Raw genomic sequence first — 71,821 nt, forward strand, 5'->3', positions numbered from 1 at the left:
GCTTGCATTCTTCCTTTATAGGGAGTCGATGTACCACGATATCGGTATTCAATCCGGGCATGTCTTTATATGACCAGGCGAAGACATCCTTAAATTCCCGGAGTAACTCGATGAGGTCTCGCTTTGTTTCTGGAGCGATACTAGCTCCAATTTTCACCTCTTTTTCTTCTCCTAAGCTCACAATTTCCACCGACTCTTTGTGAGGTAAGATTTGTTTCTCCTCTTGTTCTACCATTCGTAACAAATCAGGAGATAGGCCACAATTTTGGTCATCTTCAAAATCCTCCGTGTCCTCCATACACAAGTATTGTTCGAAAGGAATCTCTGAGTCATTGGCAATATCGCTCATATCATTGATATCTGGGGACCTGTTATGGATGAAGAAAGAAATCCAAAGAACAAATGAATCTAAGAATATTTTATTTGTATGGTATGATTATGAACGAATTGGAAAGAATAAAAGAATATTCACTCAAGATGATACGCAAAAATGCATTTTTCATTGAAATAACGATATTTGGACATATGCCTATTTCATAAAAGGATTCTTACTGCCCCTAGGCTTAGAGCAATAAGCTTGTTTTGAACATTACTCGAGTTAACCCTAAAAGTTACAGGATCTCCTCCACGGTCCAATTGTTCAAAACGCCTGTGGATGTAAGGCTAATTCCACTAAATTTTCTTCAGCTTTCCCTTCAGATATGGCGTTAATGCTCAAACTTTCCAATACTTCTTCGGCGGGCTCTTTCCTTGTCGATCTTCCTTTAGGGTGAATAGTCCCACCTGAGACGAATGTTTTGGATAAATGAGGGAAGGTCATCGGCTCCCACTTGACCTCTTCACAGCACAAACGCGCTCTCCTCATCTCTTGCCTTTTCTCCAGCTCTTTCTTTTTTTGCTTCGCATCTGGCTTGAATCCTAAGCCAAAGCGGTCTCGTTTTTCCTTCAACACTGGTACATCGATCCTTCCTTGGAGGTATCTTCCAAGTCCTTTCCCTGGCAAAGCTCCTTTGCCAACAGTTAATCGTAGGCCCATCCTTGTGGTCTTGGATATTCTAGGTGCTGGGATCCTGTTTCCTTCAACGATGAATGTAGCATTAACAAATTCTAGTGATCGAAAAGAACACTCTATCGCCTCATCGTCTGTACTTACGTACGGTGCATCACTGGTGAGAGATGCAATGATATCTTCCTCCGCGTTTATCGTTACCAACCTACCTTCAGTTACCAACTTTAACTTTTGGTGTAGGGACGACGGCACTGCCCCTGCCGAGTGAATCTATGGTCTCCCCAACAGACAATTTTATGATGGCTTGATGTCCATTACCAAGAAGTCTACCTCGTATGTATTTGGGCCAATCAAGAGAGGTATCTCGATCCTTCCCATCACTTTTCTTTCCGTACCGTCGAATGCCCTCACAACGTTTTGACATGTCTTCATGTGAGAGTTATCCACTGGCAACTTATTTAACGTGGACAAGGGCATGACATTCAATGCCGATCCATTATCAATCAATACCCCCGGCAATGTGTATCCTTTGCAGCGAGTGGTAATGTGTAGGGCCTTTGTAGATCCCATGCCTCCCGATGGTATTTCATCATCATTAAAGAAAATAAAATTATCCGCGCTGATGTTATTGACTAGGCGATCGAGTTTGTTGACAGAGATGTCATCCGCAACATATGTTTCATTTAAAACCTTCATCAATGCATTTGGTGAGTATCTCGAACTCAAGAGCAAGGCTAGTACGGATATCTGAAAGTGGTTGTTTGTGCAATTGCTCCACAACGTCAGACTCATTGTGTTTTAAGAATTTTAAGAATTCCTTAGCCTCTTTTTCGATTCTGAGCTCATTGACAGTGATTCAGTCTGGTCGTCTTTTCCTTTTCTTGTTCAATGACCACGGATTTTCCTTTAGCTGATTCTGCCTTTGTGTTCGGAGTATAACGCCTTCCACTGCGTGTATAAAAACCCTCGTCTTGACCTTTCTCAAAAGCGACAACTGGATTCTCCCCTCCCGGGATCGTTACATTGCAGTCGTAATTCCAAGGAACCCTTTTGCTATCCTTATAAGGGAAAGCAATGGGCTTTTGAATTATGACCTTTGGCGCAATTGGTACTCCGACTTCACTGACTCTTGGTCGGGATATAATTACGACCGGGTGATTGACCCCTCGGACATTGTTGGTTGGCCCTTGCTCTGACGTGCACACATCTTCTCCCTCGAGGCCCTCAGTATACTCAAAGAATTCAATCTCTTTATTTTCCATTAATATCTGTACCATTTCCCTGAATTCATTGCACTCCTGGATCTCATGACCCTCTTCGTTGTGATATTCGCAGTAGTATCTTACTCCTTCGGGCTTCTCCCCTAAACCTTGTGTAAGTAAACCTTCTTCTACCATTTTCTTCCAAACCCACTTCAATGGAGTCTTTACCTCTGATATATCTATCTTGGTTCTCCTCCCTTCATTTTCGACTATCGCGTTTACCCCTTCATCTGAATGACTGGGTAACGGATTTCCCGCCACATTAGGTCCTGTGGGATCATCGAACTTCACAATGCCCATCTTTATGAACCTTTCGATCAATTTCTTGAAGGCCGTGCGTTTTCAATTGTGTGTCCCGAGATTCTCGCATGGTATTCGCATTGAGCGCTTCGCCATACCACCGAGGGAATTGAGGTTGCATGGGTTTTAGGTAAAATGGGGACACTACATGTACGTCGAATGTGTTCTTGTAAAGCTCCCTATCGTCATTGGAATTGGCGTGAATTGAACTCTTTCGTGTTAGGCCTTGGGTTGGAATCTCGCCTTGTAGGGCCACGATGGCTAGTAGTCACCTTGCCTTAGTTGGCTCACTGTGGATGGCTTGGAATAACTTTTATTGTATATGCTTGCATTGTTTACTTCACTTTCTTTCCTTCTAGGAGCCGATCTTTTGGCACTTTCTCCGCTTCAATTTTCCCACATCTCACTGCGCTTTCTATCATCTCCCAGACATTACTATGTCAGAAGCTTTAGTAGCACTTCCTAACATGTGGTTAATGAATGGGGCCTTTAGAGTGTTGATAAATAGCATGGTCGTTTCCTTCTCCAAGAGGGGTGGTTGAACTTGCATCGCTATTTCCCTCCACCGTTGTGCATACTGTTGAAGGTTTCACTCGGCTTCTTTTCCATGTTTTGTAGGGTAATTCTGTTAGGTGCTATGTCCGTCACGTGACCGTATTGTTTTATGAAAGTTTGAGCCAAGTCCTTCCATGAACCAATTTGGGCACGGCTGAGCTGGTTATACCACTTGGCCGCAGATCCGATCAAACTGTCCTAGAAACAGTGGATCAACAGCTGATCATTGTTAACATACCCTGTCATCCTTCGACAGAACATCGTAATATGAGCTTCAGGGCAGCTCGTCCCGTTATATTTTTCGAATTCCGGGGTTTTAAATTTTGGTGGGAGTACCAGATCTGGGACCAAGCTTAAGTCCTTGGCGTCGATCCCGCCACAGTAATCAGTAGCTTCCATTGCTTTGAATTTCTCCTCAAGCCATTTGCACCGATTATCGAGTTGTTTTGCCATATCTATTTTTCCTTTCTCCATTTCTGCCATGTCATCAAGGTCCGGGACAAATGGTTTAGCTGGATTATCCCCGGGATTAGAGTCTGATCCTATAGGAATGTTTATTGGTGTCGAGGTATTGGCCTGGTATTGCTGGGGCATGATCGTGACAGATGGTTTCAGTAAATTAATCTCGGGCTTTATCGGTACATGCGTCGGAGTGAAGCCAGGGGGGTATTTAGGATCCTCGTTAGTTTCTTCAACTTTATCCATAGGGCCCTTTCCCTTATCCGCTCCTTTCAACAACAATTTGGGATAGTGACTCATCATTTCCTCTCAGGATTCCATCATTTGCTCTTTCATTTCTCATGAATCTTGGCTAGTTGCTCTTGCATCCGAGGCGCATTTGTTCTTGTATTTCTTTTGCATCTGCTCCAATTTCTCAAGTCTCTTATCCATTGATTTTTTTCTTGTGCCGTAGGGGTGTGTGGTTGGTTGGTTTTCGTTGGTTTCCAGGTTACTGAAATAATTTTTAATTAATTAGTTAAAAACTCTTATGGCCTTTAATGCATAATGATATGATGCAAATGCAAATGCATGAATGCAAAGGAGGCATCAATTTTTGATTCAATTGCCCTTAGAAAATTTTACTTGAAAATAAAATCTTTTACATAAAGTCGAGTTACAAATAAAATCTCGCTCTAGCGCTCAAAGTCCTAATTTTTACGAGCAATGAGGCCACTCTTGTCCGCGCTCCGATACTAACTCATATTTCACGCCGGTGTGTCCGCTCGACAGCTAAAGTTTGCAAGTATTCCGCTACTTCCGAATCGAGTTATGGCCTCTCCCATAAGGTAATCTCTGTTTCTAACTTGGTCTTATGCATGGTGAAGTGCTCCTTCCAACGATCCTCGTTTGCCTCGAAAAATTGGATCCTCATCTCATAGTTTTGCAATGACGCCTCTAACTCTTCAATTTTTCCTTTCATTTCTTCTATCTTGCTCAAGCTTGCCTTTAATTCCATCGCGGTGTTGCGGTTTGGTATTGACGCAGAGACTTCTCGACTTCGACACTCTAGCCCTTAGTTCCCTCGCTCATTTTCGCTTTCCAAGCGGACTTTTCTCCAAATCTTCGTTTAGTGCTCGAGCTTCTCGAATTTCCTTTCCCACCGGTCGGTATTAGCCTTTTCTTCTCGAATTTCATGGCGCCATTGTTGGAAGTCTTACCTAAGCCCGATCCTCATAGATAGGCGTAACTTCTTGTAATCCGTTTTCAAACTGTCTAGATCTTCTTCAGCCTTAGTTTTTCCTTTTTTCCACTTCTCAGCCTCTGACTTCTGGACATCAGCCTCAAACCTTAGGTGCATCTTCTCTTCCTCCAATTGTTCGATCTTCTTCCCAAGCTCCAAACTTTTCTTCTCAAATCTTGTCTTATAATCTCTAATTACGATGGGGCGATTTGTAATTGTTCTCCAACTGTGTCGAGCACTCTCCAAGCTTGGCCTAGGAATATTATCATTAATCCTCTTCTTAAACCACTCGCTGTACTCGGATGTTACCATAGAACCAACGGCTAACCTCTTCATCCAACAAGTTTGTTTCCAAGCATCTGATAATTCCCGAACTCTCTTCTTATAGTGAGCACCTTTAAATGAGAATTCATTCTGAGCAAGTCCGTAGGTCGTGGGTACAAACTGCCTCGACTTGTATTGCCTTAAAGCTATCAACGGAGTATACCAAGTAGCTCCCCAGATTCCTAACAATGGCACCCAATCGAAGTTACCACATCGGTACATGATCTCGTCGGGGACCATCCAATAAGCTCTCCATTCAATATCCCCCTCCTTGAGGTTTTGAAGAATATCCATCCATTTCTCCTCCGAGATATCCTCTCCTCTCAGTATGGTCGCTTCTTCCTTCAAAGGGAATAACCTTCGGAAAAGACTCGGTAAGAAACCTTGTCTACCTTCCAAAAGTGCCCATGAAACCATACCATCAATAGTTGAGCACATCCAATGAATCGCCCCTCACCCGTCTTCCGACATGAGCTCAAGGATCTGAAAGTTTCTGCCAATATCGCTGATCGAGTGATTCCTCTCGAGGCGATCGAACAAGTCGATGACCGCCTCGCCCACGTGCCTCAAAGCCTTAGGAAAGATCACTAATCCGTAGATGCTTAAGGCAAATATATCGACCCTCTTTTTTTTAAATGCGGATGAGTCAAGATCAAATCTCGCAAATTCTCCCAAGGGACACATTTGCTATCTCCTTTTTGCTGAATCCGAGCGGTGACCCAAGGCTCGCTCATCCTAGAAATGCTCATCAGTTTCTTCACGAAAGCCTGACTACTAAAAACCCGGGCATAAGCCTTCCGGACTTGAATATTTGGACACCTAAGCAGCGTAGTGTATTCTTCTATAGTAGGTACTAAATCCACTTCTCCAAAGGTGAAACACTTGTATGCAGAATTCCAAAATTGCACCAAGGCTCGGAACAAATGCTTATCCACTCTAATGTCTAGCAGATAGGATATATCACCATAACTTTGGTAGAACAACTGCTTGACCCTTTCATCCCAACTAGCCCAAATGTCTCTCAATTCTTGCAACTCATTCTGTACTTCATTGACGCGAGTGAAGTCCCGTAGCTCCGATACATGCCCTTCTGCTAAACTATCCCCTTTATCAGATTGTAGCTTTTCTAACCAAGCACGAACGGCCGCATTATCCTCGACTTTACTAAGAAATTCATTCTCCATGTCAAATTTTCTAACTTAGTAATTGAATGTAGATTAACGCCTCCTTTAGTATGTAATGTCATGCAAAAAAGACAATCAGAACAAAACATTGGTTAGCATCAGATAATAGCGATAGCATGCAAGTACACAAACGGTGATTATAACGCATATATAGGTAAGTACTAAGGCTCGACGCGGCTCCACCCAAGAATAGCTCCTAAGGTTCACTATGTGTGGTTTAGATCTAGGAAAAGAGGTACCCGAACCAGCAGATTCCTCAATCCTCACCCATTATAGGCTCATATAGATCGAGTTCAGTTCGAGGGGATACATTTCCCTATGACCATGCGGAGATGAAAATCTCACGAAATCATAGGTACGGATGTACTCCGGAAGCAATCCACTAGCCCATGCGGAGGTGAAAACCTCACGAAAGCGTAGTTTCTTACTCCCACTTAGAAGGTGTGACCATAGTGGTCATGCAATAAAATGCAGTCCTATTATACAAGACTCGCACCAAAGCAATCATAAAATGCAATCGAAAGATGCATGATTCTTAAAATATATTTTCGGTTTTTGACAAAAGGATAATAAATAATCGATTTTCATGGCTCGACTCTCAATTCCCCAGTGGAGTCGCCAAGCTGTCGAAACCATCCCTCTTTCAAAACATTTTAAATATTTAAATTTAATGAAAATCCTGGGGAATCGATTTTTTTAAAAAAACAAGTAGAGTCACCACCGATCTTTTGTTTTGATGTGATCGGACCATCTAAGAATTTGGTTATTTTAACAAAACATTTTCGGTTTATTAAAACAACGACTCTGGTCTACAAAAATTTCAGAAGACGGGCTCGGGAGTCGGTTACGTATGAGGAAGGATTAGCACCCTCACTACGCCCAAAATTGGTACCAAATCGATTAAATACTGTCCTTATGTCTAAAATTAAAATGTTTTCGAAATGTGACTCTTTTTAATAAAAGTCAAATAATCCAAGTTGATTGTCAAAAATCTTTTTGTTTCGACGTCCGAAAATTTATAATTTGAAATTAACAAGAGGATGCTCAACTATTTGGTCCAACGAAGAAGTGAAACCCAGCATAGTAGGGCACGATCCCTCGAATTTCCAAACATCGAATATTGTCTCCCTTTTAGAAAATACGAGTGAAATTCCGAAAGAGATATTCGATTATTTTGAACGAACGGGAGATTGCAACCCAGTACGATAGGGTACTATTCCCCGAATTGCCAAACATCGAACATTTTTTGTTTTAAAGAGTTTTTTTTTAAAAAAACGTGAGTGAAATTCCGAAGGGATCTTCAATCGTTTTGAATAAATGAAAAAGCGCAACCCAGCACAATAGGACTCGATTTTCAAATTGCCAAACATCGAACGTCGCCTTCGTTTTGAAAAATTTTAATAAACATGAGTGAAAACCTAAAGGAATATTCGATTGTTTTGAACCAGCGAGAAATCACAACCCAGCACGATAGGGCATGATTCCCGAGTTATCAAACACCGATTATCTCCTTTGTTTTAAAAGATTTTTTTTTAGACGATATGAATGGAATTTTGAAGGGATGCTCGATTATTTTGAGCAAACGCGAAATTGCAACCCAACACGTTAGAGCACGATTCCGCAAATTGCTAAATATCGAACTTCGTCTTCGTCTTAAAATTTTTTGAATGATTAATTATAAAGCTAGTTGAAGACATGTTAATTCGATTTGAAATAAAATGAAATTAACCATAAAATTTGGGTTTTTAGAGAACTACCTTTCAAAAATCAAATGAAACGATGATATGGGGGTGAAGGCATATATGGTGATACGACGCTCATTGAATAAGAGTATCGATTAAATAGCAGAATAAGCAATTAATCTAAAAATTGTGACCTAATTTCGATCATGTATGAATAATAACTAACAAGATAGGTACCATGCAAGGAATGTATATGTATATGTATATAAAACAACCAATATAGTATATGCAAAACAAAATGGAATTTAGAAGTCGAAGTGGTGTGAGATTAACAAACTCATGCTATATAAGTTGACAAGCTTGTATAAAAAACTTGGAACACACATAACTATTGAAATAGATACTAGAAGATGAAAGTTTGAATTAAATCGTATGTAAAATGATTAGAACGCAAATTCATTTAAAAGTCGGCAAAGTATGATAATTTAGATAAAATGATGCAAAATAATGCTAAAGAATGCACAAAATAAATTTATGAAACATATGTACATGGAAGTTTATAAAAAGTGGCATGAGATTAATAATAAGACATATATATAATCTCAAAATAGTCTAAGAGTTATACGATACCCTTATATCATAATATTTAGATAATAAGCTATATGTAAAACACAAAAACAATATGATATATGAATACACTCAAAAAAATAATAATTTTATAAGTATTCAAAAGGAAGTTTCAAGAATTATTTTGTGTATATAGAGAATATTTAATAAATCATAAAACGAAAAGTGTTTTAAAATAAGAAGTCTATTAGGGTAATAAACATATTAATATACAAATATACGTGCCTAAAAGTAAGTACATGCAAAAATAGATATAGAGTCAAAAGCCATTATGTATAAAAATAGTTAATCATTATTATAATATATACATGCGTATAATAATATAAATGAAACAAATATTTAAAATGTATAAAACATGACGTTAACATGATAAAAATCTTGAAATAAGCGTACAAATAAACAAATAAGAATAAAAGGGTTATAAGCTAAAAGGATTTAATTAGAATCGATCCAAAACCAAAGAGATAATCTGAAAATAAAGTAATAAAAGAAAGGACCACTGCGCGATGCGCGCAAATGTATAGGGGCTCAATCTGGAAATATTCCAGGCTCTCAAAACGCCACGTTGGAGCACAGGCCAAATTGTAAACGCACACGAATTGCAGGGGCAATTTTTTAAAAAATGAAACGCAAATATGAGTTGATTGAACTGAGGCGCGAAAGGAGAGGGACCGATGTTGAAAATATCCCCTCACCGCGAAAACGCGCGGATCCCAAGGGCTAAGAATCGGGTCGGATCGGGCATAAAGGGGGTGGCCTAGACGGTGTCGTTTTTACTCCTTTAAAAGGACTAAAATCAGTCAAATGCGGCCGATCCTGCTTACCCCCCTTTTCTTCTCATTCGACGAACCCTAGATCCCCTCTCATCAAATGCCAAGCCGCCATCGAGATGACCGGCACCTTAGGCTATCTTGCGACAGCTTTATGGCCTTGGAGTTCTCCTTAAATCTCGATTTCGTGAGCGAAGGAGAACCGATGGCCTATTTTCAAGGTAAGGTTTCATTTTCATTTTCTTTTTATTTAGACACTAAAAAGAAAGAAAATCAACGGGAATGGGCGAGAATAAAGCGTAATAAACCCAGAAACTTAGGAACAGAAATCACCTTTTCTTTTTTTGGTTTTCTATTGCTTCTGTATACGTGGGTTCGTAACCCTTACATTTACTGAGAACTATGGCTTTATAGCCGAAGGAAAAAAAGAAAAGGAAACTAAATTAAAATGCCATTTTCATTTGCTATTCTGCTATTTTGTTCGTGTTTGCTGCCGTTTTGTTTGTCTTTTTTGCAGGTAGAGCACGGGGCTGTGAGTTGGCGCTCGGGTATGGGTTCAGAGACTGGGGCGACGTGTGGCCGTGCGTTGGCCCTTGGCACGAGGGTATGGGGCGATGGCAGACAGTATGGGCGATTGAACTTTGGGCTAGGGTTTGTCGGCTGAGGAGTTTTAGGACTAGTTGGGCTAGGGTTAGTTTTGGGCTTGGGTATATCGGGCTGTTATATTTGTTTATGGGCCCGGGCAATATTGGGTCTGTACATGGTCTTTGGACTTTTTTTTATCACATTTGTCTCAAAATTTGATAATTTTTTTTTAATTTGACATTTGAACTTGAATTCTATTAAGGTTTGACGACATGACACTATAAGATTGTATATCACTTGAATAAAAAAAATTTATATAAAATAAGAAAAACAACAAGAATATAAAAAAATATATAATCTCTTTATAAATTTTTAAGTGACGGCATGGTAAAATATTATAATACTATATTATTGTAGAAGCCCAAATTGCCCGGGCCCGATTATATCAAAACCCAACCAAACCTCTAAACCCACTAAAACCCTTAACCCATGACCCATTTACATCTACCCAAACTCATTACAAAACCCAAATATTAAACCCAATTCAAAAGCCCATTAAGCCCCCCCAAAAAAAACCTAACCCAAAAAAAAAAGAAGAAAAAAGAAAAACCTAACCCAAAAAAAAAAAGAAGAAAAAAGAAAAACCTAACAAAAAAAAAAAACTAAAAAAACCTAACCACCTAACCACTTTCCCACTTGCCCCATTTTTCCTCCCATTTTTCCTCCCATCTACCACCACCACCTACAAAATAGAAAAAAAAAATAGAAAATCATGTAAAAGATGGCTATAAAAAGCCATTCAAAAATCATGTAAAAGAGGGAGGGGGGATTTTTAGAAAGATTGAAAAAGGAAAAAACACAAAAATCCCTTCAAATTTTGAACACAAAAAAACATCAATAAAAAGGTTGCATTTTTTCTTTTTTCCTCTTCTTTCGAATCTTTTTTCTTTCTTTTTTTGTGTTGTTTTTTTTCTTTCTTTATATATACATATATTGTTAAGAATTTTTTCCCGCCACGTGGTGGTGGCAGCTTGGCATGACAATGACGACCGAGCGATCGACGGTGATCATTGATGGCCCCCTTTCCGGATCCCCCTCTCTCTCTCTTCTTTCCCTTCTTTTTTTAGGTATTTTATATATATTATGTATATATTTTTAATGCCATTAGTTATATATTTCTTATGTATATATTCTTAAATACTATTATATATACATATATATATATTTTAAATACCATATTGTGTATATATTATTATTACAAATTATTACTATTGCTAGTATTATTATAACTATTATTATATTAGTGTATATTTTATGTACATATGTATATATATATATTTGTACATATCATTATTTTATATTATTGTTGTAGATTTTTATGTATATATTTTTTATGTACGTTTCCTAATATTTTCTTTTATTGTAGATATTATTATTATTATTATTACATACTTTTATTATATGCATATATATATATATGTATTTTATGTACATATTATTATTTTATATTATTATTACCAAATATATCATTTTTCCTATTTTATTATTAGTACATGATTTGTTTTTATTTTGTAAATATCATTATTATTGTTATTCTAATATTCTAGTATTCCATGTTAATATTTTTCATTAATGATATCATTTTTTTATGTCCTTTATCTATTTTAATTTCTCACTTTAGGAATATTTTTCTCATGTTTTAATTAATTTCAAAAATAAGGCAATGTACCGATTTAATATTAAGCCATCGATTTCATCGCTATGTTGGGTGAAATTAAGTGGCTTGTGTTAAAAAGCAGGACACCCTTTCTAAAAAATCGAAAACTAAAATTCTCATTTTTCAATCGGATCACGATTAAATATCATATTGAACTCGTATTTTTGAAAATCAAGTCAACACATGTTTATGAGATACCAATTTTGGGCGTCGCGAGGGTGCTAATACCTTCCTCACAGAATCGACTCGAACCCCAATTTTTCTCCGGACTTTCACGTAGACCTAAATTTGGCCTTCTTTTTGTTTTAAAATAATTTTATTAGGTGTCCGATCACACCTATAAAAAGGATCGGTGGCGACTCCTTTGTTAATAAAATCGAAAGTTGGTTTTCAAATGTTTAATAAATCGCCACAATTAGCGACCAAGCGAAACTAAAATTTTTTTTACGTCGCTACAATTTGGCGACTCCTTTGGGGACCCTTTTGAGAGTCGAGTCGAATTAAACTCGCGTTGTCAAAATTTTCAAAGTTCCTTGTTCAAATTAACATTTAGTCGTGATCTTCAAATTTTTGTTTTCAAAAAAATCATGGATTTTCATCGTGTTGTATATATTCTAACTTGTTTTATCCGGTTGTTTTTCACTTTAAATTTTTGTGATTTTAGTTTTGGTTTAGTTTTTAAATAAAAGCGTAAAGGTTTGCAAGTTTCTCCCCACACACCGTGCACATGCATTTTGTTGCATAACATGAGCTCTCTACCCGGCTCCGTCCGTTTAAGTGAAAGTAAACGCTACGCTTCGTGAGTTAACTCGTCCCTCGCACAAAGCTAGTGAATACTTTCGGGTTACATATGACTTATGCTTTCGTGAGTTAACTTGTCCTCCGCATAGGCATAAGTAAATGTAATCCTCGAATTGAACTCGTGAGCTGTGATAGGCTATGACCGAGGGCTCGTGCTAATCTTAGCAGATGATAGTACGGGCAACTCGAGTACCTATCTAGAACCAAAACCGCATATAATGAACCATACGAGCCACCTAACTAGAGCCATGCCGAACCTTTGTCCGTTTAGTAGTCCCCAAAATAAGTGTACGGGAGGAATGCCTCTTGCCTTTTGCATTTTCACTTTCTATATAAGAGGATTGGGTCTGTTTAATAAACTAGGTAGGATAGTTCGATTTGTTGAAGTTCTCTATGTTTTTCTGCCTGTATTAAATTACTAATCAAGTTTGTTTGTCTTTGTTTTATTATTTTTCATCATGCATTATAGGTATCATATTAGGAAGGTGTTGATTAAAAATTGGTTGCCAAAAACGGGTTTCTAATGGAGGAGTCAATTATACGAGTGACCGAAACTTGTGTAATACTCCTTTGATTAAAGAAATGCCTAAACAGGGGCTATCTTGAAATTAACACCAAATTTTTGCATATTCATTCATGACTGACATGCATTCATTCATGCATTCATTCATACATTGCATATCCCATACTCGGTCGCTGAAGATAAAATATATAATTCACAGTTGCGACACTCCAAGTCTGGAATCACGCCATTCTTATAGGACGCGCCAAAAAGCTAGAATTATGGAAGCCGAGTTCAATGAGAGAATTGAAAGGATGGAAAGGACCCAAAGAGGATTGCAAGAGCCTTAGACCGAGAATTAGAATGGGAGCCCATAATGTACCCTTCTTTGTCAAAAACATTTACATCTGCAGGAATGATATACCTCGGGCAAGATAATCCACGAAGCACGCTGTTATTAATTGAAAGGGGTTTTCAGAATGTCAGTATAAATGTCATTGACAAAGGAGATGATGCAATTAAAGATGTTTCAACGATACGCCTGGATTCGTTTTGAACAATTGGACTACTGTTGATCTCCTTGTAGTTCCTAAGTCTTCTCCAGAGTAATGCTCAATGTTAACACTCTTCTTTTTGTGTGTCCCTAAGTAATAGAGGGATTCTTTTGTAAGAGCTTATGATTTCCTCTTTATCATTTAAATGAATATTAATGAAGATGCATTTTGTCATGGTCTTTACATCCTCATTAACTTCATAATTTTTTTTTTCTCTTCTCATAGCCTGTCATTGCATATATCTCACATCATACCATGCTTGTTGGTCCCAATACTTTGATTCTCTTCTATAGTTCCCTTTTTCATTCAACTTTCAGGTGCTCAGATGTCAACAGCATGAACAAACCCGTTACGAGTCCTGAAATCGATTTTGAGAAGGCTGATTGTTTAGGAGAATTCGAAGTCGAAGAAAATGCTGAAGACTATGTCTCGTCTCCTGATTTGCTAAGAATGGTAGAACAAGAGGATAAACAGATTTTGCCTCATCAAGAATCCGTTGAAACAATAAATCTGGGAACTGAAGAAAGGAAGCAAGAAGTGAAGATTGGGACTTCTATTTCAGGAGGCACCAGGCATAATTTGATTGCTTTGCTCCGCGAATACAAAGATGTATTCGTATGGTCGTATCAAGACATGCCAGGATTGGATGAAGATGTAGCGGTCCATAAGCTCCCATTAAAGCCAGAATGCAAGCCTATTCAACAAAAGCTAAGACGGATGAGGCCTGAGATGTTGTTGAAGATAAAAGAGGAAGTCAAGAAGCAATTTGATGCTGGCTTCCTACAAGCCTCTAAATATCCAGAATGAGTGGCTAACATAGTCCCGGTACCAAAGAAAGACGGTAAAGTACAAATGTGCATGGATTATCGTGACCTAAATCGAGCAAGTCCTAAAGATAATTTTCCCTTACCACACATTGATACGTTGGTGGATAACACAGCAAAACATTCATTGTTTTCTTTCATGGACGGATTCTCGGGTATAATCGGATCAAGATGGCCCCGAGGATATGGAAAAACTACCTTCGTAACAATGTGGGGAACATTCTACTACAAGGTGATGCCATTTGGGTTAAAGAATGCTGGGGCAACATATCAGGGGGCTATGGTGACGTTATTCCATGACATGATGCATAAAGAAATAGAGGTCTACGTCGATGATATGATTGCTAAGTCCCGAGGGGAAGAAGAGCATGTAGCGAACCTGAAGAAGTTGTTCGACAGACTGAGAAAGTTTCAGCTAAAGCTCAATCCGTCCAAATGTACGTTTGGGGCTACCTCAGGAAAATTGCTTGGCTTCATTTTCAGCGAGAGAGGCATCGAAGTTGATTCAGATAAAATAAAAGCCATTCAAGAGTTACCGCCCCCGCACACGCAAAAGGAAGTCAGAGGATTTTTAGGGAGATTAAACTACATCGCCCGATTCATCGCTCAACTTACCAACCAATGCAACCCAATCTTTCGGCTTCTTCGAAAACATAACCCGGGAGAATGGAATGAGGAATGCCAGGTGGCCTTTGATAAGATAAAACAATATTTGTCTAATCCTCCAGTACTAGTACCGCCAACTCCGGGAAGACCATTAATTTTGTATCTGACAGTGTTCGAAAATTCAATAGGTTGCGTACTGGGGCAACATGACGAGTCAGGAAAGAAAGAAAAAGCGATATACTACCTCAGTAAAAAGTTCACTGAATATGAGGCAAAGTATTCATCCATTGAAAAATATTGTTGCACTCTGGTTTGGGTAGCTCGGAGACTCAGGCAATACATGTTGTATCATACGACATGGTTAATTTCAAAGCTAGATCCAATAAAGTATATGATGGAATCACCTGCACTCTCAGGAAGAATGGCACGGTGGCAGATCTTACTATCAGAGTACGACATCATCTATGTGAGTCAAAAGTCAATAAAAGGAAGCGCAATAGCTGACTTTTTGGCGACCCGAACAATGGATGAATATGAGCTATTGAGATTTGAATTCCCGGATGAAAATTTGATGTGCATTACAGAAAAAGAATGTGAGTCACCAAAAGATAAGTCATGGAAGATGAGCTTTGATGGTGCATCAAACGCATTGGGGCATGGGGTTGGAGCAGTCTTAGTATCACCAAAAGAGAACCATTACCCACTCACTGCCAGGTTGAACTTCTTCTGTACTAATAACATAGCGGAATATGAGGCATGTATCATGGGACTTCGTGCAGCTATTGAACGAAATGTCAAAACTTTAGAGGTATACGGAGACTCAACCTTGGTGATTTACCAAATCCGTGGAGATTGGGAAGTGAGAGACTCGAAACTGGTTAAATACAGTGACTTAGTGGTAGAATTGATTAAAGAATTCGAAGAAATAACTTTTAATTACTTCCCACGAAGAAAACCGGTTAGTGATGCCACAGCCACGTTGGCTTCAATGTTCAAAGCGAGCGAGCGAAATAATGCCTCTTCAAATGAGCATATCTGAAGTCCCTGCCCATTGTTTCAGCATTGAAAAGGAGCCAGACGGACGGCCATGGTTCCATGATATCTTAGAATATATCAAGAATCAAAGGTATCCCGAACAAGCGAATGAGAACGATAAAAGAACAATTAGAAGAATGGCAGCAGGATTTGTTCTTGATGGGGACATCCTGTACAAAAGAGGAAAAGATCAAGTGCTCTTGAGATGCGTAGATGCTGTTGAGGCTAGAAAAATACTTGAAGACGTCCATGAGGGAATTTGCAGGACACATGCCAATGGTTTCAGTATGGCCAGAAAGACTATAAGACTCGGTTACTACTGGTTGACGATGGAAAGCGACTGCTTTAGTTTTGCCAGAAAGTGCCACAAATGTCAAATCTACGGCGATAAAATTCATGTAGCCCCTTCGCCCCTTCACGTCATGACTTCTCCGTGGCCTTTTTCTATGTGGGGCATGGATGTCATAGGGCCTACTTTCCCGAAAGCTTCTAATGGACATCGATTCATTTTTGTGGTCATTGATTACTTCACAAAATGGATAGAAGCCGCTTCATTTGCCAATGTGACCAAGACTGCAGTTTGCAGGTTTTTGAAAAAGGAAATCATTTGTCGATATGGTTTGCTTAAAAGAATCATTTCAGATAACGCCATGAATCTGAATAACAAGATGATGAAGGAAGTATGCGAGCAATTCCAAATAAAGCATCATAACTCCTCGCTCTATCGCCCAAAGATGAACAGGGCTGTGGAAGCAGCCAATAAAAATATTAAGAGGATCATTGGGAAAATGACTGAGACGTTTAAAGATTGGCACGAGAAGCTTCCATTTGCTTTGTTCGCATATCGCACATCTGTACGAACATCTACGGGAGCAACTCTTTTCTCTCTGGTTTATGGAATGGAAGCTGTGCTACCTATCGAGGTTAAAATCCCTTCTCTACGAGTCTTAATGGAATCAAAGTTAGAAGAAGCAGAATAGGTACAAGCTCGATATGATCAGCTGAACCTCATTGAAGAAAAGCGTCTCAGGGCAATTTGTCACAGGCAGATGTACCAAAAAAGAATGATCGCAGCCCATAACAGGAAGGTACGACCAAGAGAATTCCATGGGAGAACTCGTGCTGAGAAAAATTCTCCCAATACAAAAAGATCTGCGAGGGAAATGGGCACCAAACTGGGAAGGACCGTACGTCGTAAAGAAGGCATTCTCAGGAGAAGCTTTGATCCTTACGAGATGGATGGGAAAGAGTTGTCGAATCCATCAACTCGAGATCTTGTGAAGAAATATTATGCTTAAGATGAAAACCCGAAAAGGGCATCTTAAAAAAAAAAAAGGATCAAGGCGAAAACCGAAAAGGCGTTTTGATTAGTACAAAAGATTAGGATGAAAACCGAGAGGCGTCCTAATGAAACAAACTGGCGGTTGAGCGATAGGTCAAGCGGTGAGGCTCTGATATTTGAAGCATTTCGAAAACTCGAAATCTTCTACATGAAGAAGCCGCGCTCAAAAAGATTTTGATTGAGGAGCGAGGAAGAGTTCATGTGTTGAATATCTAGAGCATTTGTATCCATTGAATACGATCCTTTCTTTCTTTTTGACATTCTTTACTCTCATTGTTTAACTTGCTTTGTTTGCCACATTTGAAATAGATAAATATGAAATATCATTTTTGTCCCTATCTGACCTTTTTCATGCATCTCATTATGTGTTTATTTACATGATAAATGGTGAAATGACATACTCTAAATAAAAGAAATGTTAAGCATTACGGATGAAAATTTGATAAGCACAAGAGTCTCAAAGTAAGAACAAAGTTCAATCGAGGCGAAGAGTGATATCGAGAAGCGTCGATTACTCGTGAAGCTTGAAGGCGGTATAAGGCACGAAGAGAAAGTCGAGAATCAAAGCAATGAACACAGATCCTCAACAATCGTGGCTAAATGGACATCGACAAACATGCTTAAAGAGCACCTTTGCATAATCATGTAGGCATAAAATCATTTAAGACAAACATGTGCATATCATGATAAACATGGCATATCTGGTACTCAACGAGCAAGAAATCTTGAATGAGAGTCGACTGAATCAAAGGAAAAGACACTGAATTCTACCAAAGGATGGGTTTTGGTATTTTGATGTTTTAATTCATGCTTTTCAAGGAAAATCAACTCATATTGCGAGAGATGAGTTGAGCTTCAAGACACGTTGAGGTATTTTTAATTGTTGTTTTCAAAATCAACTCATATTGCGAGAAGTGAGTTGAGCCTCGGGCACGTTGAGGTATTTTAGTTTTAAATTGACTCATATTGCGAGAGGTGAGTTAAGCCTTTTAATTTTGTTTTTCAAAATCAACTCATATTGCTAGAGGTGAGTTGAGCCTCGAGCACTGTTGAGGTATTTTCAATTTTGTATTTTAATTTCAACTCATATTGCGAGAGTGAGTTGAGCCTCGTGACACGATGAGGTAATTTCAATTTCTGTTTGTCAAGAATCAACTCATATTGCGAGAGGTGGGTTGAACCTTTTAATTTCTACTTTTTCAAAATCAGCTCATGTTGCGAGAGGTGAGTTGAGCCTCAGGTCACGCCGAGGTATTTTCAATTTCTGTCTTCATTATTATGTTTTTGAAAGAATCAGCTCATATTGCGAGAGGTGAGTTGAGCCTCAGGTCACACCGAGGTATTTTCAATTTCTGTTTTCATTATTATGTTTTTGAAAGAATCAACTCGTATTGCGAGAGGCGAGTTGAGCCTCAGGTCACACGCTGAGGTATTTTCAATTCCGTTTTCAATTTCATCTTTCAAAAAAATCAACTCATATTGCGAGAGGTGAGTTGAGCCTCAGGACACGCTGAGGTAATTTCAATTTCTGTTGTCAAAAAAATCAACTCGTATTGCGAGTGGCGAGTTGAGCCTCAGGTCACACGCCGAGGTATTTTCAATTTCCGTTTTTCAATTTCTGCCTTTCAAAAAAATCAACTCATATTGCGAGAGGTGAGTTGAGCCTCAGGACACGCTGAGGTAATTTCAATTTCTGTTGTCAAAAAAGTCAACTCGTATTGCGAGAGGTGAGTTGAGCCTCAGATCACACGCCGAGGTATTTTCAATTTCCATTTTCAATTTCGCCTTTCAAAAAAATCAACTCATATTGCGAGAGGTGAGTTGAGCCTCGGGACGCTGTTGAGGTAATTTTAATTTCTGTTTTCAAAATTCAACTCATATTGCGAGAAATGAGTTGAGCCTCAAGACACGTTGAGGTATTTTCAATTTCTGTTTTCAAAAAAATCAACTTATATTGCGAGAGGTGAGTTGAGCCTTGGCTCACGCGCTGAGCTATTTTTAATTTCTATCTCTCAAAAAAATCAACTCATATTGCGAGAGGTGAGTTGAGCTTCAGATCACACACTGAGGTATTTTTTCAATTTATATTTTTCAAAAAAATCAACTCACATTGCGAGATGTGAGTTGAGCCTCGGGTCACATGTCGAGGTATTTTCAAAATCTGTTTTTCAAATTCTGTTTTCAAAAATCAACTCATATTGCGAGAAGTGAGTTGAGGCTTGGCTCAAGTGCTGAGCTATTTTCAATTTCTGTTTTTTTTTCAAAAAAATTCAACTCATATTGCGAGAGGTGAGTTGAGCTTTTTAATTTCTGCGAGAGTTGAGTTGAGTCTTTTAATTTCTTTTTCAAAATCAACTCATATTGCGAGAGGTGAGTTGAACCTCCAGATCACATATCGAGGTATTTTCAAAATCGCTTTTCAAGTTAAGTTTCAAAAATCAACTCATATTGCGAGAGGTGAGTTGAGCCTTGGCTCACGCGCTGAGCTATTTTCAATTTCTGTTTTTAATGTCTGTTTTTAGAGAGTCAATTCATATTGCGAAAAATGAGTTGAGCTCGGGATCACATGCCGAGTAGAGAATAAAGATTGAAGCGATTGAAGGCGCCGATTCTGTCTCCTTAAAGTTGCAGTGGAGTTGATCGAGGGCATCGAGATCTTGCCTTTTCGAGTCGCGAAGAGAAGACCAAAACCTTATCTCACTGAAGCGATAGAAGAGCATATTGAAGTTGTAGATCTTATCTTTCTGAAGTTACAGTGAAGTGGATCGAAGCCACAAATCTCATATCCTTGAAGTTACATTGGAATAGATTGAAGCTACAAGGCATATCTCCGAATTTGCAGTGGATTGAACCAAAGCTACAAGATGCGGTAGTGAAAGGGACTAACTAAATAAGAAGAGTTCCAAAGCAAGTCAAGACCTAGCAAGACCGGGCAAGTTTGGTCTTCTTGAAAGTCTTTGCTCTATTATCGTTGCACGACAATGAGCAAAGAGGGCACTATAAAGCCCAAATTGCCCGAACTGATTATATCAAAACCCAACCAAACCTCTAAACCCACTAAAACCCTTAACCCATGACCCATTTACATCTACCCAAACCCATTACAAAACCCAAATATTAAACCCAATTCAAAAGCCCATTAAGCCCCCAAAAAAACCTAACCCAAAAAAAAAGAAGAAAAAGAAAAACCTAACCCAAAAAAAAAAAGAAGAAAAAGAAAAACCTAACAAAAAAAACTAAAAAACCTAGTCACCTAACCACTTTCCCATTTGCCCCATTTTTCCTCCCATTTTCCTCCCATTGTCTACCACCACCACCTACAAAATAGAAAAAAAAATAGAAAATCATGTAAAGATGGCTATAAAAGCCATTCAAAAATCATGTAAAAGAGGAGGGGATTTTAGAAAGATTGAAAAGGAAAAACACAAAATCCTTCAAATTTTGAACACAAAAAAACATCAATAAAAGGTTGCATTTTTCTTTTTCCTCTTCTTTCGAATCTTTTTCTTTCTTTTTGTGTTGTTTTTTCTTTCTTTATATATACATATATTGTTAAAAATTTTTCCCGGCCACGCCCACGGTGGTGCTTAGCCACGACAATGACGAACGACGATCGACGGTGATCGGCCCCCTTGGCCGGATTTCCTTTCCCCCTCTCTTCTCTTTTCTTTCCCTTCTTTTTTTTAGGTATTTTATATATATTATGTATATATTTTTAATGCCATTAGTTATATATTTCTTATGTATATATTCTTAAATACTATTATATATACATATATATATATTTTAAATACCATATTGTGTATATATTATTATTACAAATTATTACTATTGCTAGTATTATTATAACTATTATTATATTAGTGTATATTTTATGTACATATGTATATATATATATTTGTACATATCATTATTTTATATTATTGTTGTAGATTTTTATGTATATATTTTTATGTACGTTTCCTAATATTTTCTTTTATTGTAGATATTATTATTATTATTACATACTTTTATTATATGCATATATATATATATGTATTTTTATGTACATATTATTATTTTATATTATTATTACCAAATATATCATTTTTCCTATTTTATTATTAGTACATGATTTGTTTTATTTTGTAAATATCATTATTATTGTTATTCTAATATTCTAGTATTCCATGTTAATATTTTTCATTAATGATATCATTTTTTTCGTCCTTTATCTATTTTAATTTCTCACTTTAGGAATATTTTTCTCATGTTTTAATTAATTTAAAAATAAGGCAATGTACCGATTTAATATTAAGCCATCGATTTCATCGCTATGTTGGGTGAAATTAAATGGCTTGTGTTAAAAAGCAGGACACCCTTTCTAAAAAATCGAAAACTAAAATTCTCATTTTCAATCGGATCACGATTAAATATCATATTGAACTCGTATTTTTGAAAATCAAGTCAACACATGTTTATGAGATACCAATTTTGGGCGTCGCGAGGTGCTAATACCTTCCTCAGCAGAATCGACTCGAACCCCAATTTTTCTCGGACTTTCACGTAGACCTAAATTTGGCCTTCTTTTTGTTTTAAAATAATTTTATTAGGTGTCCGATCACACCTATAAAAAAGGATCGGTGGCGACTCCCTTTGTTAATAAAATCGAAAGTTGGTTTTCAAATGTTTAATAAATCGCCACAATTAGCGACCAAGCGAAACTAAAATTTTTTTTTACGTCGCTACAATTATCACACCTTAACAAAATATGAATTCACAAACAAAATTGAAAAAAGACAACCTATCAAATTCTAAGACTAATATGTACCAATAGGAAATCATAGGGCTTTTTTACCAAATTAATCCCAAAAATTAAATATTTATAAGAATGACTCATGTCAGTAATTTTTAAAAATTATGAATAGATACCAACAATTTAAAAATAAGATTAAAAAATTATGAACAAATATCAATACAATCACGGAAAAAAAATTCTATTAACATAGGTGTCGCCACCATAGTGCTAACATAAAAAATATCGAAAAAATTAAACTGATTTTTTACGGTGTTGGCCACCTAGGCATTGGCACCTAATAAAAAAATATTTTTTCCTAGATAATACCTGCATTTTAGAAAATATAATTAAAAAAAATACATACAGAGATATTGATAATTACAGTATCTGACACTAAAAAAATATCTTTTTAAATCCCTAATAATCAGTAGCTAATGACAGAGGAATGATTAACTTGGGTACCGGCACCATCCTCCCTTATTCATTTCGGATCATTCTTGTTATTATGTTTGAAGATAAATCATTCTTATAAATATTTAATATTTTTGGATTAGTATCGTAAATGGCGAAATTGTAGTTGTCGCAGCAACCCTATTTATAGACTTAGCTTTGTTTTCCTTCAGGTGCGCCGGCCATGGACATGGTGTCCAAAGCCCAAAGGCAAAGAACGAATATTTAAAGAAAAACAAGATGCATTAATTGTAGTTGGAAGAGTCCGTCGGAAATGGATAATAGCAGAAGATGGAAACACTAAAAGTACTGCCCCACACCCACGACATATACATGATTTCCTGCCATTCTGCTACTAAAATAAATGGCTTTGAAAAATATTTCATAGTCCATCCTTTATTTTTTTAAAAATATTTATTATAAAAATTAATTATTATTATTGATAGTGAATATTTTAATTTTGATTTTAAATAAAGGAAAAAAAATTTATATTATATACATTCAAGGTTAAATTATAATTTTGATCTCTTTATTAAGTTAAAACTTAAAATTTAATCTTATCAACCATATCAAGTTCTTTCCTTAATGACGAATGGATCCGGTCTATTTATATGCAAAATTCTCTATTACAACCATGATTGTTATCGGACTAATGGATCCGGTCAATTGAATTAAGAACTAGTTAAGGTATTGATTCGAAGAACGATATCAGATCAATTGACTCGCGAGTTTAAATGAACTGGTTGAACATATTGAACATATTTTTTTTAAAAAAATATTTTAATAAATTTTAATATTTTATTTAACTGAACTATATGAACTGATGAATTAATCGAATTGACCACCAAACTGATTACGAAAACCTAGATTACAACAATTGTATAATTGTGTAACTCTTGTACACCATACCAACTATAATCAATCAATTACATTCAAGTTTAACTAATTAAGCTTCATATTGTAATACTCTAACATGGACTAACTAATGATCTTATAAATTTACGAATAGTAAAGGGATTATAACCGCAATTTGACCTTTTCTAAGAAAAACAAACCTTAGCCAAAGCCAACTAAATGACAATTGACAAATCATTGGTACCCTTTGTCTGTGGGGTAATCTTTTAGAATTTTACAATGTCTTATGCCATGTTGGAATATAATGTTTCCAATCATTCAACTTACACATGATCCATGAAACCATCAATGTTCCATAACCTAATCTTTATTTGTTGGAGGGATCACCTACTCTAATTATTGTACTTAGTTGTCTCTGTCCAAGTAGGAAAATGATAACATCAATACTAAATTTATTAATTTTTAATGGATGGAGTAATAAAGAGTTTAAATTTTATACATAAATGAAACATTATTCTCTAATTAAGAGTCTGATGTTATTCAACTCGAAGGTTCAAAATTTGGAAAACAAGATAGAATCAATGGTATAAATACAATGTGGATACAGTATTTCTTTTTCCTTCTTTGAAATGGACATTGCATAGAAATGGATAGATATAAAAATAGTAATACAATTTCTATTGGGTTTTTTTTTTTTTTTTTTGTTTTACTTTCTCTCTCTTTCTTTTAATCAAGTGGGAATCTCTAACATCAGCTTAACCATTGTTTTATTTAAATCAACTTTATATCAGATAAGACTGGTGGTTGAGTCATTTCATTTTTCTTTCTCTTGCCTTTTTCGTCAACATTACCGGCCAGCAAAATAAAACTTCTTTATTCTTTTTTGGTCTTTTTTTTTTCATTTCACATGTGACATGTTCTAATCTCTGCCCTTTGCTTCCCAGGTAGAGTTCAGGGTTTTTATTTTTTCTTGTTTTTGCCCATCTGGGTATTTCATAAATTTTCTATCTTGGCTTGGTTTTTAAGCACCTATTGGTCTTATATTGAATTTTCAATTGTAGACTTCCCTATTAAATTGATTGGTTTTAGATTAGGTTATCTGAATTTTCTTTTCAGATTTTTAATCGATGGTTTTAGAAGTAGATTATTGACTTTTGCTCACCCAGTTTTTCAATTTCCCCTTAACTTGTTCCTTTCTGCAGATTCATGAATAATCATTCTTTTCTCTTACATCTAGATGCTTTCAAGGCTTTTTGAAGTTTTGGGTTTTTGAAGGTTTTGTTAATTTATATATTGTTTTGTGAATTTGTCATCGGAATTCTTTTGTATAAACATACATTGTTAGGTGGTTAAATTGATGCACTAGAAGCTAAAACTCATTTCCCTGCTACCAATTTTTGATCTTTTTTAGTTACATCTTAATTGGTATTGAGAGTTGCATGTGTTCTTGCAAACTGTTTGGGGATGAAGTGGATAATTGTTAACCATGAAAGTTATGAAATTTGAAAGTGGGAGGAGGTCCCAGTTTCCTGTTTCATCAAGCTTGTGTGTTCCTGGTTCTGTTAACTTATGTTACGTTGGTTAATGTAGGTACTTAGGTAACTAAATCAAATTTTCATGCGTTAATAGATTGTCACTATCATCCAAAAGTAGTTGATTGATTGATGGGGTCCGAAGGGCCAGCAGCAGTAACCATCCATGTGACTGGTTTTAAGAAATTCCATGGAGTTTCAGAGAATCCAACTGAAACAATTGTCAGTAATTTAAAAGAGTATACAGAAAAGAAAGGTTTGCCAAAAGGTGTTATTCTTGGCAGCTGTAGCGTTCTTGAGACTGCAGGTCAGGGAGCACTCCCTCAACTATACCAGACATTGCAATCTGCCTTAACCGGCAAGGATTCTGAATCTTCTTGTTCTGGGAGAATTATTTGGGTTAGTTACTCACTTTCTATTGTGTAGCAATTGCTTATTTTCATACATTCATGTCAACTTCGTAGCTGCCTTGGTAATCTCTGTTTATGTTGTCGGAATTCTTTTATTATAGTGTAATGCGTAGTAATTTGTTTTAGCTTTGCATAAAGTAGGCTGAAGCCTTTTCTCTGGTACCTGATTAATGCATAAAAAGGATCTTTTGTTGTGATTACAACCCCCACATATTCATCTATTGCTAAAAGTAAAAAGGTTAAAATATCTGTAATGTGATTTGGTAATGTGCCAATACCTGATAAATCCATGGTAAAAATGCATGTTATGGGATTGGGATATATGATCAGCCAATCAGGTAGTCCAAGGTTGTCCGGTTCTTTCGGCCATCTTCTTTATACTTTCTTTGATATCTTAAATACATGAAATAAGCACTTTTGCAATAAGTGAGGCCAATTTTTATTCATTGTTTATTAGGGATTTCAACAGTTGTTATCTTAATTACTAGTCTTTGGTGAAATCCAACTCTTTGTCTGACAAATGAAGGCTCACATATCTTGGTCATTCTTACAATGTTTCTTCAGCTACATTTTGGAGTCAATAGTGGTGCAAGTAGATTTGCTGTTGAGCGTCAAGCTGCGAATGAAGCTACTTTCCGTTGCCCTGATGAGATGGGATGGAAACCTCAGGTTAGATATAATCCTTTTCCATTTTTATGGTACATGTGCAACTTGGCATGCCTCTTTTTTTTCAAACTTTCTTTCTTTTGTTAACATTTTCTATTGATTACAGAAAGTACCCATTATTCCTGCAGATGGTGGAATTTCACGTGTAAGAGAGGTAGTATTGTTTTCTTTAAGATATCATTTGCTGCTTAGCATGGTTAAATTACACCTATAATTTATTCTTTCATTTCTTACCTCCATTGTTAAAGAGTTTCCTTTGTTACCTCTGTGCAGACTTCTCTTCCTGTTGAGGAGATTACAAAGGCCTTAGCAAAGAAGGGATTTGAGGTGATGACCTCCGATGATGCAGGACGGTTTGTGTGCAATTATGTTTACTATCACTCCCTTCGCTTTGCCGAACAGAATGGGATCAAATCTCTCTTTGTCCATGTCCCTCTCTTCTTGACCATAGATGAGGAGACCCAAATGAAATTTGCCGCTTCCTTGTTGGTGGTACTCGCTTCTCTATGTCAGTAACATACTGCATCCACTCATCTTTATGTCCAGAAATTGATATGGTTGTACGGTTGTATGTGAGTGGTGGATGGAAGGATGCATGTTTGTTGAAAGTCTTTAATAAAAGGATAAGTGTATGTGAATGAATAAAAACTGTATTTCAGCACATACGCCTTATGTATTTCTTTTATTTCTCTAATGCTTCCTCTGCTGCATGGAAATTTCTTGAATCTTCATGTTAATATGTCAATAAATTCCTGTTTGCTTCTATTACCAGAATATTTACTTTTTCTTCTGACTTTTGAGTATCTCTTCTTGCATTTTTTCTTATCCCTAACTGTATTTTTGCTCTGTTATCATTCTAGCTAATCCTTAATTATCTGGTGGTCTGCTTTCCTTAAAGGCTTTTTATAAATAAGGTTGAACCATCTGTTGATGTAGTGCAGAAACTGAAATGAATTAGGATTGAACTATGACATTCAGGGAAGACTTTACATAACTTAAGATTACATTCACTAACTCATTTCCTCTTTCACCCTCGATGCTTATAGCAAGTTTCATGCTAGACAAATTATCTTTTTAAGTATGAAGTTGCATGCCAGCTTAATTTAGTTTCTTTTCATGCTGTAAATAACAAAGGCTGGAGGGCTTATTATCTTGTATATGCTATGTTGGTGGGGTTATTTTCTGATTCAAGTTAATATTATACTTCTAACAGATAATGTAATTAAGGGATGGGTTATGGGATATCTTCAAGTTAATATTGTGATTTGGTATGGGTGAACCATTGCGCATAATCAGTAAGTTAGTTGCCCTTTGGTTGTCCAGTTACTTGAGTTTGTTGCTGCAAATTTACATCATTGAATTACCTCTGGTGTCAACGTCCTGCCGTATGAACTGAGAGCTGAGATCCACTTAGCTCTATGGCATCTCCGGTTCAGATTTTTTACTAATCAAGAAAGAAAGGAATTTCTGGTATGAAATGCCATAATAAGATAAGGCTTTTTTCCTAGCACTGGATTGAATTTCATACAACTTGAGAATCCATCATTTTCTTCTTTCTTGATCTATTCCTTTAGGTACTTAGACAGCTGATTAATCTTATATATTTTACATGACCATGTGATTCAACAACTATCCACATAATAGTGTGTTATCAATTGTGGCATTAGTTTCCTCCATCAAGCAATAAATTGGTGGAATAGTTTGTTTGAGGACAGTTCCATAAGCATTCCAGCAAAAGGGATTTGCCACAGTGCGACCTTTGGCAGCAGGTAGCAGCTCTACTTGTGTCAGTTTAAGGTTTGTGCATGGAATTGAGTCACTACAAGCAAAACTCATTGGTGGACTTCTAACATCAAATGAACCCTTAATATTACTGTAGGAAATGTCATTAATAACAACTGCACTCGTTTGGTTACTGCAGTTTTTGGTGAGGCAGTAGTATTGATCTATGATAATCGGATTCCGAACAGCTTCCATATGGATGTTACTGAATTCAACTTTTGACACGCAACCGGAGCCGCCTTGCCAGGTTTTAATTCGAATGCCGTTATTGGAATGTTGTATGACAGAATCCGAAACGCTGATGTTTGAAACGCAGGCACGTGATTTATTGATGCCGAGACTACCAATGCTGCAATAAGAAATAAAAAGATGTTAGCCTAACCTAGAAAGTTTTAAATAGAACATAATGGTACTCAATTAGAAATGAAACTAAATAATAATGAGGTGAAGAAAAGAGACATAAATAGCATCCTTCCGCCGCCCTAAGATGTTTGATAGGTTAAGAAATTCATTGGCAACTCTGAAGCCTATGATACTAACGGTTTTGCATACCTTATTCCATGACTTGGACCACAAGTTATGTTGTTTATATCAACATCATAGCAACCAGCTCCAATTGATATACAATCATCACCTAAAAGATCATAAATGTAGTACATGTGAAGTATTTCAAAGAGTTGTAAGCACTATATTCTGATTATATGTATGACCATGTGTCATTTTGTATGAAAACTCACCGTTGGATATGATGGAATTATAAATCTGCACATTATTTGTGTTCTCAATGTGAATTCCATCTGTGTTGGGACTTTGGGCTGGTGCTTTGATGGTTAGCGATTCTACACGAACGCCATGGCAGGCATCAAACCGGAAATGGAACTGTGGACCGTTCTTGATTTTAAGTCCTTTAACTGTCAAGTTAGAGCTCATGAAAAACCTTATAGCCTGCATTAAGAAACCCAGTGATACATGTTCAAAAAACCTGAAAGAATTTGCTTTTCGAAAAAGGAAGGGCCACTTAAAGTGCAAGTCTCAGTTGTACTTACTACAGGGCTATCACAGGGGCCAGACATTGTTGTTCCATTAACTCCCTGCTTAGCAGACACATAATATGTTAGTCATGGACTTTAATGGTGAATTAAGTAACATGAATGTTAAAACATGAGGACGGTGGATTACTTTGTGAGGCTTGCAGGGAAGATTCCACCAATTCTCTCCCTTGCCATCTACAAGGCCACCACCTTGCATTGACATCCCGTTGATTCTATAGAAGACTAGCCATTGTCGTTTGCTGATATTTCTTGGCCAAGAATCAGGTCCATCAGGTGGCATTATAATTCCATCAATCTTCTCACCAAAATCCGAACTAGTCAATGGTTAAAATGTTACAGAATATATAAAGCTCAATCTAAGCCGAAAATGACAACGTTTATTACCCGAAACACAAGGCCAACAGTCTTACAAGGTCCTGCAAAGATTGTAGATTGTAACATAAAGGAATAGCCATCAGGAACTAGAAGAACAGCTGATTTAATTTGGCATGCCATGTCCCAAGCCAACTTAAATGCTTGAGTATCATCAGTGACTCCATCCCCAACAGCACCAAAATCAAGTACATTGAAGACACTGTAACTTGGACGAGCAACAGCAGCTTCTGGTGCAAGTGAAGGAGGAAGAGAAACATGAGACACAATGTGGAATTGCTCCTGTTCTGAGTGGCCATAATGATGTCTGCTTTGAATGGTAACGAAGAACAGGCATGAAAAGATAAAGAAAAGCAATTGAAGAACTTGATGAAAGGGCATGGTGAGCTTAGCCATTAGCTTGAGTGAGGAGTGAGTGGAGGGATGTAATGAAAAATATCAGTACCCTCTACTTATAGAGCAAAAGCAGGCTCCACTATCCTAGGTTTGCCCTGTGTACTAGGTGGTATATAGCATTATAGCCATTAACCAAATTCTCACTTTTGACATTCAAAGAATTTGTCACTGGTTCTTCACCTAAAGATCATGGAAGTTACAAGAGAAGCAAGCAACAAGGTCCCCATATAATGTGACCACTGACCACTTGTAGCAAGAGATAGCGGCTGAAAGAATATTGAGTTGCAAGAGAGGAATTCTCAATGGGAAGCACCATTTTGGTTTGTGGTCATCAATTTTACAAATAGTGGCAAGAAACCGACCAGTTCCATGCTATATGTATAGGGGTTGGCCACATTCTAGAGGATGTGGAGATATTGAGATGGGGCCGTTGTAAAATCAGCAGGGCATGCTTTGGCTGTTGGGTTTCATTCTCTGTTCATGGTCCCATTTCCTTACTTATTTTAGAAATGGAGCTTAACCACATTTTGGGATCCAAAAAGTCAGATGACAGGTGGGAGTTTTAGGGATAAAAATGTTCCTTCTTTTTGTGAATGTGATGCTTTAAGAAAATGGCTTCTATGAGAGATTTAAGGTGAGATGCATAAGTGTTTTTGGGCAGTGCCCAATTCAAATGAGGATTTGAAAGAGGAAAATATGCACTGGCCCAATAAAGATTTGGTTTTATAAAACTAAAGGCCAACCTCAACCACAAGCCCAATGTTGCCCTTTTCCGGGCAATCTATGTTTTAATCTGAATTCAAATTCGATTCGATTATAAAATTCAACCACCAAAATTTATAAATAATTTAAATCTAAAATGATTTTTTTTAATTTAAAACTTAAGACGTAGTATAAGGACTTACTATGAATTAACCCTTTAATGAAGATTTTCAGCCTGACACTAACCATTCCTTAATATACTCTTAACAAACAAACCTTGGCCCAACTTTTTTTTTTTTAATTCTTAAAATTTGATTTTGATTGGACTAAGTTAGACTCAGCTGGTTTTTATTATAAATACTTAATAATATAAATTAAAAATAACTCAAGATCTCAGCTCTTTTTATTATAAATACTTAATAATGTAAATTAAAAATAATTTAAGATCTAAACTCAAAAGGATGCAAATCGATTCAAATATCTAATCTAAGGTGAAGTTTATATTATTTAATATGAAAAATTTAATAAATAAAGTTGAATAATCCAAATTCAGAAGAACATGAAGTTGAAATTATTTAAATTCAAAATATTCGAACATTTAAAATCTAAATTAATTAAAAATTAAATTACTATTTCCAAAAAAAAGTTATATAATTCCTTGAAATATAATTATGACACACGACTTGATTCTAAAGCCTACACAGTAAATGGTCCAAAAGATGATTATAAATTACAACAAGCACTTCATTAAATAAAAAAAATATGTAAATAAAACAAAAAGAAAAATAATCGAAAAAAGAAGAAGAAAGAATTGACCTAAGCCTTGAAACATCTCATAATTGATCTTTCCAACAAATTATTTTTAAAGGAAAAATCTCCATAGGCTATTTTACTATTTAGCCTTCATTCTCCTATTTCCTTCTTTCTCCATTCTTTTTTTCACCATTGCCATTATCTTCCCCATCCTGCTGCTGCTGCTTCATATTTCCCATTTCTTCATTATTACTATCTATTTCATAATCCTTAAAACGATGATCTTTCATATCTGATCCACTTTCTCTCTTTGCCCAATCCTCCCAAATAAAGAAAACACCATCCATATTCTTCAAATCGCATCCACTTTTCGTCATCGTCATCTGCTTATCCTTTTTTCTTTGCTGTCTTCTTTGATTTCACTCAGATGATATCCTCGCAGGTTGGTTCTTCATCTTGACCCAATTTTATTTACATTTTCAATCTTGTTCTCTATTGGTAAAGGTTAACTGTTTTCTTCTTTCTAGATCATCATCTTTTTTTTTCTTTTTTTTTTTGTATGGATAGTGAAACCAAGGATCGACTGCTTCATGCTGGAAATCTGGTGATTGGGTTTTCTGGAATTTAGCTTTCGCCATCGAAAAATTGAGGATTTGATACAGCTAAAGGCTTTTTTCCTTCGCAGGTGATCTCTTTTTGCCATTGAAATTTTGTTCTATGAATGAATCGTTGTAATATGATGAATTCAAAGCTGACGTGAATTTAGAATTCGTTGTATCAGGGTCCGTAACAAAAGAGCTGCTGCTTCCGCTCTAAGGGAGACAGAAAGCTGTAAGGTAGTTGCTCAATAATCTCTTTCTAGTGCATGAAATATCTGATTAAAAGGAAATAAATTAGTTTTAACCAGATAATTTAGACAGTCTGAATATGATACCACCATTGAACATATACATGATACCAACAATTAATTCAGTGGAAAATGACAAGTGGCACAAAGCTTTTTTGGCTGAAAATTCTGATATTTAGTTCGAGATCGAGTCAGTCAAAACGAGAAATTATTTCAGCTATATTTTGTTCAAGATCGATTCAAGTCAAAATGAGAAACTATTTCAGCGTTAATTTTCTATCCACGAGATTTGAACCCGAAATTTTAGTGAAGGGATATTAAACTCTTTGCGGGGATATTAAACTCTTTGCCGCTTAATCCAACAACGGATAAAACGAAATTCGGTTTTATAATACTACCCTCTTGGGAGATAGGATATTCATCAGCTTGTGCTGTGTTAATGGTTTCAGCCATTGAACTTTTTAATTTTTCCAATCATTTTGTTACTTCCTTTATCTAATCTTATTATGCATATCAGGCTGAGATTATTTCAAGTGCATGCAGCATAAATCATATAGCTAATGGAATGTTTCAGGTTGAAGTATCGCCAAATAGAAAAAGGAGATGAGAACTGATAACTCTTTGTTGTTTATCACAGTATATGCTGACCGCCACACCCAACAAGCTTTACTTCCTTGATTCAAGTTCAGCATTTGAGTGATTCCCTATGGCTGACAACCGGAATAGAAATGTCAAGCCTGCAAATGGCAAGCCGGCGGCAGCTGCCAACCCATATGCCATCAACCTGGATAACTTCAGCAAGCGGTTGAAAATGTTATATTCACATTGGAATAAACACAATACCGATCTATGGGGTTCTTCCAGTGCTCTCGCCATTGCAACTCCACCAGTTTCAGAGGATCTGAGGTACTTGAAATCCTCTGCACTGAATATTTGGTTGGTAGGCTATGAATTCCCGGAAACCATTATGGTTTTCTTGAAGAAACAGATCCATTTCTTGTGTAGCCAAAAAAAGGCCTCTTTGCTTGATGTTGTGAAGAAGTCTGCCAGAGAAGCTATTGATGTTGAAGTCGTTATTCATGTGAAGGCCAAGGGTGATGATGGAACCGGTCTCATGGATACCATTTTTCGAGCTATTCATTCTCAGGCTAGCTCTGGTGATCATAATGTGCCTATTGTTGGTCACATATCAAGGGAGGCACCTGAGGGGAAGTTTCTAGAGACATGGGATGAAAAGTTAAAGAGTGCAAAATTTGAGCTGAGTGATGTTACAACTGGGTTTTCTGACTTGTTTGCTGTGAAAGATGAAACTGAGCTTACAAATGTGAAAAAAGCTGCATTCTTGACTTCATCTGTTATGAGGCAATTTGTGGTGCCCAAACTTGAGAAGGCAATTGATGAGGAGAGGAAGGTTTCTCACTCAACATTGATGGATGATACAGAGAAGACTATACTGGAACCAGGACGGATTAAGGTGAAATTGAAGGCTGAGAACATTGACATTTGTTACCCTCCAATTTTTCAAAGTGGAGGAGAATTTGATCTAAAACCAAGTGCTTCAAGCAATGATGAGAATCTTTACTATGACTCAACCAGTGTAATTATATGTGCACTTGGGTCTCGATACAACAGTTACTGTTCAAATATTGCTCGAACCTTTCTGATTGATGCCAATTCCAAACAAAGCAAGGCTTATGAGGTCCTCCTTAAAGCTCACGAAGCAGCCATTGGTGCTTTGAAATCTGGGAACAAGGTGAATTCTGTTTATCAGGCAGCAGTCTCAGTGGTAGAGAAGGAGGCTCCTGAATTAGCTGCAAACTTGACTAAAACTGCAGGGACTGGAATAGGCCTTGAGTTTCGTGAGACGGGGCTCAGCCTTAATGCCAAGAATGACCGAATCTTGAAACCAGGGATGGTTTTCAACGTCTCACTTGGTTTCCAGAACTTGCAGACGGAGACGAACAACCCCAAGACTCGAAAATACTCGGTGTTGCTTGCAGATACAGTCATTGTTGGTGAGAAAGTACCAGATGTCTCAACTTCGAAAAGTTCTAAAGCTGTCAAAGATGTGGCATACTCATTTAATGAAGATGATGAAGAAGAAGAGAAGATGAAGGTTAAAGCCGAGGATAATGGTAATGAGACATTATTCTCCAAGACAACACTCAGGTCAGACAACCACGAAATGTCTAAAGAAGAGCTAAGAAGGCAGCATCAAGCTGAACTTGCTCGCCAGAAGAACGAAGAAACCGCAAGGAGACTTGCTGGTGGGGGTGCTAATGCAGCAGATAATCGCGGTGCAGTGAAAACAGTAGGTGATTTGATTGCATATAAGAATGTTAATGATCTGCCTCCTCCTAGAGATTTGATGATTCAGGTTGACCAGAAGAATGAAGCTATCCTCTTACCAATTTATGGTAGCATGGTCCCTTTCCATGTGGCTACAGTGAAGAGTGTGTCCAGCCAACAGGATAGTAACCGTACTAGTTATATCAGGATAATATTCAATGTACCTGGCACCTCTTTCACTCCGCATGATGCAAACTCTCTCAAGTTTCAAGGATCAATATACTTGAAAGAGGTTTCATTTCGCTCTAAGGACTCCAGGCATATCATTGAAGTCGTGCAGCAAATCAAAACACTCCGCCGGCAAGTTAATTCTAGAGAGTCTGAAAGGGCTGAGAGGGCAACTTTAGTTACCCAGGAGAGGCTGCAACTTGCATCAGCCAAGTTCAAGCCAATTAAGTTGCACGATCTATGGATTCGTCCCCCTTTTGGTGGTCGTGGTAGAAAGCTGACAGGTTCACTGGAAGCTCACACAAACGGATTCAGGTATTCTACTTCAAGGCCTGATGAACGTGTTGATGTGATGTTTGGAAACATCAAGCATGCCTTCTTCCAGCCAGCAGAGCGAGAAATGATCACTCTGGTGCACTTTCATTTACATAATCACATCATGGTTGGTAATAAGAAAACCAAGGATGTGCAGTTTTATATAGAGGTGATGGATATAGTTCAGACATTGGGTGGTGGGAAGAGATCTGCCTATGACCCTGATGAGATTGAGGAAGAGCAACGCGAGCGTGACCGAAAGAATAAAATTAACACGGACTTCCAGAACTTTGTGAATCGGGTTAATGATTTGTGGGGACAGCCTCAATTTAAAGCATTTGACCTTGAATTTGATCAGCCTATGAGAGAGCTTGGCTTCCATGGGGTTCCCCATAAAGCCTCTGCTTTCATTGTGCCAACATCAAACTGCCTGGTTGAGCTAATAGAGACTCCTTTTGTGGTGATCACCCTAAGTGAGATTGAGATAGTTAACCTCGAAAGAGTTGGTCTGGGGCAGAAGAATTTTGATATGACTATTGTATTCAAGGACTTCAAGCGAGATGTCCTTCGGATTGACTCGATTCCCTCTACATCACTAGATGGCATCAAAGAGTGGCTTAATACCACTGATCTCAAGTACTATGAGAGCAGACTAAATTTGAATTGGCGTCCTATACTGAAAACTATCACTGATGATCCAGAAAAGTTCATTGAAGATGGTGGATGGGAATTTTTGAACATGGAAGTCAGTGATTCCGAGTCTGAGAACTCAGAAGAGTCTGACCAAGGGTATGTGCCTTCAGATGTGCAGTCTGAATCAGGATCAGAGGATGAGGATGATGATAGTGAATCGTTGGTTGAATCTGAAGATGATGACGAAGAAGACTCAGATGAAGATTCGGAGGAAGATGAAGGAAAGACTTGGGAAGAGTTGGAGAGGGAAGCGAGCTATGCAGATAGAGAGAAAGGAGATGATTCCGATAGCGAGGAAGAAAGGAAGAGAAGAAAGATGAAGGCTTTCGGTAAAGGTCGTGTACCTGATAAGAGACCCAGCGGTAACCTTCCGAAGAGGTCCAAATTGAGGTGACATGCTTTTTGAAAACAAATGTAGTACCAGCAACCTAGTAAAATATGGTAGTCTTACTAAATAATACTAGTTGCTTTCAGTAGTATATGTTTAATCAAGGTTTTTTTTTTTTTTTTTGTTGCTTTCCATCGCTTTTTTGTGTGTCAATCAACTTGTTATAAACTTTTACCAGTAAATTAGCTAAGACGAAATATCATGGAGGTTTTACCTGTAATCTTGGATGTGCATCTCACCTGCTCTCATTTTTATTCTAGCCCCTCCATATTATGAATTTATAACCAAACAACAGGAACTAGACAACTGTCATTAGGTTTTTGCAACAATGTAATGAGCAAACTAATTGCCTCGCGGTGAGGTACCAGAGCCTGCAAAAACATGCTGACTGTAAATAATGCAACAAAGATAAAACTGCAGAAACAAAAGGAAATTAATCTGGTAACTGTGTCTGCAAGGTAGGATCATAAAGATGAAGGAAATTACCACTAGCATAATTCAAGTTCCAGCAACTGGGCATTGGCATGATCAAGCATGCTTATCTTGGCTTCACGAGACTTTGGACCTGAGAGCTTCACAACATCCTGGGAGATGAAGCTTGTAAATTAAGCAGTCTAAATAGCACCCTACCACATTTATAAACATCAAAAAATGGTTTACACCATAGGCGAAGTTAAAAAAACAGATTTTCTTTTTCTTTTTTGATATTGAAATAAAGTGGTACATGCCATACGAGGCATAAAGCCAAAAAAGATGAAAAGACCTCTTCCTTGAACAAGTACAATGGCAGGCAAGTAATTTTGTAAATCCAGTCCCATAAATTTGATACTTTCTAAGAAAAAAAATCCAATAAAGGGACTAAAAAGAGACGAAATAATAAAAATTTTACTCCCATTGAACTGATGCCACAAATTTACAAACAAAACCATCCTCCAGATAATCAAACTTACTGCCTAACTGCTTAAGACAAAGGAACAGGATCCATATGATGACACTTCTGAATTCAGAGCTATGTTAGAAAACAACATTCTTCTAAAGCACTAGCTGCTACTAAATCATGTCTAAACATTAACCCCCCCACCAAACAAAAAAAAACTGGCAATGTAACTAAAAGAAATACTATCACAACTATCGTAGCTTGGAACGTTTGGGAATAGCACTACTAGGAGGCGCTCGAGATTTCCCAAAAGCCTTCATTTTCCTTCGCCTCCTATCCTCCTCACTATCTGATTCATTCCCTTTCTCCCTGTCTGCATTGCTCGCTTCCCTCTCCAACTCCTCCCATGTTTTTCCCTTTTCTTCTTCCGAGTCTTCCTCAGAATCTTCCTCCTCTTCATCCTCAGATTCAACTAGTGATGCACTATCAGAGTCATCATCCTCTGACTCAGATTCAGACTCCATATCAGATGGCTCATAACCCTGATCTGACTCCTCTTCATCCTCAGACTCTGAATCACTAGCCTCCAAGTTCAAAAATTCCCAACCCCCATTTTCAATGAAGCTCTGTGGATCATCAGTAATTGTCTTCAGAATCTGCCGCCAGTTCAGATTCAACCTGCTCTCATAATACTTGAGGTCCGTAGTATCAAGCCATTCCTTGATGCCATCAAGTGAGGTTGAAGGAATAGAATCAATCCTGAGCACATCTCTCTTGAAGTCCTTAAACACAATGGTCATGTCAAAATTCTTTTGCCCAAGACCAACTCTCTCCAAGTTCACAATCTCGATCTCACTTAAGGTGACCACAAGGAAAGGAGTTTCTACCAGCTCGACCAGACAGCTAGAAGTCGGGACGATAAAAGCTGAGGCTTTGTGAGGGACACCATGGAAGCCCAGTTCTCTAAGAGGCTGATCAAACTCAAGATCGAGACCATTAAACTGAGGCTGGCCCCAGAGATCATTAACTCGATTCACAAAACTCTGGAAATCCATGTTGATCTTATTCTTCCTATCCCTCTCCCTTTGCTCTTCTTCAATTTCATCTGGATCATAAGCAGACCTCTTTCCCCCTCCCAATGTCTGGACAACATCCATAACCTCAACATAAAATTGCACATCTTTAGTTTTTTTGTTTCCCACCATTATGTGATTGTGCAGATGAAAGTGAAGGAGAGTGATCATTTCTTTCTCTGCAGGCTGGAAGAATGCATGCTTTATGTTCCCATACATAACATCAACACGCTCATCAGCTCTAGTAGTAGAATATCGAAAACCATTAACATGAGTTTCAAGTGTTCCTGGAATCTTCCTCCCACGACCACCAAAAACAGGACGAATCCAAAGGTCAGGTAGCCTAATAGGCTTGAACCTATTTCCTGCAAGTTGGAGTTTCTCCTGAGTAACCAAGGTTGCCCTCTCAGCTTTCTCAGATTCCCTAGCAACAACATGCCGACGAAGTGTTTTAATCTGCTGTACAACTTCACTGATGTGCCTTGGATCCTTGGAACGGAATGAGACTTCTTTTAAATATATTGCCCCTTGATTCTTTAACGAGTTCGAATCATGGGAACTAAAAGGAGTCCCTGGAACGTTAAATATAATCCGAATAAAGCAATTCCGATTGGTATCCTGCTGGCTTGAAACTGTCCTTATAGTAGCCACATGGAAAGGAACCATGCTGCCGTATATTGGCAAGAGCACAGCTTCATTCTTTTGGTCAATCTGAATCATAAAATCTCTTGGAGGGGGCAAGTCATTGACATTCTTATAGGCAATCAAATCAGCTGCTGTCTTCGCAATTGCTCTATTGTCTCCAGTCTCAGGTCCACCTGCAAGCCGTCTAGCTGTTTCTTCATTCTTCTGACGAGCAAGTTCGGCTTGGTGCTGCCTCCTTAACTCTTCCTTAGAGATCTCATGATTATCCGACCTGAGCACTGTCTTAGACATGAAGTGGTCAGAACCATTAGTTTCAACCTTCACATGCTTATCTTCTTCTTCCTCATCCTCATTGAATGAATAAGCTACGTCCTTAACAGCCTTGGAACTCTTTCCAGTGACAACTTCTGTATTTTGCTCGCCAACAATAACAGTATCAGCAAGTAACAGAGAAAAATTCTTGTTCTTTGGATTTTTACTCGCACACTGCAAATTCTGAAAACCAAGTGACACATTGAAAACCATTCCAGCTTTCACCACACGCTCATTCTTCATATTGAGATTAAGCCCCGACTCACGAAACTCGAGACCAATTCCTGTCCCAGCAGATTTTGTTAGATTTGGAACCAAATCAGGAGCTTCCTTTTCAACAACTGAAAGTGCTGCTTGATATGCTGCACTGATTCTGTTCCCAGGTTTCAACATACTAATTGCAGCTTCATGGGCCTTAAGAAGAACCTCATATGCCTTGCTCTGAACTGGAGTGGCATCAATCAAGAATGTCCTGGCAATATTTGAGCAATAACTGTTATAGCGAGCTCCAACTGCACACAAGATAACACTGGCAGAATCATAGTACAGATTCTCTTCATTACTCGCAGCACTAGGTCTGAGATCAAACTCACCCCCACTTTGAAATATGGGAGGGTAACAAATATCAACATTCTCTGGCTTGAGCTTCACTTTAGCTAGCTGAGGATTGCCTATGGCTTTCTCTGTTTCATCCATCAAGGTAGCATGAGTGATTTTTTTTTCCTCATCGATTACAGTCTCAAGCCTTGGAACCACAACATTGTTCATCACATTGTAACTTAGATAAGCAGCTTTCTTCACATTCATATGCTCTTCTTTGTCCTTAAAAGAAAAAAGATCAGACAACCCATTTGTTACATCAACAAGCTGAAAGCTAGCACTTTTTAGTTTTTCAGCCCATGTTTCTAAAAGCTTTCCTTCAGGAGCCTCTCGAGCTATGTAACCAAAAAAAGGAGCATCTTCAGAACCCTTGTATTGTGCTCTGATGGACCGAAATACAGCATCCATCAATGCAGTTCCATCATCAGTCTTTGCTTTCACATGCATTACAACATCAACCCCCACAGCATCCTTGGCAGATTTCTTTACAACTTCAAGTAGAGAAGCCTTCTTCTGGCTGCACAAAAAATGTATCTGCTTCTTTGTGAAAACCATTATTGTCTCTGGAAACTCGTAACCTAGTAACCAAATGTTTAGAGCTGAAGATTTCAGGTAACGCAAATCTTCAGAAGGTGGTGGCGTCGCTACTGCAAGGACATCAGAAGAACTCCAAAGCTCAGCTTTGTGCTCATTCCAGTGTGAATACAAAGCCTTCAAACGTTTGCTGAAGTTTTCCAGATTAATAGAGTAAATACTTCCTGACCCAGGAGCTGTCCCATTTGGAGGCTGGCCATTTGTACTCCTATGATCAGTCATTGAGAAGCTCTGCTGCACAATTACCAATTGTTAAAGATGAGCAAATTACTAAAACAATTCAGCAGCAACTATTAACGACTAAAATTTAGGGATCGATTAGTTTTTTAGAAACCTGAAATCACTTCAGAAACTTCAAAAAGTAAACAAACAAATTAAATATTCCAAAATATCTCACTCTTTACGAATAAAGATTCAACAACTTCGAATTCAAAACAAACACTTTAAATTTCGATTAAGCCTGAGTTTCGCAAATTAATACTAGAGAACATATAAAACCTAGTTTTCAGGTGTCCAAATACCAACGGAAACCTTCATCAAAGGAAACTCAAACTCGAATGGAAATTAGAGTTTCAAAACGTGGAAAACACTTAAATAAATACTAAAAAGGAACAGAATGAGAAAACTAACAGTTCCAGCTCCGCTAGCACTAAGCTTGAATCTGGAGACGAAGAAATCCCAAAGCTCTGAAGGCAACTAGGCTCTCTTTGCCCCCGCGGCGGCCTCAGAGTAAGTTGAAAGACGCGAAAACTAGGGTTAGGGTTTCGCAGAGAGCGGCCGAAACAAACAGAGCCCAAAGCTTGAGGCTTAGAAAACAAGGGAAGTATAGTGAAAGTCAAGAGAAACGAAGATTGAGCCGCCAATAAATAAATAAAAAGAGAGGGAATTTGGGGACTAATTGAGGAGATTGAAAATGGAAGAAGATTTAAGCAAAAAATCGAAAACCTGAAGATGGGATGGGATTGGAGAAAAAATACGAAGGTAAAAAAGAGAGGGAGAATAGAACTGGATGGAGGGAGTTTTATTATTTTAGATTTTATTAAGAACAGTCTAGAACTCTACACTAGAGCTGGAGTGAGTAGGGATCTATTATAAATGTTAAAATTTTCTTTTACTCTTTCTACTTTTCATATGTTTTGAATTTAGTCCTTTTAATTTTATTTTCAAGAATTTAGTATTTTTATTTTTGGATTTAAAATTCAAAGTCTAATTGTTAATAATTACCAAAAAAAAATATTGTTTTGTAATGTACTTATATTTAAAAGAAAATTTTCAACTATGTTAATAATTAGATTTGAATTTTTAATCTGAGAAAAATAAATAGACTAAATTCTGAAAAATAAAAATAAATGAATTAAATTATAAATTTTGAAAAACTATATAGACTTAGAAACATATTTAACCTGTAATAAAAGCATAATATTTTTACTACAAGCACAAGATGTGGAATGTTGGGTGGGTAAAATGTTTTATTTTGCTACTAATACTTGTATTTTTCGTATATTTAAAATTATTATTTTTACTATTAATTCTATAAATATAGTCCCTTTATTTAAAAATTGAAAGTCAATTCACAAGGCCATCAAAAGACTTTTATTAAATTGAATTATATGGCAATTTTAGAATTTAAAAATATTTTACTTACATGACTAATATTACACGAAAAGGTAAATAACGAAATAAAATTATTAGATTTGGGCTTGTAAAAATTTTATTAAGATTTTCTATTTCAAAAATGTGGAGTGAAAGCTTTCATATATATTTGCTTACATGTTTACACGACTCATGAGTATTTTATTTATTTATTTTAAGGATGTTGAATGGTTCAATTAAACATAAATCCATAGATGGAGTTCTCAATTAGACTTGTTTTTTTTACAAACAATTGTTAAATCAGGATTTGAAATTAAAAATAGGGAGATTAAAATTTCAAATGTGAGAAGAGTTTAGGGATATCAGAAAAATTTATGAATAGTTGAGGGCCTAAAAACCCCCCACGAGAAGAGATGTTCGGCCATGCTGGCTAAATGGGCTTTCTGGCTGCTATAACTTTGACTTAAAGACTCAGCCAAAATATATACAAAATTTATATACCGATGGTCCCGGCGAGGCTCGAACTCGCGACCTTCGGCTCATAAGACCAACGCTCTAACCGACTGAGCTACGGGACCAATTGATAACATTTCGTATTTTTATTTTGATGATTAATTTCTTTTCCCTCTTTCATAATGAATTATTACCAAAAATAATAACAACATATATGAAAATATTACAAATATAAAAAGTGAAATTAATAATAAATCATAATCGTTATTTCGGTGCTTACAAAGTTAGTAGTTAAAAAATAAGAACACTTTACACTGTTGTAAAGCAAGAATATTTTTTTAAACACCTTACATTTTACTCTTTATTTAAAACAATATCAAACACCTTCTGACCCTCACGGTACGGTACAGGCTGCATAAGAAGAATCTATATAGAAGTTTACTTACTCAAGGTTATACTTACTTATTCATGAGATCATATAGATGTTTACATAGTGCAACTGATATCAACCACCATATTCATGAACCACATCAGCCTTCTAATGCATGATCTGGTACTCAAGTTTCGTAATAGAGAAATTCATCAGAAGTAGTTGAATGAGTAAGAATGCAATAACACAGGGACATGTCTTTATACTTAAAAAGAACACGTATCAGAGTGGCAGTCCAAGATTTAAGGCTAAGCAGACCTATTAATGTGTTGTTAGGTGAGGACATCATAATTTCATCAGCAGAACCATAAATCCACCTTAAATGCTCCAAGGATCTAGGTGAGTATTAGTGGTCAGAATCGAGTCAATTAGTTAAAAGACAGTTATGCCCCAAGAACTAGCATGTTTTAGCATTGTATCAAATGATAGGCAAATATTTCTAACTTGGACTGCCTGACTTCCCTTTGATTGACAATTGCACCACTTAGACCTTCTCTTGGAGCCCTCATTAGCAGCAGCACAGAGACTAGTAGCAGCTTTGATAATGATACAAGCTTGATTGTAATTTGTATTTGCTGTTGTTTCATGTGGGCTTATGGAAATTACAGTTGGAAATTACAGTTGAATTGAATCACAATATTAGCTTAAATTTCATAGTTGTATCATTTAGTGACCATAACATAATTTCCAATTAAAGACTATACCTTTATGCTGACAAGAAATTAGGCATACATTAATAGAAGTGAAACTTCGGTGCTATAAAGATGGAGTGGAGAGTGGTTAGACTTCTCACATACTAACCAATTACAAACAGTGAGTGAGTGAGAGAGAGAGGAGTCTGCTATTTGCTAAGGTGCAGTTTGGAGTGGTTTTCATAATGGAAAGAGGTGCAAGGATGCTGTTGATCTCAGTCATGGTCCTGCTGGTCCTTGCTTCAAATGCTGAAGGGAGAAGACTCAAAGAGGAAGCTTACCACCCTCAGAACTTCCTCGGAGCCTTTGGTACTAGTGGTGGGCTAGTTCCAACCCCTGGTGGAGGTGTTGGCCTTAATTTAGGGCCGTCAGTCTTTTGTTCCTATCCTGGGACCGGATGTGTTCGTCTCCAGCCTACTATTCCTGGTAGTACTGGTACCATTGGCGCTGGCACACCACCATGATAGATGTCCTGATTCAGGCTTAGAGGGTGTTGAATGAGCTTCAGTTATGGAGGTCTAAGCTGTTGTCTCTTTAGTTTGGTGTTTTTTAGTGTGTGTTTGATAGGAACACCTTAATGTTTTGTTAACTGCAAATGACCATCCTTTATGGTTGATTATTTGCCTTATCAAAACATTAAGGTTCTAGGTTCAGGCTTCAAATCTACTAGACTACTACTAAGTTGATCTACAACATGATCCATGTCTCAGTTCAGTTGTTTGTCTACCATTTTGTTCAATATATATAATGTTTGAAAGTTTGTTCAAACTTTCATCCCACCGCCTATCTCTTTATCTTTGTCATACCAAAGCCTAAAACCGCAGTGGATTTCAGCTATAGCAGAAACAACAAAGGTTTTACAGATAAGTCCATCAAGGTATAATAAGAACATGAAACAGGTTTATCAGCTTGAGAAATCTGAAACTAGAGATTTTTCACTCTAACAAACAAGAGAATCTTGAAAAGCTTATCAGACTATAAGACCATAATAAAGGAAGTTACATAATGTGTAAGTCAATGTACAACAATTTCATCCTTATGGGATGGAGAAATTCACCTTCTCTCAAAATTTAAACGTGAAAGGAAAAATGCAAAAAGGGTTGCAAAGATTAGGGAATAGGAAGCCAGAAGGATTGCTGTAATAGGTAAGCGGTCATGATGAAACCCAAAATAATTTTCTAGCAAAGAAGCAACTGTCTTGGCTTCACCGAATACCATAATCTCATCATTTACATCTCCATATTGTGAAGTGAGCAAGCAATTCAATGTCCATGATGAAGGCATTAGATAATACAACCACACCCACCATTTTGGGATTTGCTGCACATGAAGAACAAGACAACCAGCCAAGTGAATATACTATCTCATGGTAATAGTTGTTAGAATTAGATTTTGACGTTATCACTTAGTACTAGCTTACCGGTTGAGGAATCAAAAAGCCAGAGAAAAGATTAAGCAGCGGATAGAAGGCAGATGATAAAGCTCCAGCTATTGTGACTTCTGGTGTCAATGACACAAACACAAGAGCTTATACGGTGATCCATAATAGCCAATCATAGGATATGTGATAGCCTCAAACACAAGAGCTTGGATAAATAGATAGGGTACCTCAATTGTCACCTGCAAAATATTTAAGCGCTCCTTATTTACTATAAGGTTTACCGAGATTTCAGAAAACTAGCAACTCAACCGCAACGAAAAGAATGAAAAGTTGATGTTAACTTATCATGTGAAAAAGAATGTACCTGTGCTAATGCATAAGCCCAAGAAGAGTACATTCCTGCAAATATTTCTCGATACATAACAACCCTCTCTGTGGCAACAAATGGTTGGACAGATGAGCTGCTGTTCATACCCAGAAACAGCAGAGCAGCATACATTGAACCGAAAACATTGAACACATTTTGCTGGTTATTTCTGGGATTTTAAATAATAAGATAGTAAAGTTAATTATCATCAACGTTACTGCAAAGGAAAAGTAATTATTATATATATGACTTCTTATAAAATGATGATTCCTATGCCAGTTTTCCTCCATTCTTACATTTTTTGTCCTTGGTTCCAAAATACTAAGCCCAAAGCCAAAGATAGTATAACAGTCTGCAAGAGACGTGTCAAGTTATATGAAGGACTTCTCCAATAGGCCAAATGTAGTTTCCATAGGCAAGAATTAAACTGGCCCCAGCAACTTTGTGAAAATTTGGTTTGAAAATGAAGATCTCTTGAACCAGGGGGTGGGTCACTCAACTGCCTTACAAGCTCTTTGTTGTTCCTACCAGCAAAAAGAGAGAAAAAAAAAGAAGAAAAAGAAATAGTAAGTGAACCAGCCAGTTTGTAATGATAATTATTTTTTTGAAAATTAAATTTTATTGCTGCTAATCAGGGATGGCAAAAACACTTGCAGTATCAACACAACAAATCCAACTGGCAACATCCACTACCCGCTCATCTTAGTCCACAAGACCAGATACAAGACAGCAACACACAACATACTGCAAATACCTATAGCTAAACCGATTTTGCCTCATATTTAGCAAGCAAATCTGCATCCTTATTCAACGATCTCGGAAAATTGACCAAACGCCATTCGTCAGCCCTATAGACACTTAAGGCATCCTCCTCCTAAGATGCAAGTATAGACTATAGAGTTAAACAAATACCAGGAGCCAGAAGGTACTTGCCAGTTGCCACTTTAAGTAGCTCCTTTCGGAAGATAAGATATCATCATAACAAGGAAAGAGCTACTCTTTGAAATCCTACTTTTCTCAATAACTCCTATGATGCCTCAGTGATCCTCAAGCACTCCCTTATACTGGAATTATATACAATAGAATATAATATAGTGGATTCTGTCCAGTTAACCACTCTCTTTCTTACCTATGAAAGTAGTTGATGCTTCAAGTATAATTCCTACACAACATCAGAGGTGGTTTAAAACAATCTGACATAGTCCTCACCATATGCTTTCCAAGAAGAAACAAGAGGTTTATATCTTTATAAGGTTTTGATGGTGATGAAGACAAGAGTATTCCATTTGAGGTCACTAATGAATCACTCAACTTTAAGAAAATCAAAACTACTACTAAGTAATTGAACTCACTCATATAAAGTAGATTTCTTGTAAATTTCCAAAAAATCAGCCCCAAGTTCAGCCTCCACAAACGGGGAGGTTACCTCTAGCATCCATGTTGCTGGATTGATATTGTCTTTAATCTTGGGCATCCCGGGGATACCCTGTCAGTAAGATTTCAGAGAGTGTAAGGTCAGGGTCGATCAAGAGTATCTGGTAGAAGCAATGAATGGAGTTTTCAGAAAATGGAAAGAATATGGGGTGGTTAAACACTTGAACTAACCTCCAAATACTGTATAACTTTACAAGAATGTTCACCTAATGGGCCAAAGTAGATAAACTCCCACCAGTTTTCAGAAGAATCAACTGCGATGAAAGCAAAATATATATATATATGAAAGAAAAATGAATGCTATATATAAAGAAAAAGTTCCATACATCATGATAGATATCTTCAAAATAGCAATTATATCTATATATAATTAGACATTAACATAACCGGTTTTACCTCATCAAATGTTTCAAATATATCAATGCTTGGTTGGTGGATTGTGCAAATAATTGTTCGACCTGTATCAGCTACATTCCTCACTGCACGCATGACAATGGTGCAGCTCTTGCATCCAAGCTAGTTGTAGGTTCATCCATGAAAATTACAGAGGGATTAGCAGCAAGCTCTACCGCTATTGTAAGCCGCTTCCTTTGAGCTGTTGATAAACCAGAAAGACCAGGTATCCCAACTAAGGCATCCTTGACATCGTTGAGCTCCACAATTTCAAGAACTTCTTTAACAAATTCCTACAAAACCATCAAAAGCAACTTCATCACAACTTAGCTCAAATTTTGGTTTCTGTGAAAACATCAGCTCTTATATTTGAGACTCTTACAGCTTTAGTTTTTGAGTCAATATGAGAAGGCAGGCGCAATGAAGCCGAAAAAATTAAAGATTCTTCTACAGTGATTTGTGGAGAATGAATGTCATTTTGTTCACAATAAACAGATATCCTAGCAAATGTTTCTTGAACCTTACGGTATCCACCAACTTTAATTTCTCCTTGTATGCAGCCTATAGTTTTTCTACCTGCAAGGACATCAAGAAGAGTGGTTTTTCCTGCTCCGCTAGTACCCATCAATGCTGTTAGAATACCAGGCCTTAATGTTCCGGTAACATTTGAAATGAGTTGCAACTTTCTCTCAGTGTATCCTTTTTTTCTCATTTCCTAGAGCCAAGAAGAAAAAATGCATCAAGATTCTATGGTTCATGAAAAGTGATTTTTTGCGAAAGAATAATGTTTTTTTCATTACCAAAGGAGTGTCGATATAGTATTGCACATCCTGAAAAGTTAATGTCAGTGGTTCGAAAGGTAATACCATCCTGCCTGTGATGTAGACAAATCAACCATAAGTATGATGAGAATGAGATCGAAAAAACAATTATATGATGAAAAACTAGGAAAAGTCATTACTAGCTGGTTTCTTACCATTGGAATTTATATGGCTTGATCCATTCTCCATATCTTCACCTCCAGTGGAATCTTCCTTCTGTCTCTTGGAAAGCTTTTCACGTGAAATAATAACACGAGACCATCCAGGAGCTTCATATGTTTCAAGTGTCAATGATAAAAAACCCAGTATTTCTCATCTTCATGAGTTAAACACTAGAAAATGAGAAGAAAGGACCAAAAAGACAAACTTACCCTTCAAGAAACCTAAGTCTAAGGTGAACCCTATGTTTTGAACCATAGTAAAACCAAACAAGGCAGCTATTGCTATCCAGAAAGAAGCTTGATCGAAGTTTAGTCCACGACTCTCTAATGTTGCTTGTCCTATTGTAGTGCGCAAGGTCAGCATCTGCAAAATAAATAATCAATGGAAAACAGAGTACACTTTCTGCATTGCTTTGAGCTTTCATTAAGCATCATGTCAGTCAAACAACCATTTTCCTTGTTAACATATCTTTGTGATCTTGCAGGTGACTGCTTTAAATGATCAACAATGGAAATAGCATGTTCCCTACAACTCAGTCCATTATATTAATTACACTCGTGGAGACTTTCCAGCAGCATCTTCTTTGGGAGGAAAGAAGCTGATCTCTAACATAATTCCTTGGACTCGTTCAATCTGATATGCTTAACGCTTGTCAAATATATTACTAGCAAGAAATCTGTGAGAATTCCTCATTCTTTTCAAGAAGGCTGTTTAACTCCCTGAATAATAAAACCCATTTAAACCAATGAAACTCACCTGTTGCCATCGTGGTGCAAGTAGTTCTTTTCCAGAAAGTGCTATCTCTGCATATGACATAGGAGAAACCCAAAAAAGCCACTTCATCCAACCTGGCCAGGATGCTGTAACAAATGAAAAAATACTAATAAGTATGCATTCTTTTACAGGGATCATTTAAATAGACTAATCAATAAGAGGTAGGAAGAACTCTACGCCGTGGGATTACAAAGCCACAGAATAAATAGTGTAAAAAGATAATGAGGCCAGAAGCTGCCACAGCAGAATGAAAATTCTGGAAGACGGAGGCCACGAATCGGAACAAGGATATTCCTGCTAATTGCACAGCAACAAATGTCACAAACTGGCGGAAAAACCTGAAAACAGCGCAAATGATCAACATTCAGTCTCACCAACATTTATATTCCCTCTTATGGAGTTGGGTTGCATAAGAAGAGTAGAACTTCCTTGGCTAAAACAGTTTATTTTAAAATTTCTCTTTTAGAACATGAACTCACCTTGAAACCTCAGGAGTGTATCCCATCACGAAATAAGTGATAGATATCCAAATCAGGGATTGCAAAAAAGGCATGGGAAGCTTTACAATGACTGCTGGAATTGCATAAGCCCAAGCTGGGTAAAAGCATAACATTTTCTGCTTGTAGAAAACTTGAAGTCTTGAAATTGTCATGTACACCTCCGGAAGCTCATCCACCACAAGTATCATGAGCGTGTAAAACAGCGCAGCCAGGTAGTAATTTGCATGAACAATATCGATATCCATCCGTGTCTTATAAAATACTGTCATTGTGACGCATGCTATGATTACAAGCTGCCAAAAGAAGATAATTTTAATGTTTCAAAGTTCATACGCTTTACGACTAAGGTTGCTTGTTACAAACTTCATCCTGAAAATTTGACCCCAAATTTTCAGTTCTATCAATATGTTCTTGAAGCTTGAAACTGTTTGGGCACGTAACTTGATTGATGAAATGGAAAGGAGTGAATTAAAGAAAGTCCTCACCTGAGTTATTTTGAATACGTAAAAAATTGAGTTCCTTCTGAAAAGAAGAAGCTCCCTTGACATGCAAGCTCTAAAGATTTCCCATTTAGAAACAGAATACTTAGTAAAGGAAAGGGCATCTTTATGGCATTGGGATTTGTCGTACGGTTCTAAGAGATCCTCATCTATCTTCTTCCCCAAGGAGGATGCCTTAAATTTCCTGGAGAACACATCAACTGAAAAGTATGAGTAGGGAAGCTCAGTGTTATACCAGTATTGTGCTTGATCTTGCTTGCTTACAACCTGCACAATACAAACCAAAATACTTTCAAAGTGTAGAAGCAAGATACTACACTGCACTGCAGGAAAGGGAAAAGAATTATCAAAAACTGGATTTCACTTTCCTCCTGAAGGAAGTCCACAACCGCTTTCCGTGGAGGACATCTAAACCCACAGTTCTTGAAAAAGTCTAGAATGTGATAGCGTGGTCCGTGATACAAAATTTTCCCTTCTGCCATCAAGATAATATCATCGAAGAGATCAAAAGTTTCTGGTGCGGGCTGTAGCAGTGAAACTAACAGAGTAGCATCCATCATGTGTACAAGCTGCTGAAGACAAGCAACAATCTGAAAGGCAGTGGAACTGTCAAGTCCATTTGTTATTTCATCCAGAAACAAAGTTTTTATGGGACCTACAACGATTTCCCCTGCATATTTCAGAAAAAATATATTCAAGCTAAGCTCAGAATGACCGGAAGATTAATATTTATCTATTTTAATTAATTCCCTGCTAAACTTTGCTATTTACATACACCACCAAAGTCACTACCTGTACTCAATCTTTTCTTCTGGCCACCAGAGATACCTCTTCTTAAGGCATCACCAACAAATGTTTCAGCGCACATATCGAGTCCAAGGATCTGATCGAAATGCAGGAAATATTGTTAAACATGTTCGCATAAAGGAGAGGAGTGATACAAAATATGCATTCAGGAGTAATATAATTACTTTTAATATGTAGTCAGTTTGAAGTGTTGCCTCTAGCCCTTTGACAGATGTTGCCTATGATGATGAAACACAAACCATATAAATCATTTATGTTTTTAATAAATTCGTTAATACTACTAACTACCAACTAGCAAGATATGTGAGAAAACAGTAATTTATATTGTTTCTGCATGCACCTTAATATAAGCATCAATTACTGGATCGGGGACAATTCCTGCCTCTGCCTCTCTTTTACTGACTACCATCATCATCTCTGTGAAATAAAACCATACACATAGAGAACATGGTGAAAAATCTAAGGCCATGATTAGGCATGTATAACAGCTGAGGGAAAACAGATATATACCTGCACGGCTTCCTACACCCTGACAATGGGATGAGAAATCAAGTGTTTCCCTCACTGTCATCTCAGAAATGTGAAAGTCATTTTGACTTACATATGCACAAGTTTTCTGGGGCACGAACTCTTCCAGTTTGTATCCGTTATATGAAACTTCCCCTGTGAGCTATTGGTAGCCAAGCCAACACAAGAGCACAGTCACTCACCATATCAATCTAGCAGGATATGTAATCATATGGATAAACTTCACAAATTGAAGTAAATTAGCGGTGATATGTGCATACCTGAAGCGATTGGTCTAGATTTCCAGAAAGTGCCTTCAACAAGGAGGTCTTCCCACATCCTGGAGGACCAAGTAGTAGAGTCATCCTGAAAGATGTATATTAGAGAGGATATTACATTAGTTCCAACTTTGGGATATTGGATCTGGCCAAGCCAGTTTTAACTTTAAAACTTCAGCACCTTCCGGTTTTTATGATGCCATTGATATCACTAATAAGGCATATGTTAGCTTGGTGTGATTTTGAACCCATCAGTTTGGCTGCTGCAGCAAACTGTGAAATAACATCCAAATAATTTAGACCCTCATTATGGTTCGCTACACCATATATTCCTGGAATATATATATATATATACACATACAGAAATCATGGTTTTTAGAGAATTCCATAGTGTAGGTAGCGGCTTCCCATGAACTACATCACATTCAGCTTCCACGCGGAGGTTTTTATATCTCACTTCAACAGTTGGCAGTTTTACACCAACCCTGCAAATGTTTTCCGGTTTAGCTGCGCCCACATATAAAAGTTTCAAATGTATTCTTATTATTATTATTTCCTCAGTAATCTCTGTCTGATATCGTGCAGCAATCGAAAGTTATCAGCTTGAATGTTTTTTATGAGGTTGTCAACGAAGAGGCGGCGTTCCAAAGGTGGTGGAAGCTTTGTAAGTGTATTCATTCCCGTATCCATTGCAATCCCCTTCCTTTGTTTGATGATGAGATCCCTAGCCTGCCTGTTTCTTCGTTAGTGCATGGCTACCGTTCTGACCGGCTTCAACGATAGCAGCCTCCCTTCCTTTATTATGAGTCCACTCCTCTGTCCTAAATACTCGATCCCCACAAATACATATACGTGCGTGTTGTTGGCTTGCCATCCTGTCCTTAAGTATGGCTACGTTTGGAGGCATATTAAATAAGTTTTATCATGTGATTCAAAAACTTACTTATCTGCATATCCATATCTCAACTGTTAACGCTCATCGCCCTTTCCCGCTCTTCCTTAAATCATACACCTAAACGCTGACATGAAGTTATACTTTATAGTTTTTCTATCAGCCTTGGTATTTGAAGCGTGAATGATTAATGATCATTCATGACCATGAAAATATATACATGATATTTGATTTACAATTTACGAATAATTTTTTTATATAAATATAAAATTTTATTAATTATTTTGAGAAACTAAAAAAAAATTATAATAGTAATCCTAATTACTACTTATAAAAAAACAAAGTAAATAATTTTTTTGTGGAATAAAGGAGGGCTACTAGCAAATCCCGTGGCTTCTGCTAATAAGACCTTGCTAATACCGTGAGGTGGTACATAAAAAACATAGAGACTAGGTTCATTACTGTTTGTGTATCTTGTCATGAAATCCGCTGTGACATTCACCTCCTTATAGTTGTGTTTAATCCCAACTTGTCATGATTGACCTTCAAATTCTATAATGTTGTATATTAGTAGTACTAATGGGTGACTTCAAAAAAGTTAGCGCTCAAACATTTTCAAATAAATGAAAAGAGATAATGTCTTTTGGTTGTTGATCAAGAGTTATATCACTTGATTTTTTTATAAAAAAAATATAATTATACATGTAATATTACTTGAATAGTTATGAGATATTAATTGAGTAATTATGTCTCCTTTAAAGAGTGATTATTCAGAAAAGACACGTTTTGAAAGTTATGTTTCTATGAAAAGACATTAGAGTTCATATAAATAAGAATGGGATTTTATTTGGAAGAGATACCAAAAAAATTATCAAAAAGTTAATTCAATTTGTCCTTCATCTTCTACTATTAGACTGTTCTATAAAGAATTACTGCAGAAATTTTTTTATAGAAATTAATTTTCTTGTTATGCTTTGCTCAATGCTTAGTAAACTATTTTCTTTAGTGCAAAATACAAATAGCCATCGAGCTTCATTGTATCCTTGAGGTTCATTTGCTTGAAAATCATTTGCATACCGTGTATAGATAAGGGTGAACAGAACCTTAAAGATAGTACTTAATACACGTCTTGGAAACTTGTCCTATTGCTTCGTTTTTTCTGTTCGAGTTGTTGTTCATGTTCCGTTCGTGTGTTAGAGATTTTCCTCACCAAAGTTCTGCACTAACATTTTTAATGTTCTAATCATTTTCATGATGACTACTACAACACATGAAAGTGGAATACTAAGTGAGTTGACTTTTAACTTTGTCAAGCTTGATCGGTCTGATAGTGGCATTTTTCGACAATGGCAGAGAAAGATTCTCTTCTTACTATCAACTTTGAAGATAACTTATGTTTAGATACTCCAAGATTGAAAGAGAATGAAAATGACCCAAGAAAGGCAAAAATGAGACAATGTTGATTACATGTGCATAGGCCACATATTGAATGGTTTGTTCGAAACCTACCAAAATAAGGTCACTACTAAGAAACTATTAGACAAATTGGAAACAAGATACATGACCAAAGATGCTACAAGTAAGAAATTTCTTGTTAATCGTTTTAATAATTATCAAATGATTGATGTTGTTCTCTTATGGAGCAATTTCGCGATATTGAAAAAATGTTAAATCAATTTAAGCAATATGATATTAAAATTGATGAAATTATTATTGTATCCTTCATTACAGACAAACTTTTTATATTTTGGAAAGACTTTAAAAGAAACTTCAAACATAAGAATGAGAAAATATCTGTCGAGGCTTTGACAAACCATTTTCATATTGAAGAAAGAATATCGAAAGCAAGATCAGGACCTAGATTCTGAAAATACCAAGGTGCATGTTACGAAGGAAGTATAAACTACTAAACCATTCAAGAGAAAGTTTAAATAGACTGTTAGAGCACCTATGTTAAAAAAGAAAAAAAAATGTCCATGCTACCATTGTAACACCCCTAACCCGTCTTCATCGTCGGGTTTGGGTTACAGAGCATTACCGTACAATCAGAAAACATTTAACCTTAATACATCTCAATACAATAATTAAATATTACTTAAGTAAATCATATTAAATACGATCAATCATATGTATTTGGTCCCTAAACCGAGCCTTCAAGGCCCTAAAAATAGCTTCGAAACAGTTCGGGACTAATTTGAAACAAAACGTAATATTTGAGAAAAAGTTAAAAATTAGAAATTAGGGGTCGCACGGTCGTGTCCCAATCCGTGTCCTCACCCGTGTAACTTACTGAGTAAGGTTACACGGCCATGTCGCAGACCGTGCCAGGCCGTGTGCCAAGCCGTGTAACTCACTGACTTAAAACACTAGGAAATTTCAAAATACACACCGCTGTGTAGTTAGGTCATGTTTGTTACACAGCCGTGTGACAGCCCGTGTACCAAGCCGTGTGATCTAAAAAATTGACCTAAAATCAAGTCATTTCAAGGCCAAGTTATGCTTAACTAACCATTTTATTTGGGCACACATTCAAAGGACTTAAACATCATTTAAACACATCTAAACATACCACTTCTAACATTCTAATTCATCCAACCAATATGTCATTCGAATGCATCACATTTATACCAAAACATCATTAATCAAATCTAAGCAATATAGCCACCTTTCAAGCATAAGATCTAATTTATTTAACTACCAAATAACATCACATATAACCCTTTACATATCATCACAAACATGCCAAAAAGCACCATATAATCCAAGTACTTAAAAATGGCCAAAATAACCATTCCAAAACATGTCACCATACCATATACTATTTAGAACCTATAAAGTATGTGTAGAAAGCCCGATTTGCCCGGGGCCCAATAACCAAAATAAAACCAATTATTAAACCAAAAGTCCAAAGAATAAAACCAAATTAATAGTCTATCATCAAAGTCCAAATCTTTTAAACAATCCAATTTTAACCAGTCCAGGGCCCAAAATTATAACCTAAATTACAAATGGTCCATAGCTCAAACCCAATACAAGCCCAAATAAACCTAGGCCTAAAATTACAACGGCCCAAACGGCCCAAAATACTTTAGAAACAGAAACCCTAGGGTTTCTACCTTTAACGCCATGACCGGGCTCCAGCCCCAGTGCAGACGGACTCTGGCACCACAGCCACGCCCACGCCTCCAGACGCCAATGCACGACCCAGTACATGTGCCACGCACACCCGTGCACTGCAAGCAAATACAAAAACCACAGCACAGCAAAGAGGGAAAAAACAAAAAGAAATTGTATTTTTCTTTTCATTTTTTTGTTTCGGCTATAAAAGCCATGTAGTGATCAATGTATTTTTTTTACGCACACTGAAATACGCATATTGAAATAGAAAGAAAAGCCACCGATATTGAAAGGTGATTTCTGATTCAAATTTCTGAGATTTCTTTTTCTTCTTTGCTCAGTTTCTTTCTTTCTGGATCTTTTGTTCTTTCGCATTTGAATGTATAAAAGAAAAAGGAAATGAAACTTACCTTGTAAATATGCCATGAGATCTCTTCTGCTTCGTTGAAATTGAGGTATGAGGGGAGATGAAGGCAGAAAGAGAACCACCTTGAGACTTGAACAGGTTGATTGTCTTTCATTGTGGTGGATTGACATTGTAGAGGAAAGATTAGGGTTCGGTTGAAGGAAATGAAATGGGGAGGCTAGGGTTTTAGTTCAGCCGAATGGAAGCATTGTTTAGCCATTATAAAGAACCAAAAACGACGTCGTTTTACCCAATTTCAATGGTTTAGAAATGATGCCGTATTAACCATACCCGACCCAATCCGGTTCTTCGCCCCTGGGATCCGCGCGTTTCTGTGGAGAGGGGTAATTACGCGCGAGGTCCTCTCTTTTTGTACGATTGCTCAATTGCGCCTAATGCATTTCACTTTATTTCTTTTAAAATTTGGCCTTTTAATTTACATTCGTTTGCAATCAAGCCTGCGTCACAACGCATCATTTTGGAATCCGGGGTATTTCCCCATTTGGTCCCTGAAAATTCGCATGTGTGACGCGCTAGTCCTTTTTTTATTATTTTTTATTTTTATGTCCTACCTTATTTGTAAATTATACCTTTTATTTTTAATCAGTTGTAATTGAGTTTGCTATTGATATAACTTATTATTTTTAAATTCGCTTAATATTTTTTATACGTGTTGATCGATTTTAATAATTTTGGTTTGTCTTTATTTGTATAATTATTTTGAAGTCTCTTTTATCATATTATGTTAACATTTTGTACAATATTTCTTTAAATATTCTATATATTTGTACATGTATTATTTTAATGGAAGTTTTAATTTGTAATGCTTATTATTTTAAGGTTTCTAATATTCTCATATGTGTTGAGCTATTTTGATAACCTTATTTTGTTTCATCATTTGGAAGCTATTTTTTACATCAAATTATTTTAACATTTTTTTAATAATACTTCATTCAAATGTTTTTTATGTATGTATACATATGATTCATAGTAGAATTAATTTGATCCTATATACATATTTAATTCCATGTTATTTATATTTCATATAGTTGCTTTTAAATTATTTATGTATATATATATATATGCTTTTAAACTTGTTATGTGTATAGTTTATTTCCTAAGATCATATTTTATTATATACCTTTGCTATCCCTTCATATTTTAAGTATATCTAACTTATCTTTTATTATGTGTATGTTGTCAATTTTAAATAAATGTATTTTTTAAAACATTTTGCATATTATTTGATTCAAATGACTTCATTTTATAACATCTATTTTAATGATTATCCATATATTTTAGTTTTTTTATAGGAATGATTTCAAGTTCTAGCATGTGTTATTTGCTCATCAATTCATCATTTTTAAAATTATTTCAGTATCATATTAGTTTTATGTTGTTTTGTACATTATGTGTTAATTGTTTTATATTATCTCATGTATATTTGTTGCACATCGTTTATTCATTTTCTTACGTATTATTAATCAATTGTTGTTCATTCATGCTTGTAAATTTGGTTATATTGTTCGTTGATTAGTTATATTTTATTGTTTGTTTTGTCAATTGGCTCCATAAGTTTATATTATTTTTATTCACCGAGTATAGTACATTATTCATGCATGTTACCCCATGTTTTCATCTTTTTCTCTTGGTTTACAAATGTCGTTTTATAATGCTCGACTCTTTAAAATAAATTATTCCATTTTATTTCAAGTCAAATTAATGCGTTTTAAGCTGGTCTTATAATTATTCGTTTGAAAATTCCTTAAAACGAAGGCAATATTTGATGTTTGGAAGGAATCATGCCCTATCGTGCTGGGTTTCGATTTCCCGTTTGTTCAAAATAATCGAATATTCCTTTAGAATTTCACTCGTGTTTTCTAAATTCTAAAACAAGGCAATGTTTGATGTTTAGAAATTCGGGGAATCATGCCCTATCGTGCTGGGTTTCGATTACCCGTTTGTTCAAAATAATCAAATATTCCTTTAGAATTTCACTCGTGTTTTTTAAATTCTAAAACAAGGCAATGTTCAATGTTTGGAAATTTGGGGAATCGTGCCCTACCGCGCTGGGTTTCAGTTTTTCGTTGGACTAAATAATTGGGCATCCTTTTGTAATTTTCAACATATAACTTTTGGAAGTAAAAAATTTATCGTATTTTCAAGGGTATAAAGGGTCGTGTCCTATCGTGCTGGATGTGATGCTTTATTCCTTTGAAACAAGAGAATTTCGACAACCAACTTGAGCCATTCAAATGTTTTAAAAGGAGCCATATTTCAAAAATAGCTTTAAATCTTAGACATAAGGACATTATCTAATCAATTTGGTACCAATTTTGGGCATAGCGAGGGTGCTAACCCTTCCTCCTACGTAACTGGCTCCCGAACTCGTTTTCTCAAATTTCGTAGGCCAAAATAGATTTAAATGGAATAAAATATATTTTAAGGTGATCCAATCACACCAAAACAAAATATTGGTGGCGACTCCACGTTTTGTTTTCAAAAATTCGATCCCCGTCGTTAAAAAAATAAAAAATATGGTTTTGACAGTATGCATGAGGTTTCATTCACCCATATTTGCAACTATTATTCATGTCAACATTTACCTTATCAACCACAACAAGCGTGACACAACTCAAGACAAGAAATTTCACCTAAATAGCCTTTCAACCTTATTACATGTCATTTATAACCATTAACCAAAATAACCAAAAATACCAATATGTCGAATAGATAGTGTGGCGATACTTCGACGAGATTCCAACTAGCTGAGCTTCCCAATAATCTACAAGATAGAGGAAACGATTACGTAAGCATTTAATGTTTAGTAAATTCATATAAGTGAAACTTAACTTACCAATCATATTAACTTAAACAACCAAACCTACTATCGTCAAATCGTATGCCAAACTTCCTCTCCTATACATATCATCTCATAAGTGATCGCGATTTTCGTGACAGGTAAGTTTTAAATATTTATAATTAATCATTCTTGAAACTAACTATTATCGTGATGCAGGCAAGTGTACCTATCGAACAGTAGTATAGTTTTAGCAAGATTGGATTGTCGAACCTAAAGGAACTAAAAATACTAGTAATGACTATCTTTTTATTATCTAGCCTAAGAATAAGAGGGTTTTGTTTTAACTAACTAATTAACTAATCTAAGAATTCACAGAGAATGGAATTGGGGATTACTTTTGGAAAATGATTGAATTAAGACAATACCTAAGAAAAATCCACCTAGACTGCACTTGTTATTCGGCTCGAATCGGACGATTTATTCATTTAACTTGTTCCGTGGAGATCCCTAAGTTATGTTATTATCCCTATTCAAGACTAATAACGTTTAATCCCTAAATTGAATAATTGAGATTTTTCTCTAATTAACACCCTAGGGTTGCATTAACTCGATCTATGGATCCCCTTATTAGGTTTCACCCTAATCTGGCAAAATCTTGTCACCCTATGTCTAGGCGCGCAAACAACTCCGCTTAATTATGACAAATGTACTCTTAGGCAGGTCTATTCCTCCTCTGAATAAGAGCTTATCTTGAATCAATATCCTGGGATATCAAAACAAGAATTAAGAACACATAATTAAGATCAAGTTAAATATTTATCATACAATTCAGAAAATAATAACAAGATTTGTCTTAGGTTTCATTCCCCTTAGGTATTTAGGGGATTTAGTTCATAACTAAAAAGGAAAACATCTCAGAAGAATAACGAATACAAAACATAAAGAAAACCCAAAACTCCTGAAGGGAAATTGAGGGGAGATCTTCAGTCTTGATGGTGACTCCGACTTCTGAGATGGATCAATCGGCTTCTTTCGAGTAATTCCTTCCTTCCTCTCTGTGCCCCCTATTTCTCTCCCTTTAAAGCGTATTTATAGGCTTTAGAATGCCTAAAAACCCTCAAAATTAGCCTTTTCCGAATTGGACTCAACTTGGGCTCGGCAGGGACATGTCCGTGTGAATCGTGCTTCGAATCTGCCAAATTGACACGGTCGTGTGGTCTGCCCGTGTGAGGAAGTCTAGGCCGTGTTGATTTCGTACTTTGGCCTATTTTCTCCGTTTTTGGCCCGTTTCTCGTTCCTTTCGCTCTCCTATGCTCTCCTAAGTATAAAACATGAAATTAAAGCATTAGAAGCATCGAATTCACCAATTCTAAGGGAAAATCATCCATAAAATACGTTAAGCACGGGGTAAAATATGTATATATTACGGTTTATCAATAAGGTTAGTAAATATATCATTACATATAAATCCCAAGTATCTCATGGCATATACATGATAACATTCAGGCTTCATCCATAATCCATCACCTATACATATATCCTTTACACATATTTTCCATTGAAATCATATGGTTAATAGATATGATAAACCATAAAAGTAACATGTTTTAATCCCATGCTTGGCATGTTTTTGGATGATTTATAATATAATTTAGTGAATTTGATGCTCCTAATCCTTTAATTTCATGTTTCTATACTTAGGTGAACATAGAGGAACAAAAGGAGCGGAAAACGGGTCAAAAATGGGCAAAACGGGCTGATTTAAGGATCCACACGGCTATGACCATTTCCAGACGGGCTGAGCACACACCTGTGAGCCACATGGGCTGGCCACATGCCCATGTGGCAGCCCATGTCGATATCGCTCCCTGTTTCCTAAACACGCAAAAAAAGCCAATTTTTAGGGTTTCTGAGCATTCTAAAGTCTATAAATACACACTAGAAGAGGACCTAAGGGGACACGCAGAGTAGAAAGCATAAAAGACTAAAAGAACACCAACGGATTCAGCTCAGAAGCAGGATCTCCTTCAAGATTGAAGATCTCCATTCAATTTCTCTCGAAGTTTTTGCGTTCTTTATGTTTTTTTGTTTTCCTAATTTTGAAATGTTTTCCCCTAAAAGTATGAACTAAATTCCTAGATACCTAGGGAGGATGAAACCTAAGACGGATCTTACTATTTGAGTTTTCTGAATTACATGATAAATATTTGTTCTTGATCTCAATTATGTGTTCTTACTTCATGTTTTAATGTTTTCAGGATATTAATTTATGATTAATGTGCTTATTCAGTGGAGCAGAAGTCCCTGTTTAAGAGTAGATCTGGCATAATTGAGTGGAGTTGCATGCAATCCTAGAAATAGAACGACATAAATCTACCGAATTAGAGTCAAATCTAATAGGGGAATCTATAGATCGAGTTGATGCAACAATAGGGGTTTTAATTAGAAAGAGATTTCAATTAATCAACCTAGAGTTAGTTGTTTTTATCTCGAAAGAGATATTAACATAAGTTAGGGATTTCTACGGATCAAGACAAGTGAATAAATCGTTTAATTCAGATTTAGAATAATAAGTGAAGTCTAGGTGGATTCTTTCCTGGGTATTGTCTCTCTTATTGGTTTTCTTCAATTATTTTCCTACTTTATTCTCTGTGTCGTCTTAGTAATTAGGTTAGTTAAGATTAGGTTAGAATAAATCCTTTTAATTTATTCGGCTAGATAATAAAAAGATAGTAACTACTAGTACTTTTAGTCCTCGTGGATACGATATTCCCGACTCACCATAGCTATACTACCATTCGATAGGTACGCTTGCCTTTGTCGTATTTAGTTAGTTTGTGACATCATCAAGATAGTAAGTAAATAATACATCTATAAAACATAACATATATTAAAAAATAGATTACATGTATATTTCATCCATCACTCAATAAATTATCATCCATTTTCATATTGTATAAGCACATTCATATTTCTTTGCATGGAGTAAAATTCTTGAGGATTAAATCAAGAGGATAGATAAGCAAGAGGACTGGTAAGCTTCTAAGTCTTTCGGTGTCCGTAAATTTGAGAAAAATGAGTTAAAAAATTTCAGAACCTTTGAGGGGGTTCTACATATTTTTGGAAACAGATTTTTTCAGCTGGAATGATGAGTTTAACTTATGGCTTTAGTTGTAATGCTTAGTTTCCAGGAGAATAAAAGCACTGACATTCGAAAAAGCTTAAGTTGTGGAGGCAAAGAAGCATCAGGTGAGTTTCTATACTCTATTCTTGAATTGTTGTATGGCTGACATGAATCTGTGTTGAGTTTAAAGAGAGTTCTGTGATAATGTATAATCTTTGTTGAATGAGAATGTTTTTCATGTATAAGATTGTGTAGGCATATGAGTATCAAAAAATGTATTCTGATATGCATAAAATGGTTATGATTTCATGCCTAAAAGTAACTCTGTGATAATATGTTTATGAAATGCATGTATTGCATATTTATAATGGTGGAGCATGAATGGAAAATTATGGATGGGTTAAATGAAGTTAGGATTCGGTGATGTGGAACTTTTGGGTGCAAACTGTGATGTGCGAAGCTTCTGGCCTTGCGGAGGGGACACTATGATGTTTAAGCATCAAGGTAAGAAGTGAGGTGAAATGGATGGGTTGTAATAGGGTATAATGTGTAAGACCATAACTCGACTATGGCAATATAAAGAGTCTGTCAGGATATTAAACATAGGATATGATGTGTAAGACTATAGCTCAACTATGGCAACATAGAGAGTTTGCCAGGACATTAGACATAGGGTATGATGTGTAAGACCAAAGCTCAGCTATGGCATTATAGAGAGTCTGCCATGGAACATCCTAAACTCGGTCAGAAAGATCTGACCTAAATCTGTCATGCCATATTAGCCACTGAAGTGACTTTTCATTAACTCCCAACCTAACTTCCAATACACCACTTATACATATTATGCGAACATAGTGTTAATCTTTAGCAAAGCGGCAGAAAAAACACTTACACAAAGTACAAAGGCTCGCATGCACAAAACATCAGAGTATGTAATCATGCGAGGCAATACTTCTAAACACTTAGAAATATCAATATGTTCGCACTACATTTAAACACCACACAAAACATTCAAACATAGATCGCATATCGTTATCAACATAAGAGGTTGCAAACTAGCAAACAAACATAAGCTCTCATATTACCATAGACTCGCACAAAAACATGAGTTCGCAAGATTTGACAATTCGCATGTAGAGAAATCGAACTTTAGGAACACTATAGCTCGTTAAACACCTAAATTACACATACATCCTAGTTTCACCAAGTGACAGGCTTCGTAAACCAAATAAACATGCATGTAGAAGATTATCACACTTAACCAGGGTTCACACATATGCAAGGGTTTGCAAAGCTAAAGGTACGTATGTAATTATGCTAAATATACCTAGGGTTTCGCATGTAATAAAACTAACATAATAGGGATACGTAAGTAAATATAGTACACAAGAACAAATGGTTCGCATGTAAATAATAAAAATTACTTACAAGAGTACACAAGTGATTTATAGAAGGATTGCAATCAACAAAGTAGACATGCATGAATAACCTCGATTTATTAATTAAGAAACAAAAGGTAAAATCCATAGCGTGGTTTGCAGAAATAGAGTAAACTTAATGACATGGCATAGCGTAATTTTATACTTAAGAAAAGTATTTGATAATCAATTTAACATTGTAACTATAGTTCAAAACAACGTAGCATAAACCCATCGCCCAACTCTATGGTTCACTAGTATTAGTTACATGCTTTGCCAAATCATCGACCTCACTTACGTCGTTTGCAACCTACTTACCTAAGAAGTAAGAGATGAGTGGGTGAGTTTGGGGAGAACTAGATGAATAATCAGAAACCATTAAGTTATGCTTAAAAACAATATTTTTAAATAGTAGAAAACTTAGTTTGAAAAAAAATTGCGTGTTGTGTTCGCAAGTAAGGATGTGAAACTCAGTTCACATCTGAAAAACATATTTTCGTGAAAATAGTTTAAAAACAATGGTTACAAATCCTTTCTTCTAAAAACTTGCTTTAAAAAAAAAGAAGGGACTCGGATTAAAATTGTGAGGTAATATTTCTTTCAAAAAATATTTAAAAATTTGAGAATGAGTTCATCTTTGGTCGCGAAGCCAGCTCGCACATGAATTTCAGCAAACTTTCCTTTGAAAAGGGTCTGCCTAAGTCGCAAGACCAATTCACTCTTACGAACAGAGTCGGTCTTTAGTTGTACGACTAGTTCTTCAATAAGAGTCTTTGTCTCGTTGAGTATATAATACCCAACCGAACTCACAGATGAGCACGCACTTTGAGACATATCACATTAGCTCATATACAGAGCTAGTTTCACTGAAGAGCAAACTTTGTCTTGTTAAGTATATAATTACCCAATCGAACTTATAGAGGAGCATGCACTTTGAGACACCACTTTAGCTCATATATAGAGTCGAGCTCACTAAGGAGCAAACTTTGTCTCATTGAGCATATAATTACCCAACCAAACTCACAAAGGAGCACACGCTTTGATACATATCATGAGTGAGTACTCACAGTATTGGTATACCAATCAGAAGGCTCACTAAGGAGCTCACAGAACAGAAAGCTCGTACTAAGACAAAGCTAAATGAAGAGCTCACACAAAGCAAAGCTTAAAACATTTGCTTATAAAAGGCTCGCACGTTAAGTGCCTTTTAAAAACACAGTTTAAAACCGTTTTTTCAAAACATTCTTATAATTAAAGGCTCGCGTAAGAGCTTGCATACAACTATGTTTTAAAAATAGCCTTTTCAAAATCGTAACTTTGAAAACAGAGTTTCATAGCTTAAATTAGAACCTTTCAGAAAACTTACTTTTGGGTTTTACAAACAAGGTTTCTTTTAAAAAAACCATAGCCATTAGCAAACATAATCAGAGTATCTTTTGAAAACCCATAAACTAATAGTTATCGATCATTCACCAGAAACGGAGAACTTAAACGGTCACAAATAGAACATTCAGAATTCACAGATTTATGCAAACCTAGCTCTAAAGACAATCAACCCTAAAAAGACAATCAACCCTAACAAGACAAGAACTTACCCAAATTGCTAAGATCAGAATTTTCAGAACAGAGACTTGACAACAAGATATTCAGTGAAGTTCTTATTTATAAGCCTAAGAGTTCTAAATATCTTTGTATACTTTATTCGCTTTAGGAAAGACGTTACTTGCACGTAAAGTATTCCTAGATACACTTAATCACTTTTTTCCTAATTTGAGTATGAATATATCTTTGACTGACGAACCCAGTTCGCACTTTGACTGGTGAATCCCTACCTCGCCAACACATTAGCGAACTTGCCTCGTAGTAAAACTAGCGAACTCCTAGCTTGCCAACCATTAGCGAATCTACCTCGTAGTAAAACTGGCGAACCCCTTACCACTTCATTTGGCGTACACTGCTGCTCAACGAACACCCTTGCTGAAACTTCATTAGGGAACACCCAGCTCGCCTGAATCTTGGTGAACCCAGTTTGCTGGAACACTGGCGAACCTTACTTCGCACGGCTGAAACTTTTGGCCCCGATTTCGGGTTGTGACACGTCAGGACATTAAACATGGGGTATGATGTATAAGACTATAGCTCGACTATAATAACATAAAGAGCCTGCTAGGGCATTAAATATGGGGTATGATGCGTAAGACCATAGCTCGACTATAACAACATAGAGAGCTCGCTAGGACATTAAACATGTGGTATGATGTAAGGCCATAGCTTAGCTATGACAACATAAACAGTCAATCGAGACATTAAACATGGGGTATGATGTGTAAAATCATAACTCAGCTATGGAAACATAGAGAGTCCGCCAGGACATTAAACATGGGGTATGATGTGTAAGACCAAAACTCGGCTATGACAACATAGAAAGTCCACTAGAAGGTATGATGTGTAAGACCATAACTCGGTTTTATGATGCCACTCATATCACTAATAAGGCATATGTTAGCTTGGTGGAAACTGTGAAATAACATCCAAATAATTTAGACCGTCGTTATGCATGGTTGGCTACACTATATATATTTATATATATTCCTAGAATATCTAGAAATATATATACATACAGAAATAATGGTTTCTAGAGAATTCCATAGTGTAGGTAGCGGCGTCCCATGAAGTACATCATATTCAGCTTCCATGCAGAGGTTTTTATATCTCACTTCAACATTCGGCAGTTTTACACCAACTCTGCAAATGTTTTCCAGTTTAACTGCACCCACATATAAAAGTTGCAAGTGTATTCTTCTTCTTATTATTACCTGAGTAATCTTTGTCTGATATCGTGCCGCAATCGAAAGTTATCAGCTTGAATATTTTTGATGAGGTTGTCAACGAAGAGGCGGCGTTCCAAAAGTGGTGGAAGCTTTGTAAGTGTATCCATTTCCGTATCCATTACGATTCCCTTCCTTTATTTGATGATGAGATCCCTTGCCTGCCTGTTTCTACGTTAGTGCATGGCTACCATTCTGATCGGCTTCAACGATAGCAGCCTCCCTTCCTTTATAATGAGTCCAATCCTCTGTCCTAAATACTCGATCCCCACAAATACATATACGTGCGTGTCGTTGGCTTCCCATCCCATCCATATTCTAATGTATATATAAAAAAAGTAACTTCTATCATAGATATGGCTACGTTAGGAGACATATTAAATAAGTTTTATCACGTGATTCAAAACTTACTTATCTGCATCTCCATATCTCTACTGTTAACGCTCATCGCCCTTTCTCGCTCTTCCTTAAATCATACACCTAAACGCTGACATGAAGTTATACTTTATAGTTTTTTTAATCAGCTTTGGTAGTTGAAGCCTGAATGATTATCGATCATTCATGACCATGAAAATATGCACATGGATATTTGATTTACAGTTTACGAATAAATTTGTTTTTTAATAAATATAAAATATTATTAATTTTTTGAGAAATTAATAAAATTTATAATAGTAATCTAATTACTACTTATAAAAAATAAAAGAAATATATATTTTTTTATGGAATAAAGGAGGGCTACTAGCAAATCCCGTGGTATCTACTAATAAGACCTTGCTAATACCGTGAGGTGGCACATAGAAAACATAGAGACTAGGTTCATTACTGTTTGTGTATCTTGGCATGAAATCCGTTGGGCCGTTCACTTCCCTGTAGTTGTGTTTAATCCGGACTTGTCAAGATCGACCCTCGAATTCTTTAATGTTCTTTACTAGTATTAATTGTTGGTATCCTAGATATTAGGATTTATCGTTGTCTTTTCTAATTTATAAAATAAAAGATATTAACAAAATGAGAAAAAAAAAATCTTAAGTGCCATTTAAATCTGTATCTGTAGTTTTTATTTCGATGTATGGTAGACCCTCCTTAATCCTTTCCTCATCTCTCAAAGTCTCCAGTATCATTATTAGTGTTTAATGTTTGAGAGTTAATCATGTTTAATTAGGGGATAAATTCTAAGGCCTCAGTAAAAAAATAAAAATAAAAATTAATTTAACTTTTATGAAATAAGTGTATCCAATTAAGTCATCAATGATAAAAAAAAAATCAATTAGTTATTTCTGTTAACAAAAATTGTCAGTTAGCTTTGAAGTTAACAATAAAACTAGTCAACTGGTTGTTTCCGTTAGTGGGAGTGGTCAATTGATTTTTTTTTTATTAAGGGCTTCATTGGGTGCATTTATTTCATAAAGTCTCAATTGATTTATATTTTTATTTTTTTGCTTAGGGCTTTTTGACCCTTAAGCCAAAATTTCAAGTTTAAATATGCAAAAGTTACTTGTACTCTTCTAAATTTTAAATTTTGATTAGTTCCTATACTTTAATTTTAAGACATTAGTCCTTACTTCTTCTTTTTTTATTTTTTTATTATAACCACATGTGCCCCCATCCGTTCATCCATTTTACAGTTTGAGTATAGTCCTCTTTAGGTCGGGATGGTATTCAAGTAATGCCCTTCCAACATTTGGTCTAGGGCCGAAGCTAGAACAATTTTTTAGAGGGGCTGAATGAATTTTTAATTTTTTATAGTCTATATCTTTATAATTTTTAAATGATTAAATCAAATTTTTATAATTTTAGAGAGGCCAAAGTGCAATTTTACCTTTACTATTTTAATTTTTTTAAACGGCCTAAATAACAATTTTCTATTTTAGGGGGGGCCAAGGCCCTTGCCAACCCCCTAGATTCTCCTCTAATTTGGTCATTCCTTCTTTTTTGGTATAACCACATATGTCGAGATGGTATTTTGGTAAATCCCTCCCAACATTTGGTCATTACTCTTATTTATTTATTTATTTATAACCACCAGTATCTTCATCAGTTTCCATAGTTTTCTGGTCTAAGTATAGTCTTATTTGAACCAAGGGTGGTATCCAAATAAAGCCCTTTCAATGTCGACTCCAAGTTTCAAACTTGATCCAAATGCTTAGTTAAGAAATCCATTTTCATTTCTTTCAACGACTTGTTGGTTTCATCTTACTCTTTAAAAGTACATAAATAATTACAAACATTGTTTTAAAAGTTATTTTTTGTATTTCCAATAAAAATATAAAAATCGTAAAAAGTTAAAAACTCTTTAAAATTTAAAAGAATAAAAATAATTAAAGATAAATTAAAAGTATATAAATTTCCAAAAAATTCAAAAAATGTATTATTTACTTAAACCTATCCACAAGTCGAGCCGAGTCTACCAGTGGCTTAGGTCCAAAAAAAATTTCAAGCTCAGGCCCTTTTTCAGGTTGGCCCGCCCAAAAAAGTCAATTTCAATAGTCAAAAACTAATAAAATATTAAAAATATATTGTTATACTAATAATTTATAATTAATTTAATTTTAAGAATATTTTTGTTATTTGGTTTGAATTCAGGTCAGTTCGATCTAGAACATAAAAAAAAAAAAAAAAACTTTTCCAAGCTTGACCCAAGTCAGGTCGGGCCTATCGGGCCAGACAAGCTACTTGACCCATGAACATGACTATTAATTTACACTATGAATGGTAATAAAGTCTCTCCAAACTTTGAGTTATTTGTTCGATTCATATTAAATCAATTTTGAATATATATTTTTAAATTTCAATAAAATTAATCATATATCAAAAATAATTTTATGTAAATTTAATTATAAGATATATAAAATATTAATATAAAATCATTTTAAATAATAATAAAATTTTGAACCATTTTAAATTAAATTTAATATATTTTTTTTTGGTTGAAGATAGACTACATTAAAATAATTTGATATAAAGAAGACCCATTTTGACAAAATACAAAGGCAATAAAGTTTCCTTCAAAAATACGAAGGCAATTAGTTATTCCTTAAAAAAGCCAACAAATTAAGTCTTGAAATTATCATATAATATGTTTGGAAAAATTAACACTATATTTAAATTTAATTCAAATTGATTTATAATTTGTATTATTATTTAATTCAAATAATTTATATATAAAAAATCATTAAAATTGTTTAGTTGCGAGTAAATAATTTTACATAATTTGAATCGATTCAAAGTTTGTATCATCGTTTAAAAATTATTTTATACTAATATTTTATATACTTTATAATTAAATTTACATTAAAATATTTTCGATATATAATTAATTTGATTGAAATTTTTAAAAAAATCTGTTCAAATTTAATTTAATATGAACTGTAATGCCCCAAAATTTTAGTCTTTGAGAAAAGATAAGTTTTTGGAGTGAAAGTATGAACAATGAAATTTAGTAAAGATTAAATTACAATTTTTTAAAGTTAAAGGAATAAAAGTGTAAATTGACTATTTTTAGAAAGGAGGTGAAATCGAATAAATAATTTTATGAACGTGATATTGATATGTATTGATATGTGGAGTTTAAAAATTGAGATACAGATTAAATTGAATGAAGTGAAAAAGTAAAAGGAAAGAGAGGGAAGGAAGAAAGAAAAGGCAAAAGAAAAAGAGAGAGAGAAAAAAAAAAGAAGAGGAAAATCTCCCATACATTTTTCTTGAGATTTTCTTTAAAACCATAGCTGAATTTCATATTCTAGAGCGCTATGGAAATATTTTCAATCACGGAAACAACTTAGATGAAGATGAAAGTGCAGGAAAACCTTGGGAAAGTCAAGGGAAAAATTACTTTCAAGTAGAGAAATAGGTAAGTACTTAATTGCATTCAAGTTAGTTTATTTCAATTTGAATATTTTAGTATTTAAATTTTAATATGAAATAATTAAATAAAATATGACTAAGATTATTGAATATGTATATTGAATTTAGTAGCGAATATGTAAATAAAGGTATGTTAATAATGTAAGAAATGATAAAGTGATAATTTAGTGATTAATAAATTTTATGAAACTAAAGATTAAATTATAAAGAGTGTAAAATTTTCTATGTAAAATTTTCTATGTGAAATAAATATTATGATTAAAAATTTTAACCAAGTGAAAAGTGATATTAAAGTGGTTATAAAAGTAAATATTGAATTGTCATGAATTTAGAGATTAAATTATAAAATATTTAAAATTTACCAAGTCGTTAAATTAGTTAAATAAATATGTTTTATGAAAGTAATATGTTATATGAAAGTGAATTAAAATCCAATGTGTAAAGTATTATAAATATGTGATATGCTAGTATTCATGTAAACTAATGTATGAATTAAAGATGTAGTGCATGTGTTTATGTAGTTCAAAGTGAATAAGTAATGTGATGCAAAGTGATATAGGTGATATTTCAAGTATGCTATATGAAAGTGAATATGTGAATGATGAAATGAAAATATTATGCATGTGTTTATGTGATTTAAAATGAACAAATAAAGTGTTACGTAAATAAATGTCTTAATGAGCACATATAGGATATATGATATGTAATAACAAAATGATTTTGGAGTTGAGAGGGGCTAGGGGTTTGAATAGGAACTGGGCTAGCGTTGTGGGGGTTTGGAGGGGATTAATAGAGGAGAAATAGGTTATGTGATGTTTTTACTGGAATTCTTGTATATTTTTCTGGAGTTCTCGTTGTCAAAGTTCTAGTATAGGCCAGGAAATCGTGTTTGGCCTGGATCTTTGCAATTTATCAAAATTATTGAACTTCTCTGAGACTCACAAATGACTATAACAGTAATATGTGAAAGTAAAAGCGTATATGTATGTGTAATACAATGTGAAAATAAAGATAAAAGTGAAAATGAGAATTAAGTGTTTATGTTATGTTATTAAATGAGAAAAAGATTTTGATATGTGAACGTAAAAGTTAATTGGTGATACTATTTGTTAAAGTGAAAACTATAAGTCTTAAATAATTTTATGTTTTAGAAATAAATTAAAAGTTTATGCATATTAGTGAAAGAAATTGTGTGAATAAATATGATTAAAATTAATTAAATCAAATTTATATAAAAATGGTAAGATTGAATTTAATTAGATACTTACTAAGCTATTCACAAAGCTTAATGTATTTGTTTAAACAAGTATGTGAAAGAAAGTAAATTGAAGGCACGTAGGCTACTTCTTTACTAGGATTGTTACTTCAACTTGGATCACATCACTAATCCAAGCTAGAAGACCAAATTCTTTTTTGGTGTATATATAAATTTTGGACGTTAGAGATGACATATACAAGGTTTGGTAGTGTAAATATGAACTATAAATGTATAATAGAAATGTTACAAAACAAGTGTATGAGTGTGATTTCAAAAGATGATTATGTGCTTAAATGTAACATCTTTTGCTCGGATTTGTTATCGGATTAGGTGAGGTGTGTTACAAGACCAAATAAATAGCTCAAAGTTTGGAGCGACATTATTATCATTCATGGAGTAAATTAATAGACCTGTCCATAGGTCAGATTGCACGCCCAACTTGATCCAACTTGGACCAAGCTTGGACATGATTTTTTATATCTTGGGCGGGACTAACCTGAATTCAATTTAAATAATAAAAAATAATCTTAAAATTAAATTTAATTATAAAATATTAATATAAAAAATATGCAACGCCCCAAAACTCGGCCTAGACGTTTAGGCCGAATCCTAGAGGTCACATTGATCACCGAAGTGATTAAAGGTAAATTTTAGTTTAACAAACTGAAAAACATAACAGTATTTAAGTGTAAAAAAACTCTCAATTATAAAATCCTGATATTTCAAAAGAAGATACAATCCCAATGACACTTTCGAGAGTAAAACACAAAATTTCGTACCACAGTTTTCAAATAGCACTTATAACACAAACTGTTTAATTATAATATCAGAAACTATAATAACACTATTAAAGCCTATTTTTAATCATGACTATCTGAGACCTCCGCATACCGAGCCCAGCATCAGAACACGTAAATATACCTGAAAGGGGAAACACTAAGGGGGTGAGCTACACGAGCTCAGTGTGAGTTCGACACGTGACTAATAACAGAATTACAAAAACCAATTTGATAACGAAACATACTTAAAGATATACACAAAATCAAAA

The 71,821-nt window shown here is 35.8% G+C and overlaps 5 protein-coding genes, 1 long non-coding RNA gene and 1 other non-coding gene across 13 annotated transcripts; 2 read left to right on the forward strand and 5 right to left on the reverse strand.

Moving 5' to 3' along the window:
* Window positions 1–24,075: 24,075 nt before the first annotated feature.
* On the forward strand, window positions 24,076–26,824 carry LOC108464362 (uncharacterized). 2 transcript variants are annotated; one of them, XM_017764633.2, is made up of 5 exons: window positions 24,076–24,386; window positions 25,033–25,373; window positions 25,949–26,053; window positions 26,157–26,204; window positions 26,324–26,824. In XM_017764633.2, the coding sequence occupies exons 2-5, from the start codon at window positions 25,107–25,109 to the stop codon at window positions 26,564–26,566; spliced, it is 663 nt and encodes a 220-aa protein (XP_017620122.1). In that variant the 5' UTR covers window positions 24,076–24,386; window positions 25,033–25,106; the 3' UTR covers window positions 26,567–26,824. The 2 variants fall into 2 exon arrangements, with proteins under 2 accessions (XP_017620122.1, XP_017620125.1); XM_017764636.2 differs by having other exon boundaries at window positions 24,157–24,386; window positions 25,072–25,373.
* Window positions 26,825–27,421: 597 nt separating this feature from the next.
* On the reverse strand, window positions 27,422–29,652 carry LOC108462794 (polygalacturonase At1g48100-like). The gene is made up of 6 exons (XM_017762698.2): window positions 29,269–29,652; window positions 29,012–29,179; window positions 28,879–28,923; window positions 28,570–28,777; window positions 28,385–28,466; window positions 27,422–28,181 (listed from the first exon to the last, which is right to left on the reverse strand). The coding sequence occupies exons 1-6, from the start codon at window positions 29,650–29,652 to the stop codon at window positions 27,680–27,682; spliced, it is 1,389 nt and encodes a 462-aa protein (XP_017618187.1). The 3' UTR covers window positions 27,422–27,679.
* A 1,756-nt stretch (window positions 29,653–31,408) lies between these two features.
* LOC108463689 (FACT complex subunit SPT16-like) lies at window positions 31,409–36,087 on the forward strand. Of its 4 annotated transcripts, none has more exons than XM_053024445.1 (4): window positions 31,409–31,549; window positions 31,675–31,792; window positions 31,874–31,943; window positions 32,529–36,087. In XM_053024445.1, the coding sequence occupies exon 4, from the start codon at window positions 32,661–32,663 to the stop codon at window positions 35,871–35,873; it is 3,213 nt and encodes a 1,070-aa protein (XP_052880405.1). In that variant the 5' UTR covers window positions 31,409–31,549; window positions 31,675–31,792; window positions 31,874–31,943; window positions 32,529–32,660; the 3' UTR covers window positions 35,874–36,087. The 4 variants fall into 4 exon arrangements, with proteins under 4 accessions (XP_052880405.1, XP_017619074.1, XP_017619075.1 ...); XM_017763585.2 differs by having other exon boundaries at window positions 32,592–36,087; XM_017763586.2 differs by having other exon boundaries at window positions 31,889–31,943.
* Window positions 31,543–36,507, reverse strand: LOC128286766 (uncharacterized). Of its 2 annotated transcripts, none has more exons than XR_008277472.1 (3): window positions 36,354–36,507; window positions 36,082–36,238; window positions 31,543–31,981 (listed from the first exon to the last, which is right to left on the reverse strand). It is a non-coding gene; the product is annotated as an uncharacterized LOC128286766 (long non-coding RNA). The 2 variants fall into 2 exon arrangements; XR_008277471.1 differs by having other exon boundaries at window positions 31,543–31,919; window positions 36,354–36,506.
* A 234-nt stretch (window positions 36,508–36,741) lies between these two features.
* Window positions 36,742–41,032, reverse strand: LOC108463690 (FACT complex subunit SPT16-like). Of its 2 annotated transcripts, none has more exons than XM_017763587.2 (2): window positions 40,599–41,032; window positions 36,742–40,199 (listed from the first exon to the last, which is right to left on the reverse strand). In XM_017763587.2, the coding sequence occupies exon 2, from the start codon at window positions 40,188–40,190 to the stop codon at window positions 36,996–36,998; it is 3,195 nt and encodes a 1,064-aa protein (XP_017619076.1). In that variant the 5' UTR covers window positions 40,191–40,199; window positions 40,599–41,032; the 3' UTR covers window positions 36,742–36,995. The 2 variants fall into 2 exon arrangements, with proteins under 2 accessions (XP_017619076.1, XP_017619077.1); XM_017763588.2 differs by having other exon boundaries at window positions 36,742–40,202.
* Window positions 41,033–42,065: 1,033 nt separating this feature from the next.
* TRNAI-UAU (transfer RNA isoleucine (anticodon UAU)) lies at window positions 42,066–42,139 on the reverse strand. The gene has a single exon. It is a non-coding gene; the product is annotated as a tRNA-Ile (tRNA).
* Window positions 42,140–44,092: 1,953 nt separating this feature from the next.
* On the reverse strand, window positions 44,093–51,445 carry LOC108463691 (pleiotropic drug resistance protein 3-like). Its single transcript, XM_053024446.1, is given in 26 exon segments — window positions 44,093–44,456; window positions 44,557–44,663; window positions 44,666–44,756; window positions 44,882–45,053; window positions 45,181–45,408; window positions 46,237–46,370; window positions 46,490–46,548; window positions 46,551–46,572; window positions 46,715–46,815; window positions 46,818–47,004; window positions 47,094–47,426; window positions 47,512–47,585; window positions 47,673–47,801; window positions 47,904–48,057; window positions 48,451–48,554; window positions 48,646–48,806; window positions 48,948–49,261; window positions 49,454–49,737; window positions 49,839–50,138; window positions 50,261–50,351; window positions 50,440–50,493; window positions 50,616–50,692; window positions 50,786–50,945; window positions 51,064–51,148; window positions 51,242–51,323; window positions 51,418–51,445. Coding segments are annotated over 26 exon segments (3,783 nt in total). The 5' UTR covers window positions 51,431–51,445; the 3' UTR covers window positions 44,093–44,189.
* Window positions 51,446–71,821: the final 20,376 nt, after the last annotated feature.

This window comes from Gossypium arboreum, chromosome 13, assembly GCF_025698485.1.
Source record: "Gossypium arboreum isolate Shixiya-1 chromosome 13, ASM2569848v2, whole genome shotgun sequence".
Lineage (NCBI taxonomy): Eukaryota > Viridiplantae > Streptophyta > Magnoliopsida > Malvales > Malvaceae > Gossypium > Gossypium arboreum.

Coding starts and splice junctions, on each gene's coding strand:
- LOC108463689 (XM_053024445.1), top strand. CDS start 32,661: ATGGCTGACAACCGGAATAGAAATGTCAAGCCTGCAAATGGCAAGCCG.
- LOC108463690 (XM_017763587.2), bottom strand. CDS start 40,190: ATGACTGATCATAGGAGTACAAATGGCCAGCCTCCAAATGGGACAGCT.
- LOC108462794 (XM_017762698.2), bottom strand. CDS start 29,652: ATGGCTAAGCTCACCATGCCCTTTCATCAAGTTCTTCAATTGCTTTTC. Junction 29,180..29,268: donor CTGTTGGCCTTGTGTTTCGG/GTAATAAACGTT, acceptor TTTGGTGAGAAG/ATTGATGGAATTATAATGCC. Junction 28,778..28,878: donor GCCCCTGTGATAGCCCTGTA/GTAAGTACAACT, acceptor TTCTTAATGCAG/GCTATAAGGTTTTTCATGAG.
- LOC108464362 (XM_017764633.2), top strand. CDS start 25,107: ATGGGGTCCGAAGGGCCAGCAGCAGTAACCATCCATGTGACTGGTTTT. Junction 26,054..26,156: donor AGATGGGATGGAAACCTCAG/GTTAGATATAAT, acceptor TATTGATTACAG/AAAGTACCCATTATTCCTGC. Junction 26,205..26,323: donor GAATTTCACGTGTAAGAGAG/GTAGTATTGTTT, acceptor ACCTCTGTGCAG/ACTTCTCTTCCTGTTGAGGA.